This window comes from Pogoniulus pusillus, chromosome 1 (genome assembly GCF_015220805.1).
Source record: "Pogoniulus pusillus isolate bPogPus1 chromosome 1, bPogPus1.pri, whole genome shotgun sequence".
NCBI classification, from domain to species: Eukaryota; Metazoa; Chordata; class Aves; order Piciformes; family Lybiidae; genus Pogoniulus; species Pogoniulus pusillus.
Window position 1 is genome coordinate 50,932,054 of NC_087264.1, and position 71,443 is coordinate 51,003,496.

The window sequence follows — 71,443 nt, forward strand, 5'->3', positions numbered from 1 at the left end:
AGCAAGAGGACAAGCAAAAGGAATTCAGCCTCAGGACATATGAGGAGAAGGGGAAATAATGCATATATATGTGTGTGTGTGTATACATATATCACTATGGCAACCAAAATGTCATTTGAAATGCTTTACTCATTAGAGCACTGGAGAGTAATAAAAGATAGAAGGAAGGCCTCTGAATTTAGGGAAGTCATCAGTTATAACAGATTTGCCCAGGTGGCCAAGAGAGCCAATGGCATCCTGGCCTGCATCAGGAGCAGTGTGGCCAGCAGGACAAGGGAGGTTATTCTGCCCCTGTGCTCAGCACTGCTCAGCCCACACCTTCAGTGCTGTGTCCAGTTCTGGGCTCCTCAATTCAAGAGAGATGTTGAGGTGCTGGAAGGTGTCCAGAGAAGGGCAACAAAACTGGTGAGGGGCCTGGAACACAAACCCTATGAGGAGAGGCTGAGGGAGCTGGGGGTGTGCAGCCTGCAGCAGAGGAGGCTCAGGGCAGAGCTCATTGCTGTCTACAACTACCTGAAGGGAGGCTGTAGCCAGGTGGGGTTGGTCTCCTCTGCCAGGCACCCAGCAACAGAAGAAGGGGACACAGCCTCAAGTTGTGCCAGGGTAGGTCTAGGCTGGATGTTAGGAGGAAGTTGTTGTCAGAGAGAGTGATTGGCATTGGAATGGGCTGCCCAGGGAGGTGGTGGAGTTGCTGTGCCTGGAGGTGTTGAAGCAAAGCCTGGATGAGGCACTTAGTGCCATGGTCTGGTTGACTGGCTAGGGCTGGGTGCTAGGTTGGACTGGATGAGCTTGGGGGTCTCTTCCAACCTGGTTGATTCTGTGATTCTATGATTTATTTCTGAAAGGTCAGCCTGGGGGCTTAGATCTTAACCATCTCATTTACATGACCAAGCCTTCATCCCTGTAGGAATTCTCACCAAGTATCTCTGCTTAAACAATTTCTGCACAGACAATATTAGGGTGAATTTCTGACCTTGGAGATGCCAGCTTAAACAAAACATAACTGTAACTGGAGGGTAGCAAATGTGACACCTGCCTCCAAGAAGGGCAGAAAGGAAGAGCTGGGAAGCTATAGACCTGTCAGCCTGACCTTGGTACCACAGAAGGTCATGGAGCAGGGCACTTCAGATGCCACCATGCACCATATAGACAACAGCCAGGGGGATTAGGCCAAGTCAACCTGGGTTTATGAGGGGCAGGTCCTGCCTGACCAACCTGATCTCCTTCTATGCCAAGATCACCTGGCTACTGGATGAGGGAAAGGCTGCTGATGTTGTATTCCTAGGCTTTGGAAAAGCCTTTGGTACTGTTCCCCACACAGTTCTTGTAGACAGATTTGCTACTCATGGCTTGGCTGAGCACCTTGTCTCCTGCCTAAAGCACTGGCTGGACAAGAGGACCCAGAGTGGTAGTCAATGGAGCTAAATCCAGCTGGTGGCTGGGCACTGGTGGTGTTCCTCAGGGATCTGTGTTGAGGCCACTTCTGGTTGACATATTTATTGAGGACCTTGATTGAGGCATAGAGAGTGCCAGCAATGAGTCTGCAGATGACACCAAGTTAGGTGGCAGCCTTGATATGAACGAGAGTAGAGAGGCTCTTCAGAGGGACTTGAACAGGCTTAGATCAATGTACCAACATCAATGGGATGAGCTTCAACAAGGCCAAATGCCAGCTCCTGCACTTGGGTCACAACAACCCCAAGCAGCACTACAGGTTTAAAGCAGTGTGGCTGGAGAGCTGCCTGGCAGAAAGGGACCTGGAGGTTGTAATGGGCAGGAGGTGAATATGAGCCAGCAGTGTGCCCAGGCAGCCAACAAGGCCAATGGCATCCTGGCTTCTACTGAAAATGCTGTGTCCAGCAGGAGCAGGGAGGGGATTGTCCCCTTGGACTCTGCTTGAGGCCACACCTTGAGTTCTGTGTTCAGTTTTGAATGCCTCTATACAAGAGAGATGCAGAGGTGCTGGAGCAGGGCCAGAGGAGGACAAGAATCATAGAATCATAGTTGGAAGAGACCTCCAAGTTCATCCAGTCCAACCTAGCACCCAGCCCTAGCCAATCAACCAGACCATGGCACTAAGTGCCTCAGCCAGGCTTTTCTTGAAGACCCCCAGGGACGGTGCCTCCACCACCTCCCTGGGCAGCCCATTCCAATGCCAATCACTCTCTCTGTGAAGAACTTCTTCCTAACATCCAGCCTATACAAGGAAGCTGGGAAGGGCCTTGAGAGTAAATCTTATAATGAGTGAGGGAGGGAGCTGGGGATGGCTAGTTTGAGAAAGAGAAGGCTGAGGGCAGACCTCATTGCTGTCTACAGCTACCTGAGCAGCTGGTCTCTCCTCACAGGTAATTGGAGACAGAACAAGGGGGAATGGCCTCAAGCTGAGGCTGGGGAGGTTTAGATTGGACATTAGGAAAAAGCTTTTAATGGAGAGAGTGGTCAGGGACTGGAATGAGTCACTCACCCTGGATGTATTTAAGGGTCCTTTGGGTATGTTGCTTAGAGATATGATTTAAGGTGAATCTTGTGGAGTAGGTTTACAGGTTGGACATAGTGATCCTGAGGGGCTTAGCCAATCTGAGTGTTTCTGAGACACTGTGTGACTCTGTAACTGTCTTTGACACCAGACAAAAGTAAACAAGATTGGGATATTCACCTCTACTGGAGAGAATGCTGAAACTCCCTTGAAGTTTGCTCTGCAGTGAATATTAAATATCACTGGAGGAGTCTCAGTTCCTCAACTGTTTTTCTGCAGACTATGAAGTCAACCTTGTTGCAAATGCAACATTTACTTTGGAACCAGGTTGGGTTGTGCATTCTGGGATCTGGCTGGGCAGCTAAAGAAACAGGAAGGAGAATCATAGAAACATAGAATTAACCAGGTTGGAAGAGACCTCCAAGCTCATCCAGTCCAACCTAGCACCCAGCCCTGGCCAGTCAACCAGACCATGGCACTAAGTGCCTCAGCCAGGCTTTGCTTCAACACCTCCAAGAACAGCGACCCCACCGACCTCCCTGGGCAGCCCATTCCAATGCCAATCACTCTCTCTGCCAACAACTTCCTCCTAACATCCAGCCTAGACCTCCCCTGGCGCAACTTGAGGCTGTGTCTCCTTGTTCTGTTGCTGCTTGCCTGGCAGAAGAGACCAACCCCACCTGGCTACAGCCTCCCTTCAGGTAGTTGTAGACAGCAATGAGCTCTGCCCTGAGCCTCCTCTGCTGCAGGCTGCACACCCCCAGCTCCCTCAGCCTCTCCTCATAGGATTTGTGCTCCAGGCCCCTCCCCAGCCTTGCTGCCCTTCTCTGGACACCTTCCAGCACCTCAACATCTCTCTTGAATTGAGGGGCCCAGAACTGGACACAGCACTCAAGCTGTGGCCTGAGCAGTGCTGAGCACAGGGGCAGAATAACCTCCCTTGTCCTGCTGGCCACACTGCTCCTGATGCAGGCCAGGATGCCATTGGCTCTCTTGGCCACCTGGGCACACTGCTGCCTCATCTTCAGCTACTATCTATCAGTACCCCCAGGTCCCTTTCCTCCTGGCTGCTCTCAGCCATTCAGTCCCCAGCCTGTAGTGCTGCTTGGGGTTGTTGTGGCCAAAGTGCAGAAGCCTGCACTTGGCCTTGTTCAGTCTCATCCCATTGGCCTCTGCCCACCCATCCAGCCTGGCCAGGTCCCTCTGCAGGGCTCTCCTACCTTCCAACAGCTCCACAGCTGCTCCTAGCTTGGTGTCATCTGCAAACTTACTGATGCTTGTCCTCGAGCATAGTGATACATGCACACAGCCCTGTGAGGAGAGGCTGAGGGAGCTGGGGGTGTGCAGCCTGCAGAAGAGGAGGCTCAGGGCAGAGCTCATTGCTGTCTACAACTACCTGCAAGGAGGCTGGAGCCAGGTGGGGTTGGTCTCTTCTGCCATGTACCTAGGGACAGAACAAGGGGACACAGCCTCAAGCTGCATCAGGGCAGGTTCAGGCTGGATGTTAGGAGGAAGTTGTTGGCAGAGAGAGTGATTGGCATTGGAATGGGCTGCCCAGGGAGGTGGTGGAGTTACTGTGCCTGGAGGTGTTGAAGCAAAGCCTGGATGAGGCACTTGGTGCCATGGTCTGGTTGACTGCATAGGTCTGGGGGATAGGTTGGACTGGATGATCTCAGAGGTCTTTTCCAACCTGGTTAATTCTGTGATTCTGTGCCTGCCTCTCTTGAACTGAGAAGCCCCAAACTGGACACATTACTCCAGCTGTGACCTAATCAGACCAGAGTAGATGCTTTCACAGCTATGCCTGTCAGGATGTGGACTTCCCTTTCAATCCCTGCCCTGGCTGCCCTGACATTCAGTCCTGGTCAGCAGTGCATACTTTCATTTGTCCTTCCAGGCTCTACAAGCAGACAGAAAACCAGCCTTTGTTTGGCTCAAATACTTATGGTGTAGCAGATTTTTCTGGTTTGCTTCCTTCAAACCACACCAACAGTGAACACCAAAGAACAGATAATGATAACTTCCATGCACAGGGAATCAAACCTTTCCCTTTAATTGGATTCTACTTATTTTAATTGATTGAATGCTTTAAGGGCTACAGGGGAACACAGGAAGCAAGCAAATATTTATGCACTGTCAGTTTCATGGATTCACAGAATGGTGGGGGTTGGAAGTGGTCTACTTTAACTCTCCTCCCCTCCCAGAGCATGATCACTCAGTCAATTACTCAGGAACACATCCAGGTGGCTTTTGAATGCCTCCAGAGAAGGATACTCCACCACCTCTCTGGGCAGTCTGATCCACTGCTCCACCAGCCTCACATTTCAAGTGCTTTGTCTTGTATGCTAATCTGTGCCCAGTGCCCCTCCTGGCACTAGGCACCACTGAGAGCAGCTCAGCTCCAACCTCATGACCTCATCACATCCTCAATCCTTATCACTATGATAATTTCTAGCTCATGAGCTAGACACACTAATGAGGTCCTGGGGTGTATTAAGAAGAGTGTGGCCAGCAGATGCAGGGAGGTTCTCCTACCTTTCTGCTCTGACCTGGTCAGGCCCCACCTGGAATACTGCATCCAGTTCTGGGCTCCCTACTTCAAGAGGGACAGGGATCTGCTGGAGAGAGTCCAAGGCAGGGCTGCAAGGATGCTGAAGGGCCTGGAGCACTGCCTGGAGAGGAGAGGCTGAGAGCCCTGGGGCTGTTGAGTCTGCAGAGAAGGCTGAGAGGGAGCTGAGCAATGTCTGTCAAGAGATGGAGGTCAGGAAGGAAGGCACAGGGACAGCCTCTGCTCACTTGTGCCCTGCCGTAGGACAAGGGCAGGGGTTGGAAACTGCAGCACAGGAAGCTGCAGCTCAAGAGGAGGAAGAACTTATTTGCTGTAAGGGTGAGAGAGCAGTGGCACAGGCTGCCCAGAGAGGTTGTGGAGTCTCCTTGTCTGGAGCTTTTGCAGCCCTGTCTGGATGAGTTCCTGTGCCATCTGCACTGGATTCTCTGGTCCTGCTGTGGCAGAGGGGTTGGACTGGAAGCTCTCCAGAGGTCCCTTCTTGCCCACCAGGGCACATTGCTGTGCCATGCAGAACTTGGTACCCACCAGCACTCCCAAGTCTTTCTCCACAGGGCTGCTTTCCAGCAGATCCTCTCCCAGCCTGTACTGGTGCAGTTTATTGTTCCTTCTTGGGTGCATAGATAGACAGGCAGAAAGACAGGCAGGCAGATAGATAAATAGACAGACAAATAGACAGAGATAGAGAGACAGACAGATGGATAGGCTGACAAATGGCTAAATGAGCTTTTCCTGCAGCTCTAGAAATAGTAAATACTCTAATAGCCCTGTCAGAGGAACAGTAGGGATCACCATGGATTCTCTGCCTGTCCTCTAAAGCTGTACACAAAGTGAGAACCACAGTCCATTCCCCAAACTCTTTACTGACTCTGGGCCCCCCAGTTTAGGAGGGACATTGAGATGCTTGAGCGTGTCCAGAGAAGGGCAACGAGGCTGGGGAGAGGCCTTGAGCACAGCCCTACGAGGAGAGGCTGAGGGAGCTGGGATTGGTTAGCCTGGAGAAGAGGAGGCTCAGGGCAGACCTTATTGCTGTCTACAGCTACCTGAGGGGTGGTTGTGGCCAGGGGGAGGTGGCCAGCACCAGAACAAGAGGACACAGCCTCAAGCTGTGCCAGGGGAGATTTAGGCTGGAGGTGAGGAGAAAGTTCTTCCCTGAGAGAGTCATTGGACACTGGAATGGGCTGCCCGGGGAGGTGGTGGAGTCGCCGTCCCTGGAGCTGTTCAAGGCAGGACTGGACGTGGCACTTGGTGCCATGGTCTGGCCTTGAGCTCTGTGCTAAAGGGTTGGACTTGATGATCTGTGAGGTCTCTTCCAACCCTGATGATACTGTGAGACTGTGATTCTAGGATTGTAAATAACCCAAGTGCCAGCAGCAAAACAAGCAAGAAACTTTCCATCCACTTCTCCAAACGTGGTGAGTTTTCTGCTCCCTGACAGCCTGAATGGATGATTCTGTCACCCAGTTCCACCTCAGGGAATTATTGCAAGCACCACAGCAATAGATGCCATCTGCAAGGAGAACACAAACGATGCTATGTGGGATTGCCCTGGGGATATTAAGGATATACCAACATCCTCTGGTGGGTTTTTGGGTTGGTTTTTTTCCATTTCCTTTTTTCCCCTGGCAACCTTGAAATAGTGCAAGATATAATGAACAAAGCAGTGAAAATCTGCTTTCAACACAAATATTTGTGGGGAAAGGGGTTTTGGGGTTTGGTTTCACACACACACAGAGTGCTTTCCTGATCAGAGGCTATTTTATTGAGGTCATTCCTCTTTCTCTGCATTCCATACCCAGGGGAATGCTCTGTGTACCCACAAAATCCTCCCTTTTCCTTACAGAACAGGTCCTAATTCTTCCTGAAGGAGGCTTCTCTGCCAGCTGTGTTGGTACAATCACACAATTGGCTTAGTTCCTACAGGCAACTGCTCATTTTTCCTCAACATAAACCAAAGTCTGGAAATATCTTTGGGTGACCACAAATCTTGCTCCTTGAGATCATGCACACAGCTAAGCCTCATACACAGAAGCACACACAAAGAAAAAATCCAGTTGGAAGAGATCTCCAAACTCATCCAGCCCAACCTTCCACTCAGCACTGAAGGGTCAATCTAAATCACGTCCCTAAGCACCAGCTCCACAGGCTGCTTGAACACCTCCAGGGATGGGGACTGCAGCACTGCCCTGGGCAGAACATTCCAGGGGCTGAGAAGCCTCTCTGGCAAGAAATATTTCCTAGCATCCAGCCTCAACCTCCCCTGGGGCAGCTTGGAACCATCTCCTCTGCTCCTGTCCCTTGGCACCAAGCAGCAGAGGCTGCCCCCTCCTCACTCCAACCTCCCTGCAAGGAGCTGTAGAGAGCAAGGAGGTCTCCCTCAGCCTCCTCTTCTCCAGCCTGCACACCCCCAGCTCCCTCAGCCCCTCCTCACAGCCCAGCTGCTCCAGGCCCTTCTGCAGCCTCGCTGCCCTGCTCTGGACAGGCTCCAGAACCTCAATGTCACTTTTGCAGTTAGAGGAAAGCTGCTCAGGGAGGTAGTGGATGTCTCCTCCCTGTAGTTGTTCAAGGCCAGGTTGGACAGAGCCTTGAGCAGCCTGGGCTGGTGGAAGATGTCCCTGCCCATGGTAGGAAGGCTGAAACTTAGATGATCTTTCAGGTCCCTTCCAACCCAAATCATTCTATGACAGTTGTGGGCTTCCCTATCTTTGTTGGTCCCCAGGACTTGCCAGGTAACTTTGGGAGGTGAGATGCACTGAAAATGGCCTCCCATGAGACGAATGAATGAAGTGGTTCATAAAAGAGAAGCAGAGAAAACATCCCAAGGGATTAACTCCAGGGAGTTACCAGGAAGGTAACTGGTAACTAAGAAACTCTCAGTTCTCTATAGGGTTTGGATCTTGTGATCCAGATGTTTTCAGCAGTGTGTCAGGCAGAAACAGATGCTATCATGACATCAGAGAACTGTTTTGCCTGAAGAAACCTTTGAAATCATCAAATCCAACCAGTAACCCAACCCTGACAAAACCATGTCCCTCAGCACCACCTCTACATTACCTTAAAGCCCATGGTGAGGCACTGGAACTGGAGGATCTTTGAGGTCCCTTCCAACCTAAACCATTCTATGGTGACTCTGCCACTGCCCTGTCCCAGGAATTAACAACACTTTTGGTGAAGAAACTACAGAATCAGAAAACCAGAGAATCATTGAGCCTGAAATCGACCTCTGAGATCATCAGGTCCAGCCTATGACCTAACAGCACCACAGCAACCAGACCATGGCACTGAGTGCCACAGCCAAGCTGTTCCTAAACACCTCCAGGGACAGTGACTCCACCACCTCCCTGGGCATTCCATTGCAGTCTCTAATTCCCCTTTCCAGCAGGAACTGCTTCCTAACACCCAACCTAACCCTCCCCTGGCACAGCTTCAGGCCATGCCCTCTCCTCTTGGCACAAGCTGCCTGGGAGCAGAGCCTGACCCCACCTGGCTGCAACTTCCCTTCAGGTAGCTGTAGAGAGTGCTAAGGTCCCCCCTGAGTCTCCTCTTCTCCAGGCTGAACCCCCCCAGCTCCCTCAGCCTCTCCTCAGCAGCCTTCCCCTCCAGTCCCTTCCCCAGACTCATTGCTCTCCCCTGGCCCTGCTCCAGCCCCACAAGCTCTTCCTAAAGATCCCTCCTAATGTCCACTACCCATCTCCCCTGCCCTGATTTGAGGCCTTTTTCTCTTGTGCTGTCACTTGTTACTGAGGAAAGAGACAAATCCCCACCTGGCTTCGACCTCCTTTCAGGGAGCTGCAGAGAGCCACATGGTCTACACTCAGCCTCCTTTGCTCCACGCTGAGCAAACTTAGGGGCTCAGAAGAGAGATGGGACAGACTTCTAATAAACAAGCTCTGTGGTGCCAGGCCAAAAGGGGGGTGGGTGTCAATAAAAAGAGAGAAGATTCAGACAAGGCACAAAGAAAACAGTTTTTACCATGAAGGTGGTGAGACCCTGTCCCAGGTTGCCCAGTGAGGTGGGAGATGCTATGTTGCCCCTGCTCCCTTTAAAGGGACCTTCCAACACCAACCATTCAGTGACTACTGGAGTCAGTCATCAGCAAGTGTGCAGATGACACCAAGCTGGGGGCAGATGTGGCTGGGTTGGAGGGCAGAAGGGCTCTGCAGCAGGACCTTGACCGCCTGCACAGATGGGCAGAGTCCAAGGGGATGGCTTCAATAGCTCCAAGTGCAGGGTGCTGCACTTTGGCCACAACAACCCCATGCAGAGATACAGGCTGGGGTCAGAGTGGCTGAGAGCAGCCAGACAGAGAGGGATCTGGGGGTGCTGATTGATACCTGCCTGAACATGAGCCAGCAGTGTGCCCAGGTGGCCAAGAGAGCCAGTGGCATCCTGGCCTGCATCAGGAATGGTGTGGCCAGCAGGGGCAGGGAGGTCATTCTGCCCCTGTACTCTGCACTGGTTAGACCACACCTTGAGTGCTGTGTTCAGTTCTGGGCCCCCCAGTTTAGGAGGGACATTGAGATGCTTGAGCATGTCCAGAGAAGGGCAACGAGGCTGGGGAGAGGCCTTGAGCACAGCCCTACGAGGAGAGGCTGAGGGAGCTGGGATTGGTTAGCCTGGAGAAGAGGAGGCTCAGGGCAGACCTTATTGCTGTCTGCAACTACCTGAGGAGAGGTTGTGGCCAGGAGGAGGTTGCTCTCTTCTCTCAGGTGGCCAGCACCAGAACAAGAGGACACAGCCTCAGGCTGTGCCAGGGGAGATTTAGGCTGGAGGTGAGGAGAAAGTTCTTCCCTGAGAGAGTCATTGGACACTGGAATGGGCTGCCCGGGGAGGTGGTGGAGTCGCCGTCCCTGGAGCTGTTCAAGGCAGGACTGGACGTGGCACTTGGTGCCATGGTCTGGCCTTGAGCTCTGTGCTAAAGGGTTGGGCTTGATGATCTGTGAGGTCTCTTCCAACCCTGATAATACTGGGATGCTGTGATACTGCAGGCAAAGAGGAGAGGGGCAGCTTCTGCTCTGTTATTTCTGTCTTGTGGCAGTCGAACAGCACACAGCTAAAACTGCTTAGCTCCCAGACTCACAGAATGAGCCAGATTGGAAAAGACCTCTAAGATCATCAAGTCCAACCTATCATCCAAAACTTCCTAATTAACTAAACTCTGGCACTGAGTGTTTCGTCCAACCTCCTTTTAAATGCCTCCAAGGACGGGGACTCCACCACCTCCATGGGCAGCCCATTCCAATGCCAATCACTCTTGCTGCAAAGAACTTCTTCCTAACATCCAGCCTGAACCTGCCCTGATGCAGCTTGAGGCTCTGTCCTCTTGTTCTGTCCCTGGCTGCCTGACAGAAGAGCCCAACCCTACCTGGCTGCAGCTTCCCTTCAGGTAGTTGTAGACAGCAATGAGCTCTGCCCTGAGCCTCCTCTTCTGCAGGCTAAACACCCCCAGCTCCCTCAGCCTCTCCTCACAGGGCTGTGCTCCAGGCCCCTCCCCAGCCTTGCTGCCCTTCTCTGAACATGTTCCAGCACCTCAACATCTTTCTTAAACTGAGGGGCCCAGAGCTGGACACAGCACTCAAGATGTGACCCTAACCAGTGCTGAGTACAGGGCAGAAGGGCTGCCCTGGTCCTGCTGGCCACACTGTTCCTGATACAGGCCAGGATGCCATTGGCCTGCTTGGCCACCTGGGCACACTCAGGCTCATGTTCAGCTGCCAACCAGTCCCAGACAGGTCCCTCTCTGCCTGGCTGCTCTCCAGCCACTCTGTCCCCTGCCTGTAGCACTGCATGGGGTTGTTGTGCCCAAAGTGCAGAACCTGGCACTTGGACTTGTTAAAACTCATGGCATTGGACTGTGCCCATCTGTGCAGCCTGTCCAGGTCCCTCTGCAGAGCCCTGCTGCCCTCTAACAGATCCACACTTGCTCCCAACTTGGTGTCATCTGCAAACTTACTGATGCTGGGCTCAATGCCCTCACCCAGATCATCAATGAAGATATTAAACAGGACTGGCCCAGCACTGATTCCTGAGGCACATCACTAGCAACTGGCCCCAGCTGGATGTGGCACCATTCTTCACCACTCTCTGGGCACTGCCACCCAGTCAGTTCTTGACCCAGCACAAAGTTCCCCTGTCCAAGCCATGGGCTGCCAGAACTTTCCTCAGTTTATAAGCAGATGCCATTGGAAAGCACCAATGAGACTTCCTCTTGTGTCCTGAATCAATTTCATCATAAATTTCCCACACTTCTCTAAACCAGAAACATTTCCTGAGGGATGGCTGCAGCAATTGTATGCAAGCTACTGCTCACAGGCTGCAGCTCCCAAAGTGAAGTGTTTCTAATGCTTGGTTATCACTCTGATTGCCTTTATATTCAGTGGGAGCTGGCTCTAAGGAAACATGAAAACAAATTAGTCATTAACTTTATTAATTAAAATCATCACTCTGGTGGAAAATAGGAGGCTGTAATATTAAGCTCTTGATTTAGTGAGCCTATACAAGCCTGTTCAGCTCTGCAGGTTCCCTCTGCAACCAAGGGAAAGTTAGATCACTCTAGAAAGTGATTGAGCTGCTGTGAATTTCAGTTCAGAAGAGTTTCTTTCTTTTAGACTCCTAAGGTCATAGAGCTCTTTAATGGTGAGATCCACTCTACGTGGACCTGAAGACACTATTAGGATCACAGAATCATACAACTGTTGAGTCTGAGAGTTTTGAGATCCACAAGCCCAACCCCTTGCCTAGAACTCAGAACCCCACCAGTACCACTAAACCATGTCCCTCAGCCCCACCCCCCCAGCTCTGTTAAACCACTCCAGGGATGGTGACTCCACCACCCGCTCACAGAGCCTCACTACAGAGACTATCTATGGAGATTAACCTCCGAGTTTAGGGACCTGAATGATGTATTTCATGTAAGAATGCTCTACAGCCTGTGGTGTGTACCTGTAGATAGTCAGGTCATGTTCTAGTGGGAGGTGTCCCAGGAACTAGCTGATCTTTGAGGTCACTGCCAAACCATTCTGTGATTCTATGGTGAACTGTGGAGACAGAAGCAATAGGCAGCTAGAGATACAAACACAGTGCTGCTCTGCATTGAGGATACACAACTGGGGAGGGCAGTGGGGTGGCTGACACCCCTCAGGCTGTGCTGCCATCCGACCACATCTGGACAGATTGAGAGCTGGACAAACCTCATGGGGTTCAGTGAGGACAAGCATCTGAGCAGGAATAACATCAGGTATCAGCACAGGTTGGTGCTAACCTGCTGGAAAGCAGCTCCATGGAGAAAGACCTCGGAGTGCTGGTGGGCAGGAGGTTCTGCATGGGGCAGCAATGTGTCCTTGTGGGCAAGAGAGCCAGTGGCAGGCTGGGGGCATCCGGAAAAGTGTGGCCAGCAGGGCTAGGGAAGTTCTTCTCTCCATCTGCTCTGCCCTGCTGAGACCAGAACTGGAATACTGTGTCCAGTTTTGGGCTCCCCAGTTCAAAAGTTTCAGGGACTTGCTGGAAGGGTCCATTGGAGAGCCACAAGGATGACTGGGAGATTTGAGCACCTCTCTTATTGTCATGGTAGGCCTGATGTTATGAAGTTCTTCAGCATGAGGATGGTGAGAGACTGGCACAGGTTCCCCAGGGAGGTGGTGGAAGCCTCAGCCCTAGATGTTTAAGGGCAGGCTGGATGTGGCTCTAGGCAAGCTGATCTAGTGTGAGGTGTCCCTGCTCATGGCAAGGGCATTGGAACTGGATGATCCTTGAGGTTCCTTCCAACCCTGACTATTCTGTGATATCTTTCCACATGTTCCCTGCACAGGAGAACACAAGTAGCCAAAGCTCACCCAAAGGCTTAGTCATGTTGTGATTTCCCTGCACACACACACAGAGGACTCAGAAATGGTTACCTATGCTCCTTAAAGCAGAAGCCACATCTCTCCTGCACGTGATTTGCAGCAGCAAGTTGTCCAAGTCCTGTTGTTTAACTCAATGGCTTTCATTTTTTTCCCCACCCAAGCTCATGTGCTCTTCCCAAACCAAATACCTCCATCTCCCTAGAGGTGTTCAAGGCCAGGTTGGATGAGGCTTTGAGCAACCTGTTCTAGTGGGAGGTGACTCTGCCTATGACAGGGGGTGGGAACTGGATGAGCTCTGAGGTCCCTTCCAACCTAATCCATTTCATGATTCAATTGCAATGGGCCACAGCCAGGATAACCTGAAATGCTGGTGTGAAAGGGGTCAAGTTGAAAACTCCATCAGCACCTGGGCTCAGGGCAGCTGATAGCTGCTGCTGACTCGATTCCACTCAGAGGTTGGCAAAAAATCTGCTGCTTTGAAACAGAGAGATGGGGGGGAAAAAAGGCAATTTGAAAACTTTGATGAAGCTGTCAGGCTCTGAGAGTCAGAGACTACCCTGGGGACAAAGATAATATTACTGAGGAGAACAAGCCCTCTTTGGAGGAGAAAGATTCGTTCTCTTGGAGGTGGAGGCAGAGGATAGAAAGTCTTTTAAATGGATTTCTGATGGAATTCTGTTGGCAGAGGTTTTTGTCTTTCTGGCTTTTAAAGTATGTATGGAGCAAGGACATCATCAATATGCCAATTTCAAAATGAACTTTTCAACTGTGTCTTGTTCAGAGTTGAGGAAGGGCAAAATCCTGTTGCTCAGCTTCCATTCAGATCCACTTTAACTTGGCTGGGAGCTGATTCTAGTTGGTATTTGAATAGATTCATTTTTCTCCTTTGGAGTGTCCAGGGGAATAAAAAGAAAGGATGTTAAGCAGCTATAGACACATGCTACACACACAGATGGGAAAGACAATGCTAGTACAACCATAGAATCAAAGGGTCATACGATGCTAAGGGTTGGAAGGGACCTCCAGTCCAACCCCTCTGCCACAGCAGGAGCAGAGAATCCAGTGCAGGTGGCACAGGAACACATCCAGACAGGGCTGCAAAGGCTCCAGACAAGGAGACTCCACAGCCTCTCTGGGCAGCCTGTGCCACTGCTCTCTCACCCTTACAGCAAAGAAGTTCTTCCTCCTCTTGAGCTGCAGCTTCCTGTGCTGCAGTTTCCATCCCTTGCCCCTTGGCCTATGGCAGGGCACAAGTGAGCAGAGGCTGTCCCTGTGCCTTCCTTCCTGACCCCCAGCCCTCAGCTCTTGACAGACATTGCTCAGCTCCCTCTCAGCCTTCTCCTCTGCAGACTGAACAGCCCCAGGGCTCTCAGCCTCTCCTCACCAGGCAGTGCTCCAGGCCCTTCAGCATCCTTGCAGCCCTGCCTTGGACTCTCTCCAGCAGATCTCCATTCCCCCAGAACTGGGGAGCCCAGAACTGGCTGCAATATTCCAGGTGGAATCTTTTTATTTGGAAAAGACCTCTAAGATCCCTGAGTCCAACCATCAGCCCAGCACCACCATGGACATTAAACCATGGCCCAGAGTGTTGTGACTAGGTGTACCTTGTACACATTTGTGGCCAGTGACTCCATCACCTTCCTGGGCAACAAATTCCATTCCTGACCACTCTTGCATGAAAGAGTGTTTTTGTTATCTCGTATTTTCCTACTATCCTAGAACAAAACTAAAGGAGAGCAGATTGAGATTAGATCTTAGGAAGATCAGTCACAGAAAATAATCTTGAAAGGAACTTCAGTAGATCATGGAATCATAGAAACACAGAATCAGTCAGGGTTGGAAGAGATCACAAGCATCATCCACTTCCAACTCCCCTGTCAAGGGCAGGGACACCTCACACTAGATCAGGCTGTCCAGAGCCTCATCCAGCCTGGTGTTACACACCTCCAGAGATGAGGCTCCCTGGGCAATCCATTGCAGGGTCTCACCATCCTCATGCTGAAGAATTTCTTCCTAACATCCAGTCTGAACCTACCCATTTCTAGCTTGGTTCCATTCCCTGCAGTCTTTTCACTACCTGTCAGCCTAAAAAGTCCAACCCCAGCTTTCTTGTAATCCATTTCAGATACTGAAAGGCCACAATAAGGTCAGCTTGGAGCCTTCTCCTCTCCAGACTGAACAACCCAAACACTCTCAGTCCCTCCAGCCCTCTGATCATCCTCGTGGCCCTTCTCTGGACACCTTCCAGCACATCCAGAACCCCCTTTTCCTAGGGGCTCCACAACTGGAGTCAGTACTCCAGATTGGGTCTCACCACAGAATAGAGAAGGTTGGAAGCATCCTTAAAGATCATCTAGTTCCAACCTCCCTGCCGTGGGCAGGGACAACTTCCACTATCCCAGATTGCTCAAGGCCCCATCCAAAGTGGTCTTGGACAATTCTGGGTAGGGAGGCATCTACACTCTCCCTAGGCAGCCTATTTCTACCTCTAAACGTGACAGGTAGGAAGTCTAACACATGAAGAGCAACATCACCTGAGCTTTGATGGTACAAGGCAGTATTTTCTGTTCCCCTTGCCCTCACGCCCATGAGCTGCCATCTAACTGCACTTTTGTCTCTGCTACCTGTCATCTCATCAATACTCCCAACCTCAACCCCTAGTCTAAGCATCCCAAAGGGCAGACTCACATGTTGCTTTGTAGGACACAGCCCTGGGACAAGTGCTTCACATGTCTTGAGGGAGAAAGTCCAGAGGAGGCCACGAAAAGGGTTAAGACTGTTGGAGCAGCTCTGCTATAAGGACAGGCTGAAGGAGCTAGCAGTGTGCAGTCTGGAGAAGAGAAGGCTCCAGGCAGACCTAAGAGCAGCCTGACAGGGCCTGAAGGGGCTACAAGAAGGCTGCAGAGAGACTGTGTGCAAAGGCCTGCAGGGACAGGATGAGGGCAATGGCTTCAAAGTAGAGCAGAGCAGATTGAGATTGGATGTGAGGAACAAGTTCTGCACCAGGAGGGTGCTGAAACACTGCAACAGGTTGCCCAGGGAGGTGGTTGGGTCCCCATCTCTGGATTTACTGAAGATGAAGTTGGACAGGGCTCTGGGCAACCTGATCTACCTGAGGATTTCCTTGCTGACTGCAGGGGAGCTTGGGCTGGATGACCACGTCCTTCTTGTGCTGAGGACTTCAGAACTGTACACTGGAATCCCCAGACAGAGTTCCTAGGCTTGACTTTCCTTTGGTGCCCCATCCTGGAGCCCAAATATCTACATCCACTCTCTTTCACCCTTTTTGTTTCCAGAAGACCTCCTTCTTTCAGGGATTTTTCTCTCACAGTCTTCCTCCTCATTTTATAAAGGAAAAGCAGTGGACCCTCTTTCCCACTGCTATTAAAGATCTTGGTTTAGGTTGCTGGGTAGTGATAGGACTGGGGGGGACAAGAAGCAAAACTAGAGGAGGGCAGATTGAGATTAGACCTTAGGAAGAAGCTCTTCAGCACAAGGATGGTGAGAGACTGGCAGAGGTTGCCCAGGGAGGTGGTGGAAGCCTCATCCCTGAATGTCTTTAAGGCCAGGCTGGATGTGGCTCTGGGCAAGCTGATCTAGTGTGAGGTGTCCCTGCCCATGGCAGGAGGGTTGGAACTAGATTAACCCTGAGGTCCCTTCCCAGCCTCACAATTGTGTGCTTCATCTCCCCACATCATACTTCCTAAGCACTATAACATCTTAGGAAGCAGAGTAAATTGCTCCCTTGTGAAATTGATCTGTAGTGTAAATATTTGCTGTGAGACACAAGTTGAAATCAGAATCATCTCAGTTGCACAAACTGTAGTGGCTTCAACTGATGCAGCACATCAAATCTTCTTACAGTGAATAGATTTGTGTGATGTGATGGTTGCTTAGTGTGAAAGGGACCTGGAGGTTGCAATGGACAAGCAGCTGAAGATGAGCCAGCAGCGTGTCCAGGTGTCCACTGGCATCTTGGCTGGGATCAGAAATGCTGTGTCCAGCAGGAGCAGGCAGGGGATTGTCCCCTTGGATTCTGCTCTGCTGAGGCCACACCTCAAGTACTGTGGTTCAGGTTTGGGCACCTCAATACAAGGGAGATGTGGAGGTGCTGGAGCGGGTCCAGAGGAGAGCAAGGAAGCTGTGAAGTGCCTGGAGAATAAATCTGATGAAGACTGACTGAAGGAGCTGGGGCTGGTTAACATGAAACAGAGGAGGCTGAGGGCAGACCTCATGGCTGGCTGCAGCTACCTGAAAGGAGGCTGTGGAGAGGTTGGTGCTGGTCTCTGCTCACAGGCAACCAGGAAAAGTGAGAAGAAACTCCCTGCACTTGTAGCAGAGGAAGTTTAGATTGGATATTAGGGAAAAATTCTTTGCTGCATAAGTAGTCAGGCACTGGAACATGCTGCCCAGGAAGGTGGTGGTGTCACTATGCCTAGAGGTGGTCAAACAAAGGTGTGGACAGGGCACTTGGGGACATGGTTTAGTGAATACGATGTTGGCAGGTTGATGGCTGGACTCGATCCTAGAGGTCTTTTCCAGCCTCCTCAAATGCTACATTTTCAACACCTGATGAGCAGTTGCAGCTATTTTACAAGCACTGAACGCTGATTAGCTGACATGTGGAGTCCTGTGGCCAGTTCTGGGCCCCTCAGTTTAAGAAAGATGTTGAAGTGCTTGAATGTGCCCAGAGAAGGGCAGCAAGGCTGGGAAGGGATGAGAGCACAAACCCTGTGAGGAGAGGCTGAGGGAGCTGGGGGTGTGCAGCCTGCAGCAGAGGAGGCTCAGGGCAGAGCTCATTGCTGTCTACAACTACCTGCAGGGAGGCTGTAGCCAGGTGGGGTTGGGCTCTTCAGCCAGGCAGCCAGGGATAGAACAAGAGGACACAGCCTCAAGCTGCAGCAAGGCAGGTTCAGGCTGGATGTTAGGAAGAAGTTCTTTGCAGCAAGAGTGATTGGCATTGGAATGGGCTGCCCATGGAGGTGGTGGGGTCCCCATCACCAGAGATGTTTAAGAAGTTGGTGCCAGGGTTTAGTTCATTAGAAGGTGTTAGGTGCTAGGCTGGACTCCATCATCTCAGAGATCTTTACCAGCCTGGTTAATTCTGTGACAGTGTGAAAAGGTAAGACAGTCACAGGTGCCATGAAGTTGTGAGAAAGCAGCTTGTTTGGTGGCTCTTTTCTCTTTGTCTTTTCATTGTTTGGGGCTTTTTTCCTCCTTTTTGTTTGCACAGCATGCTCAGGTGCTCAGTATACACTAAGACTGAAACTCAATGCATTACCTTTGATGTAGTATCAGAGACAGGATAATTACCAAATCAAAGTTGAGATGTAAAGAGCCCTGCATAGAGTTATAAATTGTGTATTTCATGGAACCACAAAATTGTCAAGGCTGGAGGGAACCTCAAGGATCATCCACTTCCCACCCCCCCCCCAGCCATGGGCAGGGACACCTCACACCAGATCAGCTTGACCAGAGCCACATCCAGCCTGGCCTTCAAAACATCCAGGGCTGAGGCTTCCACCACCTCCCTGGGCAACCTGTGCCAGTCTCTCACCACCCTCATGCTGAAAAACTTCTTCCTAAGGTCTGATCTCAATCTGCCCTCCTCTAGCTTGGATCCATTTCTCCAACACTCTAAAATGTCCCTCCCCAGCTTTCCTGTAGCCTTCAGGGGGCTTCAGATACTGGAAAGCCATAAGAAGGTCTCCTGGGAGCCTTCTCCTCTCCAGACTGAACTCCAACTCTCTCAGCTTGTCCCCATAACAAAGCAGCTCCAGCCCTCTGATCATCCTCGTGGCCCTTCCCTGGGCACATTCCATATCTAAAGGATTCTATACCAGACTCTGGTGGTTTCAGCAACTTTTGTTGCCATGGTAACCATGTGTATTTTCACTCAGTTTATGTTTCTTTTGTACTTTTCTTCTGTATATGGAAAAATGAAATCTCTAACAACATTCCACATAGCAGAGAGAGGTCCTTATTTCATGTTTTGATCTGCTCAGGTGCTAAATTCTGGATGCAAGCTGGAAGACTTCTACCTTCCTTCAGTATGTCACACACAGAAATTAATAGAAAGCCTAATGAACTGTCTCAATCTGCCTGCTAATCCAGCAATTTGCTAACTCCCTTTGCAGCTAAAATAAACTGATTTAGAATCATAGAATCAGCCAGGTTGGAAGAGACCTCCAAGATCATCCAGTCCAACCTAGCACCCAGCCCTGTCCAGTCAACCAGACCATGGCACTAAGTGCCTCAGCCAGGCTTTGCTTCAACACATCCAGGCACTCCACCACCTCCCTGGGCAGCCCATTCCAATGCCAATCACTCTCTCTGACAACAACTTCCTCCTAACATCCAGCCTAGACCTCCCCTGGCACAACATGAGACTGTGTCCCCTTGTTCTGTTGCTGGCTGCCTGGCAGAAGAGACCAACCCCCACCTGGCTCCAGCCTCCCTTCAGGTAGCTGTAGACAGCAATGAGCTCTGCCCTGAGCCTCCTCTGCTGCAGGCTGCACACCCCCAGCTCCCTCAGCCTCTCCTCATAGGGTTTGTGCTCCAGGCCCCTCCCCAGCTTTGTTGCCCTTCTCTGGACACCTTCCAGCACCTCAACATCTCTCTTGAACTGAGGAGCCCAGAACTGGACACAGCACTCAAGGTGTGGCCTGAGCAGTGCTGAGCACAGGGACAGAAGAACCTCCCTTGTCCTGCTGGCCACACTGCTCCTGATGCAGGCCAGGATACCATTGGCTCTCTTGGCCACCTGGGCACACTGCTGCCTCATCTTCAGCTACTATCTATCAGTACCCCCAGGTCCCTCTCTGCCTGGCTGCTCTCAGCCACTCAGTCCCCAGCCTGTAGTGCTGCTTGGGGTTGTTGTGGCCAAAGTGCAGAACCCTGCACTTGGCCTTGTTCAATCTCATCCCATTGGCCTCTGCCCACCCATCCAGCCTGGCCAGGTCCCTCTGCAGGGCTCTCCTACCTTCCAACAGCTCCACACCTGCTCCTAGCTTGGTGTCATTTAGAGGCAAAAATGTGGACAAAGCACTGCTTTAACCACTATTACCTTCATTTGCTGTGCCTAGCAGATTAGCCCAATTCTGTGGGTACCAAAGAACTGTTTGTCAGCCAGAAGAGCATTCTGCATCTGCTATGGATGAAGAGCTGAGTCCTTCCCAGGGCTGACTTACAGCATGGACACATGAACTACCAGAATATGGAACACAGGAGCAAACCACTGTGATTGATTTTCTCTCTGAGAAAATGTGGTCTGGATGATCAGGCAGTGAGGTGGATGAGAATTGGCTGATGGAAAGAAATCAGAGAGTTGTGGTCAATGGGATGGAGTCCAGTGGGAGACCTGTGTCTAGTGCAGTCCCTCAGGGGTTGATACTGGGATCAGTTCTGTTCAATATATTCAATGACCTGAGTGAGGGCACAGAGGGCACTGCCAACAAGTTTGCTGATGGCACCAAACTGAGTGGAGTGGCTGCCACACAGGAGGGTTATGCTGTCATTCAGCCAGACTTGGCTTTGTTGAATGTCATGAGGTTGGCCTGGGTTTACCTTTCCAGCCTGTCCAGGTCCCTCTAGATGGATCCCTGCCCTCTAGCAAGTGGCTGTGCCACACAGCTTGGTGTCATCTGCAAAGCTGCTGGGAGTGCACCGATTCCTCTGTGCATGCTGCTGACAAAGATGTTCAACAGCAGTGGTGCCAGCACTGGCCCCTGAGGGATGCCACTCAACACTGGTCTCCAGGTGAACACTGTGCCCTTGATTACCACTCTGCATGTGACAATCCTGCCAATTCCTTATCCAGCAGTGTTCCACCCATCAAGTCTCTGTTGTGCCAGTTGGGTGACGAGGATGTCATGAGGGACAGAGTCAAACACCTTACTCAGGTCCAGGTAGATGGACATTTTCAAAGCCCATCACAGTATCACCAAGGTTGGAAGAGACCTCACAGATCATCAAGTCCAACCCTTTAGCACAGAGCTCAAGGCCAGACCATGGCACCAAGTGCCACGTCCAGTCCTGCCTTGAACAGCTCCAGGGACGGCGACTCCACCACCTCCCCGGGCAGCCCATTCCAGTGTCCAATGACTCTCTCAGGGAAGAACTTTCTCCTCACCTCCAGCCTAAATCTCCCCTGGCACAGCCTGAGGCTGTGTCCTCTTGTTCTGGTGCTGGCCACCTGAGAGAAGAGAGCAACCTCCTCCTGGCCACAACCTCCCCTCAGGTAGTTGCAGACAGCAATAAGGTCTGCCCTGAGCCTCCTCTTCTCCAGGCTAACCAATCCCAGCTCCCTCAGCCTCTCCTCGTAGGGCTGTGCTCAAGGCCTCTCCCCAGCCTCGTCGCCCTTCTCTGGACATGCTCAAGCATCTCAATGTCCCTCCTAAACTGGGGGGCCCAGAACTGAACACAGCACTCAAGGTGTGGTCTAAGCAGTGCAGAGTACAGGGGCAGAATGACCTCCCTGCTCCTGCTGGCCACACCATTCCTGAGGCAGGCCAGGATGCCACTGGCTCTCTTGGCCACCTGGGCACACTGCTGGCTCATGTTCAGGTGGGTATCAATCAGCACCCCCAGATCCCTCTCTGTCTGGCTGCTCTCAGCCACTCTGACCCCAGCCTGTATCTCTGCATGGGGTTGCTGTGGCCAAAGTGCAGCACCCTGCACTTGGAGCTATTGAAGCCATCCCCTTGGACTCTGCCCATCTGTCCAGTTCCCCCTGCTCCTTGCATGGCATCTGATTTATGCAGTGCAAAAATGAAAACTGATCCTAAGCACACAGCCAGAAAGAGAGAATGATATAAAGCACAGCCTAATTTTCCATTTCAGTTTGCTCTGGGAGGAGAGAAAAACCCTTATAAATCCCCTTTTATGGATGGGTTTATGCTTTTTCATCAGCTTTGGATTGATTTTTTTTCCCCTCCCCTCTTCTTTCACAGTTGAAGTGGTAGTTACTGGAGATGAAGCCCACCTACTTGAGACGTTTATTTTAAGCAGAGATGAATCACATTTGTTATGCCTCTCTGGCTGTTGACTATGGATGAAGCATAAGGGAGTAGATACCTGAAAAGAAGACATCTAAGCTAAATAAGTTAGGCCAGAGGAATCCTGGGCTAGCCAGCTAAATGCAAGTTAACACTCAGTGCCCAAAAAAACAACAGAAGAAGCCATGCTGGAAAACCTGAGCACAAAAGACCTGTTTCAAAACACACACATCAGCAGGCATTAGACACCTGAATGCCCTTGGAAATTCCATTTTGAAATGCAATGGCATCAAGAGTGCACCTAAAGCTAAGGCTTCAGACATTTTAAGTACATTAAAATCATAGGATCATTAAAGTTCTAAGACCATCAATTCAAACCACCAACCCAGCATCAGCATGCCAAACAACCCCCTTCCTGATGAGCCATGGATGTATGTGGCATTGCTAAGCCATGAGATCAAACACATATGTACCTTTGAAGCATATTGCAGTCATAGAATCATTAAAGTAGGAAAAGAACTCCAAGATCATCAATGAAAGCAAATATAAATGCACACTTTAAGTGCATTAGAAGCATAAAGGTTGAGAAAAACCTCTGAGATCATCAATTCACACCACCAACCCAGCATCAGCATGCCAACCAACCCCCTTCCTGATGAGCCATGGATGCATGTGGCATTGTTAAGCCATGAAATCAAATACATATGTGCATTGCAGAGGGACCTGGCCAGGCTGGATGGGTGGGCAGAGGCCAATGGGACAAGATTGAACAAGGCCAAGGGCAGGGTTCTGCACTTTGGCCACAACAACCCCAAGCAGCACTGCAGGCTGGGGACTGAGTGGCTGGAGAGCAGCCAGGAGGAAAGGGACCTGGGGGTACTGATAGATAGTAGCTGGAGATGAGGCAGCAGTGTGCCCAGGTGGCCAAGAAAGCCAATGGCATCCTGGCCTGCATCAGGAGCAGTGTGGCCAGCAGGACAAGGGAGGTTATTCTGCCCCTGTGCTCAGCACTGCTCAGGCCACACCTTGAGTGCTGTGTCCAGTTCTGGGCCCCTCAATTCAAGAGAGATGTTGAGGTGCTGGAAGGTGTCCAGAGAAGGGCAACAAAGCTGGTGAGGGGCCTGGAACACAAATCCTATGAGGAGAGGTTGAGGGAGCTGGGCCTGTTTAGCCTGGAGAAGAGGAGGCTCAGGGGTGAGCTTATTACTGTCTACAACTACCTGAAGGGAGGCTGTAGCCAGGTGGGGGGTGGCCTCTTCTCCCAGGCAACCAGCAATAGAACAAGGGGACACAGTCTCAAGTTGTGCCAGGGTAGGTCTAGGCTGGATGTTAGGAGGAAGTTCTTCACAGAGAGAGTGATTGGCATTGGAATGGGCTGCCCAGGGAGGTGGTGGAGGCACCGTCCCTGGGGGGCTTCATGAGAAGCCTGGCTGAGGCACTCAGTGCCATGGTCTGGTTGACTGGCTAGGGCTGGGTGCTAGGTTGGACTGGATGATCTTGGAGGTCTCTTCCAACCTGGTTGATTCTATGATTTGAAACACATTACAATGACAGAATCATTAAAGTTGGAAAAGACCATCCATTTAAACCATCAACCCAAGGTCACCACGCCAAACAAACCCCTTCCTGATGAGCCATGGATGTATGTGGCATTTGTTAAGCCATGAAATCAAATACACATGTACATTTGAAGCACATTACAGTCACAGAATCATTAAAGTTGGAAAAGACCTCTAAGACCATCAGTTTAAACCATCAACCCAAGATCTCCATGCCAAATAAATCCCTTCCAGATAAGCCATGGATGTATTTGGTATTACTAGGCCAGAAAACCACATATAAATGTACATTTGAAGCAATTAGAAGCATAAAGGTTGGGAAAGACCTCCAATTTCATCAATTCAGTCCCTTAACCCTACACACCACACCCATTAAACTCCCTTCTGAAGTGCCATGGATGGATTCGGTTTTGCTAAGCCATGAAACCAAATACACATGCATGTTTGAAGCACATTGCAGTCACAGAAACATTCAAGTGGGAAAAGTGGTGTTCAATAGCTCCAAGTGCAGGGTGCTGCACTTTGGCCACAGCAACCCCATGCAGAGATACAGGCTGGGGTCAGAGTGGCTGAGAGCAGCCAGACAGAGAGGGATCTGGGGGTGCTGATTGATACCCACCTGAACATGAGCCAGCAGTGTGCCCAGGTGGCCAAGAGAGCCAGTGGCATCCTGGCCTGCCTCAGGAATGGTGTGGCCAGCAGGAGCAGGGAGGTCATTCTGCCCCTGTACTCTGCACTGGTTAGACCACACCTTGAGTGCTGTGTTCAGTTCTGGGCCCCCCAGTTTAGGAGGGACATTGAGATGCTTGAGCGTGTCCAGAGAAGGGCAACGAGGCTGGGGAGAGGCCTTGAGCACAGCCCTACGAGGAGAGGCTGAGGGAGCTGGGATTGGTTAGCCTGGAGAAGAGGAGGCTCAGGGCAGACCTTATTGCTGTCTGCAACTACCTGAGGGGTGGTTGTGGCCAGGAGGAGGTTGCTCTCTTCTCTCAGGTGGCCAGCACCAGAACGAGAGGACACAGCCTCAGGCTGTGCCAGGGGAGATTTAGGCTGGAGGTGAGGAGAAAGTTCTTCCCTGAGAGAGTCATTGGACATGGAATGGGCTGCCCGGGGAGGTGGTGGAGTCGCCGTCCCTGGAGCTGTTCAAGGCAGGACTGGACGTGGCACTTGGTGCCATGGTCTGGCCTTGAGCTCTGTGCTAAAGGGTTGGACTTGATGATCTGTGAGGTCTCTTCCAATCCTAATAATACTGTGATACATCTAAGATCATCAATTCAAACCATCCACCCAGCATCACCACACCGAGTAAACCTCTTCCTGAGGAGCCATAGATGTATTTGGCATTGCTAAACCATGAAACTAAATACAAATGTGCACTTGAAGTGCACTACAAGCACAAAGGTTGGAAAAGAACTCTAGGACCCTTAAAAAAGTGTATCCAGCAGGGCAAAGAAGGGGATTCTGCCCCTCTAACTCTGCTTTTGTGAGCCCCTGCCTGGAGCACTGTGTCCAGTTCTGGAGCCCCTGGGACAGGAAAGGTCTGGAGGTACTGGAAGGTGCCCAGAGAAGGGCCATGAGTATGATCAGAGGCCTGGAGCTGCTCTGCTATGGGGACAGGCTGAGAACGTTGAAGTCAGTCTGGAGAGGAGAAGACTCCCAAGAGACTTTTTTGTGTCTGAAGTGGGCTACAGAAAAGCTGAGAAGGGACTCTTTAGGGTGTCAGGTAGTGATAGAACTGGGAGAAATGGATCCAAGCTAGAGGGAAGATTGAGATTAGACTTTAGGAAGAAGTTCTCCAGCATGATTCAAGAAAGATGTTGAGGTGCTGGAACATGTCCAGAGAAGGGCAACAAAGCTGGTGAGGGGCCTGGAGCACAAATCCTATGAGGAGAGGCTGAGGGAGCTGGGCCTGTTTAGCCTGGAGAAGAGGAGGCTCAGGGGTGATCTTATTACTGTCTACAACTACCTGAAGGGGCATTGTAGCCAGGTGGGGGGTGGCCTCTTCTCCCAGGCAACCAGCAACAGAACAAGGGGACACAGTCTCAAGTTGTGCCAGGGCAGGTCTAGGCTGGATGTTAGGAGGAAGTTGTTGGCAGAGAGAGTGATTGGCATTGGAATGGGCTGCCCAGGGAGGTGGTGGAGGCACCGTCCCTGGAGGTGTTGAAGCAAAGCCTGGATGAGGCACTTAGTGCCATGGTCTGGTTGATTGGTTAGGGCTGGGTGCTAGGTTGGACTGGATGATCTTGGAGGTCTCTTCCAACCTGGTTGATTCTATGATGGTGTGAGAGACTGGAAGGGGTTGCCCAGGGAGGTGGTGGAAGCCTCATCCCTGGATGTTTTGAAGGCCAGGCTGGATGTGTCTCTGGGCAAGCTGATCTAGTGTGAGGTGTCCCTGCCATGTGGAGCTGGATGATCCTCGAGTTCCCTCCCAACCATGACAATTCTGTGATCATTAATTCAAACCACCAACCCTACATCACCATGCCCACTAAACCACGTCCTACAGTGCCATGACTGTATTTGGTATCAGTCAGCCATGAACCCAAATGTAGTGTATATTTTTAGTGCACTAGAACCACAGAATTATTAAGGTTGGGGAAAAAATATCTAGGATCACTGAGTCCAACCAGCAACCCAATGCCACCATGCCCACTACATCCCATCCTGAAGTATCACTAAATACTGAACTGGGATCTAACTCTGCATTGCCAGCAGCTCTGTATAGGTATTTCACAATGCTATGATGGACATAGCAGCAACCTGTCTTGCAGAGCTGTGAGTGATCTGACAACTAGAACAGCAAAACAGGCACACAGAAAGCACACAAGTAACAGAAGTTGCCTGAAAAAGGAAAACATAGTGACAAGGGACCACAGTTTAGTGGGACATCTGCCTGAAGGAACAAGGATGACATGGGATCCTCTCACTAATTGTCAATCTCTGAAAGGGGGCCATGGTGTGTCTCCTTGGTGACAGGACAAGGGGCACTGGGCACAAGCTAGAAGACAGGAATCTCCACTTAACCATAAAGAAAAACTTATGTACTTAGAGGGGGCCAAAGCACTGCACTGGACCACGCTAAATGCCAGGTCACAAGAAACTCTGTGGCAAGGTACAGCTTTGGAGAAGTGTGGTTGGAAAGCTGCAACTCAAAGAGGGACCTGAGGGAGCTGGTTGGCAGTCCATGAAATATGAGCCAGCAGTGCCCAGGTGGCCAAGAAAGCCAATGGCATCCTGGCTTGGGTGAGAAACAGGGTGGGCAGCAGGGACAGGAGGGGATCATTCTGTGCTCAGCACTGGGGACGCCATACTTCAAGTGCTGTGTTCAGCTCCTCACTGTAGGAAGGACATGGAGGGGCTGGAGCCTGTCCAGAGCAGGGCAGTGAGGCTGCAGAAGGGCCTGGAGCAGCTGGGCTGTGAGGAGGGGCTGAGGGAGCTGGGGGTGTGCAGGCTGGAGAAGAGGAGGCTGAGGGAGACCTCCTTGCTCTCTACAGCTCCCTGCAGGGAGGTTGGAATGAGGAGGGGGCAGCCTCTGCTCCTTGGTGCCAAGGGACAGGAGCAGAGGAGATGGTTCCAAGCTGCCCCAGGGGAGGTTCAGGCTGGATGCTAGGAAATATTTCTTGCCAGAGAGGGTTCTCAGCCCCTGGAATGTTCTGCCCAGGGCAGTGCTGCAGTCCCCATGCCTGGAGATGTACAAGGAGTCTGTGGAGCTGGTGCTTAGGGACATGGTTTGGTGTCGGCCTTTCAGTGCTGGGTGGAAGGTGGGACTGAATGAGCTTGGAGGTCTCCTCCAACTGAATGTTTCCTGTGATTCTGTGATTTCTCAACCTACCTGACTGCATATTGCACAAACTCACCCAGAAGCATCTAAGCTCAGAGTGGCTCTCAGGAAGCATGTGGTAAACGTGTTTAAAGGGGATGGTTACTGCGTTCCACAGCAGGCAGTGAGACACAGAAAGGCAGACACATGTTTTGCAGGAAGACAAAGAGGCACAAACCTGAGTGCATTCAGCCTTCCAACAACTCTTCTAATGCAACTGATGACTTAGTTAAGAAGCTGAACATGCAACCTCCCACTACGCTCAATGACTCGGACCTCTGCTGTTGAGCTGTGCCCTACAACACCAATCAGTTCAAAATAAATAAATAAAGGAGGCTTTATTAAAGACATTTCTCAAGCAGCTGCAGTTGGGGAGGGGAGAGTGTTTTACATCCCCTGAGTTTACAAAATAGCCACGTCCCAATTTGTTGCCCTTCCTGCCTTAGGATCACTCCTGGTTGCTACTGGAGCGAGGCAAGCACAGTATCACACAGTATCACAGTATCACAGTATCATCAGGGTTGGAAGAGACCTCACAGATCATCAAGTCCAACCCTTTAGCACAGAGCTCAAGGCCAGACCATGGCACCAAGTGCCACGTCCAGTCCTGCCTTGAACAGCTCCAGGGACGGCGACTCCACCACCTCCCCGGGCAGCCCATTCCAGTGTCCAATGACTCTCTCAGGGAAGAACTTTCTCCTCACCTCCAGCCTAAATCTCCCCTGGTGCAGCCTGAGGCTGTGTCCTCTTCTTCTGGTGCTGGCCACCTGAGAGAAGAGAGCAACCTCCTCCTGGCCACAACCACCCCTCAGGTAGTTGCAGACAGCAATAAGGTCTCCCCTGAGCCTCCTCTTCTCCAGGCTAACCAATCCCAGCTCCCTCAGCCTCTCCTCGTAGGGCTGTGCTCAAGGCCTCTCCCCAGCCTCGTTGCCCTTCTCTGGACACGCTCAAGCATCTCAATGTCCCTCCTAAACTGGGGGGCCCAGAACTGGACACAGCACTCAAGGTGTGGTCTAACCAGTGCAGAGTACAGGGGCAGAATGACCTCCCTGCCCCTGCTGGCCACACCATTCCTGAGGTAGGCCAGGATGCCACTGGCTCTCTTGGCCACCTGGGCACACTGCTGGCTCATGTTCAGGTGGGTATCAATCAGCACCCCCAGATCCCTCTCTGTCTGGCTGCTCTCAGCCACTCTGACCCCAGCCTGTATCTCTGCATGGGGTTGCTGTGGCCAAAGTGCAGCACCCTGCACTTGGAGCTATTGAAGCCATCCCCTTGGACTCTGCCCATCTGTGCAGGCAGTCAAGGTCCTGCTGCAGAGCCCTTCTGCCCTCCAACCCAGCCACATCTGCCCCCAGCTTGGTGTCATCTGCACACTTGCTGATGACTGACTCCATGCCCTCATCCAGATCATCTATGAAGATGTTAAAGAGGATGGGGCCCAGCACTGATCCCTGAGGGACACCACTAGTGACAGCTGCCAGCTGGATGTGGCACCATTCACCACCACTCTCTGGGCTCAGCCCTCCAGCCAGTTCCTAACCCAGCACAGAGTGTTGCCATCCAAGCCATGGGCTGACAGCTTAGCCAGCAGTTTGCTGTGGGGGACAGCAATCTTCTTTACCAGCTACCGTTGTCACTACCAGGAGTAGAAGCTCTTCATTTCCTCAAAGGCAGCCTCTCCTAAAGACACCTGACAGCAACAATATCATGGCCCAGACAATCTGTGACTGAAGAGTTAACGCTTCACTGTTTTTTCTTTCTTTCCTATTATCACAAAATGTTAGAGGCTGGAAAGGACCTCCACAGAAGTCCTTTCCAGTCCCACCTCCTTGCCAAAAGTAGGATCACCCAGGGTGAGGGAAATGTATTGACATTTTGGTTCCTTATCCCTCTCAGCAAACCAGTGAAGAACACAGACACCACCATTATTTTCTTTTCACAACTAATGATCTAATTTCTCCCATTAAAATATTGCAGTTGGCCTGGAGCCAGCACAGAGCTTTATTATTTTGCTTTCTCTTAGAAGTAAAACAGTGAAATCTGGCCCCTCAATAAACTCCATGTAGACAAGGTAACAGTGCAGGATGTGGTTGTGTGGCCATGGAGGTGTTGGGTGGAAGGTTGGGCTTGGTCTAAGAGATCTTTTCTAACCTTAGTCACAGAACTTTAGAGGTTGGCAGGGACCTCCAGAGATCATCCAGCCCAACCTCCCTGCCAAAAGCAGCATCACTCAGGGCAGTCCACACAGGAATGCATCCAGGTGGGGTTGGAAAGGCTCCACACATGGAAACTCCTCAACCTCTCTGGGCCGCCTGCTCCAGGTCTCTGTCAGCCTCACTCTAAAGAAGTTTCTCCTCATGCTGAGCTGAAGCCTTCTCTGTTCCAGTTTGTATCCATTGCTCCTTGGCTTATGGCTGTGCAGCACCCAAAAGAGCTTGGCCCCCTCCACTTGACCCCCAGCCCTCAGCTCTTGCTAGACATTGCTCAGATCCCCTCTCAGCCTTCTCTTCTCCAGACTGAGCAGCCCCAGGGCTCTCGGTCTCCCACCACAATGGAAATGCTCAAACCCCCACTCATCCTCGTGGCTCTGCACTGGACTTCCTCCAGCAGGTTCCTGCCTCTCTTGAACTGTTGAGCCCAGAACTGGACACAGTATTGCAGGTATGGTCTCAGCAGAGCAGAGGTGGAGAAGAACCTCCCTAGCCCTGCTGGCCACACTTTTCCTGATGCCCCCCAGGCTGCCATTGGCTCTCTTGGCCACAAGGACAGACTGCTGCCCCATGCAAATTTAGATTTTAGACCTTAGGAAGAAGTTCTTCAGCATGAGGGTGGTGAGAGACTGGCAGAGGTTGCCCAGGGAGGTGGTGGAAGCCTCATCCCTGAATGTTTTTAAGGCCAGGCTGGATGTGGCTCTGGGCAAACTGATCTAGTGTGAGGTGTCCCTGCCCATGGTAAGGGGCTTCGAACTGGGTGATCTTTGAGGTCCCTTCCACTCCTGACAACTCTGTGATTCAGTAATATCCACTCCTGCCACTGACTGAGCCTCAGTACTAAAGATTTTCATCAGACCTACAGCAGTAAGCATTCTGTAAGGAAAAAGATGACTGAGGAAGAGACAGGGAAACAATTCTGCTACTAGTTTTGATCCTCAAGTTCTAAATCTGTCTTTTTATCTTTATTTGGAGGCTGGAGCTATATACAAGGTACCAAGATGCCTTCAGCTGAAGAGAAATACATAGAGGACGCTGGAGCTATGCAAGGTGCCAAGATGCTTACAGGTCAAGAGAAACACCCAGAGTAGGCTGGAGCTGTTGAAACACCAAGAAACTTGCAGGTAAAGAGAAATACACAGAGCAGACTGGAGCTATGCAAGGTACCAACATGCTTGCAGGTGAAGAGAAATACACAGAGCAGGCTGGAGCTATATACAAGGTACCAAGATGCTTGCAGGTGAAGAGAAACACCCAGAGTAGGCTGGAGTTGTTGAAACACCAAGAAGCTTGCAGGTGAAGACAAATACACAGAGAAGAGTAGAGCTATGCAAGGTATCAAGATGCTTGCAGGTGAAGAGAAGCTCATGGAGGAGACTGGAGCTATGCAAGGTGCCAAGATGCTTGCAGGTGGAGAGAAGCTCATGGAGGAGAGTGGAGCTATGCAAGGTGCCAAGATGCTTGCAGGTGGAGAGAAGCTCATGGAGGAGACTGGAGCTATGCAAGGTGGCAAGATGCTTGCAGGTGGACAGAAGCTCATAGAGGAGACTGGAGCTATGCAAGGTGGCAAGATGCTTGCAGGTGGAGAGAAGCTCATAGAGGAGAGTGGAGCTATGCAAGGTGGCAAGATGCTTGCAGGTGGACAGAAGCTCATAGAGGAGACTGGAGCTATGCAAGGTGGCAAGATGCTTACAGGTCAAGAGAAACACCAAGAGTAGGCTGAAGCTGTTGTAACACCAAGAAACTTCCAGGTGAAGAGAAATACACAGAGCAGGCTGGAGCTATATACAAGGTAACAAGATGCCTTCAGGTGAAGAGAAATACACAGAGCAGAATGGAGCTATATACAAGGTACCAAGATGCTTGCAGGTGAAGAGAAATACAGAGAGCAGGTTGCAGCTATGCAAGGTACCAAGATGCATGCAGGTGAAGAGAAATACATAGAGGAGACTGGAGCTATGCAAGGTACCAAGATGCTTGCAGGTGAAGAGAAATACACAGAGCAGGCTGGAGCTATGCAAGGTACCAAGATGCTTGCAGGTGAAGAGAAATACACAGAGCAGGCTGGAGCTATATACAAGGTACCAAGATGCTTGCAGGTGAAGAGAAACACCCAGAGCAGGCTGGAGCTATATACAAGGTACCAAGATGCTTGCAGGTGAAGAGAAATACACAGAGCAGAATGGAGCTATGCAAGGTACCAAGATGCTTGCAGGTGAAGAGAAATACAGAGAGCAGGTTGCAGCTATGCAAGGTACCAAGATGCATGCAGGTGAAGAGAAATACATAGAGGAGACTGGAGCTATGCAAGGTACCAAGATGCTTGCAGGTGAAGAGAAATACACAGAGCAGGCTGGAGCTATGCAAGGTACCAAGATGCTTGCAGGTGAAGAGAAATACACAGAGCAGGCTGGAGCTATATACAAGGTACCAAGATGCTTGCAGGTGAAGAGAAACACCCAGAGCAGGCTGGAGCTATATACAAGGTACCAAGATGCTTGCAGGTGAAGAGAAACACCCAGAGTAGGCTGAGGCTGTCGAAACACCAAGAAGCTTGCAGGTGAAGAGAAATACACAGAGCAGAATGGAGCTATGCAAGGTACCAAGATGCTTGCAGGTGAAGAGAAATACACAGAGCAGAATGGAGCCATGCAAGGTATCATGATGCTTGCAGGTGAAGAGAAGCTCATAGAGGAGACTGGAGCTATGCAAGATTCCAAGATGCTTGCAGGTGAAGAGAAGCTCATAGAGGAGACTGGAGCTATGCAAGGAACCAAGATGCTTACAGGTCAAGAGAAACACCAAGAGTAGGCTGAAGCTGTTGTAACACCAAGAAACTTCCAGGTGAAGAGAAATACACAGAGCAGGCTGGAGCTATATACAAGGTACCAAGATGCTTGCAGGTCAAGAGAAACACCAAGAGTAGGCTGGAGCTGTCGAAACACCAAGAAGCTTGCAGGTGAAGAGAAATACACAGAGCAGAATGGAGCTATGCAAGGTACCAAGATGCTTGCAGGTGAAGGGAAATACAGAGAGCATGTTGCAGCTATGCAAGGTACAAAGATGCATGCAGGTGAAGAGAAATACATAGAGGAGACTCGAGCTATGCAAGGTACCAAGATGCTTGCAGGTGGAGAGAAGCTCATAAGGTCACTGCTTTTAAAGAAGAAAAAAGAAAAAAAGAAAAAGAAAGAGAGATAGACAACCCCCAAAAGGCTTTTCTTCTAGCTGGAGCCTGCTGCTTTGGCAGGGATACAACATGTGCTCTTATGCTATAGAGAGGAAATCTGCCTGTTTGTCTCAGTTTTTATATTTATCCAGTCACTACTCGGCCCTAAAGCTGTTCCTGTGGATCTCCAACTAAAATAAATATCACCCGCTGCTGAATTATTATCAAAATCAGTCTGTTTATTTACAAATATGACAACGAGATGGGAACTTGCTGAGATGCTCTAAAGGCTTTTCAGCCTTTCCAGAGGGATAAATTACAGCCAGCACATTTCCTGAGCATCATCTTCTATACGCGGCTATTAACCACTCGCCAATAGGAGCTGTCCGGTCCGAGCAGCTCAGGCATTATGATGGATAGAAAAGACATCATCAAATATTGAGAAAAGAGCCTCTATGAAAGATAAAAACTGCTCACTCTCTCTCTCTCCCATTTCACTTTTTTCATGGCTTCATTTGGCAGCAGCTTCTAGCTCAGCTGCCAGAGTGCAGTGAGATTTAAGCAGGGGGTGAAAAAGAGGATCAAAAAATGGAGGGCGAGATTTAAAATTGAAGTGTAGAATGGTTTAGGTTGGAAGAGACCTCGAAGCTCAGCCAGTTCCAACCCCCACCACAATGGCAGGGACACCTCCCACTAGAACAGGTCACTTAAGGCCTCATCCAACCCAGCCTTGAACATCTCCAGGGAGGGAGCAGCCACAACCTCTCTGGGCAACCTGTGTCAGTGTCTCACCACCCTCACTGCAAACAACTTCTTCCTAACATCCATTTTCAATTGTCCCTCTTCCAGTAGGGAGTGTTGATAATGCACTGTGATGACAATGAGCTGCAGGATATATCTGCTTGCTGGCAGCATTTTTATGTACATATATACACACACACTCACATATATATATAGGTATGTACATATATATCATACTTAAAAGAACCTACTGCACCAGGGTGGCATTAAGAAGAGTGTGTTCAGCAGACCAAGGGAGGTTTTCCTCCCACCCTACTCTGTCCTAGTGCAACCAAATCTGCAATACTGTGTCTTGGTGTGGGTTCACCATTACAAGAGGGACAGGGATCTACTTGTAAGTGTTCAATGGAGGCTGTGAGGATGAAGGAGGAGCTGGAACATCTGTCTGATGAAGAAAGGCTAACAGATCTGGGACTGTTTAGTCTGGAGATGGCTGAGAGAAGATCCTATTCATGTCTACACATATGTGCAGGGTGGGTCTTCAGAAGCAGGGGCCAGGCTCTTTCCAGTAGTGTCCTGTGATAGGACAAGGGGCAATGGATGGAAGCTGCAGCACAGGAGGTTCCAGCTCAACACAAGGGGGAACTTGTTTACTCTAAGGGTCCCAGAGCCCTGGCACAGGCTGCTCAGAGAGGTTGTAGTCTCCTTCTCTGGAGCCTTTCAAGGCCTGTCTGGATGTGTTCCTGTGTGACCTGAGCTAGATTTTGTGGTCCTGCTCTGGCAGGGAGGCTGGACTCGATGATCACTTTGGGTCCTTGCAAATCCCTGACATCCTGTGAACTGTAACGGTGACTGACTGGTTCAGTCTGCCCTGAGAGGTTGTGAAGCCTCCTCTGGAGACTTTCAAGCTCCATCTGGATGCATTCCTGTGTGACCTGCCCTAGGTGCTCCTGCTCTGGCTGGAAGGTTGGACTCAAGGATCTCTGGAGGTCCTTCCCAACTCCTACTATCCTATGATTCTATAAAATATGATCTCTATAATTACAGACTCACAGAATGTCAGCAGTCAAAGCTCATCTGGTCCAACCCCCTTGCCAGAGCAGGAGCACCTAGAGCAGATCACATAGGAACACATCCAAGTGGGCTTTGAATATCTCCAGAGAAGGAGACTCCACAACCCCCACGGGCAGCCTGCTCCAGGGTTCTGACATCTTCACAGGGAAAATTCCTCCTCGTGTTTCTATGGAACTTCCTATACTTCAGCTTCCACCACTGCCCCTTGTGCTGTCATTGGGCATCACCCAGCAGAGCCTGGCTCCAGCATTCACCCTGCACCTCTTTATCAACATTGATGAGGTCACACCTCAGCCTCCTCCTCTCCCAGGAGCACAGCCCCAGCTCCCTCAGGCTCCTTGTAACAGAGATGCCCCATTGCAAGGTACCAAGAAGCTTGCAGGTGAAGAGAAACACACAGAGCAGGCTGGAGCTCTGAGGGCACTAAGGAGCTTGCAGAAATGCAAGCTTTTTGAAGCCACTCACTGCTATTGCCTCAACAGCTTTATAAACCAAACAAGTGTGCCCCAAAAGAAAATCCCACATGGAAGCAGACTGACTCATTGAGAAGCAGCAGTGCAGCAGGGAAGCAGCCTGCAGCCAACAAAAGGGCTGCACAGAGAGAGGCTTATCCCAGCAAATAACAATTCACACCTGCTAATTGCTCTGATTTGGCTTCAATACAATGCCAGCCGTGGCATTTAGCCATTGTTTAGGAGCAATACCAATGTAATCTCTTCTATTACTCTTCGAAGTGAAATGAAAGCTTAACATGAATCATTTCCTTGCAAATCATCAATTAAGTCATCACAGCATTTACCAGAGGAGCCATAAAGTTCCAGCCTGTCCTAAAGCTATGTAAATAATGAGCATTTCAGCTTTGCCTGCAATTATAATGAGGTTGTTCAAGTTGGGATTACACAGTATTTAAGGGGAAACTTCTATTTAAACCATCATTTGTTATTTAAAACCTAAAATAACTTGTTTGTACCAAGGAGAAAGAGGGAAAAACCACCACCTGAGGGAAGGGTCTTTCTAATTAGAAAGCAAGTGAATCCAGTGCAAAGGTTTTAAACCAATATTTGAGCAATTTCAGGAGCAGAAAGCTGGAGCTGCTCTGCTACCAGAACAGGCTGAGAAAGTTTAGAGGTAGAAATAGGCTGCCTAGGGAGAGTGTAGATGCCTCCCTACCCAGAATTGTCCAAGACCACTTTGGATGGGGCCTTGAGCAATCTGGGATAGTGGAAGTTGTCCCTGCCCACGGCAGGGAGGTTGGAACTAGATGATCTTTAAGGATGCTTCCAACCCTCTCCATTCTGTGGTGAGACCCAATCTGGAGTACTGACTCCAGTTGTGGAGCCCCTAGGAAAAGGGGGTTCTGGATGTGCTGGAAGGTGTCCAGAGAAGGGCCACGAGGATGATCAGAGGGCTGGAGGGACTGAGAGTGTTTGGGTTGTTCAGTCTGGAGAGGAGAAGGCTTCAAGGTGACCTTCTTGCAGCTTTCTAGTATCTGAAGGGGGCTGCAAGAAAGCTGGGAAAGCACTTTTTAGGGTGTCAAGTAGTGATAGGACTGGGGAGGATGAATCCATGCTAGAGGAAAGCAGATTGAGATTAGACTTTAGGAAGAAGCACAGGAGGTTCCAGCTCAACACAAGGGAGAACTTCTTTACTGTAAGGGTGCCAGAGCAGTGGCACAGGCTGCCCAGAGAGGTTGTGGAGTCTCCTTCTCTGGAGCCTTTCAAGGCTTGTCCAGATGCATTCCCCTGTGATCTGTGCTACATTGTGTGGTCCTGCTCTGGCAGGAGGGTTGGACTCCATCTCCCTGGGTACCTTCCAACCCCTAACCTCCTGTGAGCCTGTGACTTCAGACTGCTACAATTTTAGTGTTATGATTATTAATGCTTGGATGAGCACAAACCAAAGGCAGGAAATATTTTGCTTGTACTTTCTCTGTCAGAATTACTTCACTAAAAAACGATTTTCCTTACCTGTACCCATCTGTGCATCTCAACCATTTCCCTCAGCAGTGTTTCATGAGCTGCATCTAATCTTTCATGCTAGCAACTTCAAAGGGAAGTTTCAATACTGCAGGACTACAAAATATTGCCCCACTGCAGTTGGTGCAACTCAAAGACTTCAGTGTGACTCTACACCCAGGCACATTAAAAGCAGCAGACTATTATAATCTAGACAGAGCCCTTAGGACAAAATAGAAGTCACAAGGGAGAAATCACTCTCATAAGCTTTTGATGCAACTTGGTATTTACACTGATGTTGAATGTAGCCAAAACTCTTTTGGTGTATTAATGGTTAAAACAGTGAAATAATTCTGGGGTTTAATAGCTAAAAGACAGTTTAAAATGCCCTCAAACCAGTAACTCCAATATATTCATAAGGGATCTGGATGTTGGGACCAAGAGCAGCCTAAGGAAGTTTGTGGATGACATAGAACTGCTTGAGAGAGTCCAGCACAGAGCCACAAAGATGAAGGGAATGGCACATGTCGGTTACAAAGACAGCCTGAGGGAGCTGGGGCTGTGCTGCTGGGAGAGGAGGAGCCTGAGGGGTGATGAAGATGTGTAGGGTGAGTGGGCAGAGGCTGGAGCCAGGCTCTGCTGGCTGATGCCCAAAGACTGCACAAGGGGCAGTGGTGGAAGCTGAAACCTGAGAAGGACTTTTTTCACTGTATGACAGAATCCTGGAGGAGGCTGCCCAGGGAGGTTATGGAGTCTCTTTCTCTGGAGATATCCTCACCTGGATATGTTCCTGTGTCACCTGCTCTAGATGCTCCTACTCTGGCAGGGGGGTTGGACTGGATGAGGTTTGAGGTCCCTTCCAGGAATTTCAACAGGGACAATTGTAGGGTGTCTGGCACCTGGGAACAGCTTAGCCAGGAGTGGGGCTCAGACCAGGAACCACCTGTCTGGAGAGCAGCTCTGTAGACAAAGGACCTCAGGATTCTTGGTGAGCAACAATTACCTAAAGGGACACTGTGGAGAGGCTGCTGCTGGGCTCTTCACACAGGTAACTGGAGACAGAACAAGGGGGAATGGCCTCGAGCTGAGGCTGGGGAGGTTTACATTGGACAGGAGGAAAAAAGTTTTTCACTGAGAGAGTGGTGAGGGACTGGAATGAGCTGCCCAGGGAGGTGGTGGAGTCACCCCCTCGGATGTGTTTAAGAGTGGTTTGGATGTGGTGCTCAGGGTTATGGTTTAAGGTGAACCTTATAGAGTAGGTTGGACTTGGTGATGCTGAGAGGCTTTGCCAGCCTGGATGTTTCTGTGATGCTGTGAAGAAGCTCAGTGTGAGTGAACACTGAGCTGCAGAGGCAAAGAAGGACAGCAGGATTCTGGCTGCATCATCAAGAGCATCACTAGCAGAGGTAAAAGAAGTTATTATCCCACTCAGCACTGGTCAGACCACACCTGGAGCACTACCAGCAGGTTCGGTTCCTACTGTTAGATAGTGATAGTAGGCAGTGATAGGACTGGAGGGAATGGAGCAAAACTAGAAGTGGGTGGATTCAGACTGGATATTAGGAAGTTCTTCAGCACGAGAGTGGTGAGAGGCAGGCAGAGGTTGCCCAGGGAGGTGATGGAAGCTTCAGCCCTGAATGTTTTTAAGGCCAGGCTGGATGTGTCTCTGGGCAAACTAATCTAGTGTGAGGTATCCCTGCCCATGGCAGTGGGGTTGGAACTGGATGATGCTTGAGGTCCCTTCCAACCCTGATCATTCTGTGATCCTATGTTTGTGTCTGTCTAGGTGGTCAGCCCTGAAAAAAACTGCTGTCTGCAAAGTTCAGAGAAGAACATAAGCTAGAGCACAGGAGATTCAGATTAGACAATAAGAAGAAGTTCTTCAGCATGAGGGTGGTGAGAGACAGGCACAGGTTGCCCAGGGAGGTGGTGAAAGCCTCATCCCTGAAGGATTTTAAGGCAGACTGGACGTGCAGAGCACGTGGAAAGTGTCCCTGCTCAAGGCAGAGAGGCTGGAAGTGGATGATCTGGGGGTTGAACTCGATCTGCTTGGGTCCCTTTCAACTCTAACATCTTGTGATCTTTGAGGTCACTTCCAAGCCTGACAATTTTGTGATTCTGTGACCTTGTCAAGATCTTTTTTCAAGTGCTACAAAATTTGAGCTACTCTGCAGTCCCTTAACATAAGGGAGTTTAACTTGGTGCCTTTCAGGAAACCTTTGGTTTCCTTCCACTCCTCACAGCTGATGAAACAGTAAGGTTCAGTTTTCATCAGAAGCTTCCAGAATTAGTTTTCAGGCAAAGTTGGAACAAATGAACACTTCAGCTTGCTCCACTCTACCCCATCAAGATGACCTCTGCTTTTCCTAACAGCAAGGCAAAGGGATTTTGTTGAGTGTGGTTCCATAACACCACAAATCCAAAGCCAGGGGTCCTAACTCCCAAATAAGAAGGCTGTGGTCACCAGTGTAAGTTCTCCTTGCTAATTGTCATTTGTTAAGGAAAGAAAATAAACCCAAATAAAATGAAACCCAGCAGATTTTAGTTGTGTTCCATATTCTCTTATGTAAACACAGCCTTAGTTTGAAAGCAGAATGTCAGCAGGAAATCTTTATTATGTGCCTTGGCTAATTAAACATAAATGAAGTCACATCTCTCCATCTGATGCAGATCCTGCTGGGCAATCCAGCATGGAGAAAACTAATATTAATAACTGTGGAACCATAGCCTGAAAGGATCTACATAAAAAGAAAGGAACTTGCTGAACACAGAAGATGTTTTTGCCTCCAGAAGCTTCAGTCTAATTTTGAAGAAAATAATACTGGGGGGGAAACTTACAATGCAATAGAGTAATAAGGGGAAATGCAAGAGGGGGAAAACTGGTCTGAGAGTTGGGGTTGTTCAGTCTGGAGAGGAAAATGCTCCCAGGAGATGTTCTTGTGGCCTTCCAGTCTCTGAAAGGGGCTACAAGAAAGCTGGGGAGGGACTTTTTAGGGTGTCAGGTAGTGAGAGGACTGGAGGGAAATAGATCCAAGCTAGGGGAGAGAGCAGATTGAGATAAGATCTTAGGAAGAAGTTCTTCAGCATAAGGGTGGTGAGAGACTGGCACAGATTGCCCAGGGAGATGATGGAAGCCTCAGCCCTGGAGATTTTTAAGGCCAGGCTGGATGTGGCTCTGGGCAAACTGATCTAGTGTGAGGTGTCCTTGCACATGGCAGGGGATTTGAACTAGATTAACCCTGAGGTCCCTTCCCAGCCTCACAATTGTGTGCTTCATCTCCCCACATCATACTTCCTAAGCACTATAACATCTTAGGAAGCAGAGTAAATTGCTCCCTTGTGAAATTGATCTGTAGTGTAAATATTTGCTGTAAGACACAAGTTGAAATCAGAATCATCTCAGTTGCACAAACTGGATGATCCTTGGAACTGGATGATCCTTGGGGTACCTTCCAGGCAGACAATTCTGTGATTTTTTCCAGAGCCACTGCATGAGATCAAGAGTGGAATAATGGAATTCACAGAATCATAGCATCATTAAGGTTGGAAAAGACCTCTAAGATCATCAAGTCCAACTTTCTACCCACCATGATCATAAGAACACATTCCAAAGTGCCACATCTGCACATCTTTTGAACCCCTCCAGGGGCAGTGACTCCACCTTCCTGGGTAGCCTGCTCTAATGTCTCACATCTCAATCTAAGTCATTCTGAGTTCAAGTTTGATCCATATCCATAGTATTCCTCTGGTGTTCCTTTTGGTTTGCCTTCCCCCCCCCCATCATCCCTTGCTCTTCTGTTTCCATCTCTTTCTCTAAGTGGCCTAGAACAAAGTCTCACTAGCTTTCAGTGTTTCATTCCTGCTGTTTTAAGTTCTGCTGGTGAAGAAGCCTTGGATAGCTGAGTTCTGGAGCGATGCAGGCTGCTCCATGCCACTGACATGTCAGCAACCAGGATGCCCTTGCAGCTTTTTCACAGGTAGCTCTGGTATCTTCAAGTAAAAGACAGGGACTCTGCTCAGAAAGTTTGCTGAGGATTTCAAACTGGGAGGTTTGGCTCAGGCATCTGCAGGCTGTGAGGCCACTCAGAGAGACTTGGACAGACTGAGGGCACGGCAGGGAGGAACATAACAAGGTTCAGCAAGGATAAGTTCCTCCCCCTGCAGCTGGGAAGGAACAATAAACTGCACCAGTACAGGCTAGGAGGTGGTCTGCTGGAAAGCAGCCCTGTGGAAAAGGACCTGGGAGTGCTGGTGGGCACCAAGTTCTGCAATGTGCCCTGGTGGCCAAGAAGGCCAATGGGGTCCTAGGAGACATTTAGGACAGTGTGGCCAGCAGACAGAGGGAGATTCTCCTCCCACTCTACTGTGTCCTGGTGAGGCCACACCTTGAGCATTTCACCCAGTTCTGGGTCACTTCTGGGCTCCCCACTTCAAGAGGGACAGGGATCTGCTGGAGAGAGTCCAAGGCAGAGTTGCAAGGATGCTGAAGGGCCTGGAGCACTGCCTGGTGAGGAGAGGCTGAGAGCCCTGAGGATGTTCAGTCTGCAGAGGAGAAGGCTGAGAGGGAGCTGAGCAATGTCTGTCAAGAGCTGAGGGCTGGGGGTCAGGAAGGAAGGCACAGGGACAGCCTCTGCTCACTTGTGCCCTGCCATAGGCCAAGGGGCAAGGGATGGAAACTGCAGCACAGGAAGCTGCAGCTCAAGAGGAGGAAGAACTTCTTTGCTGTAAGGGTGAGAGAGCAGTGGCACAGGCTGCCCAGAGAGGTTGCGCAGTCTCCTTCTCTGGAGCCTTTGCAGCCCTGTCTGGATGTGTTCCTGTGCCACCTGCACTGGATTCTCTGGTCTTCTCTGGCAGGGAGGTTGGACCTGAAGCTCTGCAGAGGTCCTTTCCAACCCCTAACATCCTGTGACCCTGTGATGTTTGTGCTTGGTGTTGCACTTGTATGAGAACACAGCTACCCAAGCCTTCTGAACACTGGAATCTTTGTGCCCAAGAGCACTGCATCAAAAAGCACAAAATCTGCTTACACATCACCAAAGAAACCGACGAGGCTCTTGGGTTTCCTGAGGTTAAACCAGTTTAAATTAGGTTTGAGTGTTTTGCAGATTGTCACTTGTTCCTCTCAATAGGGTGTAGATGGAGCTGGATGGCCATCTGTCCCTTGCTTCTGCTGCCAGCAATCAGCCACTTGGCAGGTGGAAAGCAAAGAACATCTCCATTATATTTAAAGCCACAGTGGACAGTTTGCTGTCAGATTCCTGCCAGTAGTTCTTCTATATTTAGGAAGCATCTGAGCAGAAGGAAGATGGAAAGCCTCAAAATAGGTGGAGTGCTTCAGGCTTCACTATGAGCCTGAAGAGTAAGTTGAAATAAACATTAAAGCCTTTCAAGGATTTCAAAAGGCTTGGGAGATATTATTTGCAGTGTATTTTTGTCCTTACATTTGCCAAGTCCTACCAGTTGCATAATTAGATTATTATTAAGTGAGTGGGTTCTCCTACCTCATCCTCTAAATAGATGGAGCTGAAATGGAGCAGCACACATCTTTAGATGTCTTCCTCTTCTAGCTGAGCAAATCTCCTTTCCAAAATGAAGAGAGACTAAGTCTGAACTAGATCAAACATGACCTAAACTGCACAGAAGCTATTCTGAGCTGAGCTTCCAAATCACAGCAGAAATACAGAGCAAACCTTTTTCACCACAAAAATCAAACCAAAACCCCAAGCCAAAGCACCTCTGTAGTCAATCCCAAGCCAAACCAAAGCAACACAGCACCAAAAAGCAAAATAACACCAAAGCAAAAAGACACAACCCCCCTCCCAAACACCACCAAATCCAAACAACCTCAAAATACTGAAGAGCCACTTCTGTTTTTTGCTTTGGGGCTTCCCCCTCCCGCCTCAGATGAACGTTTTAAATCATGAGAACAGTTAAACACTGGAAAAACCTCCCAGGGGAAGCAGTGGATTCCCCTAGATTGGACTGTTTCAAGACTCACCTTGATAGGCTGCTAGGCCACCTCCTATCAACCAGACTATTGCCTAGAAAGGCTGGATCAGCTGATCCTTCCAGCCTGTGATGCTGCTGAATATTGCTTAAACTTCAGATAACCATTTGACCACCAGGATATAATGACTGCCTGTATGTACTGTCAAGATGAAGGAGAAATGCATTCTTTGTTGCCCCTCTGAGGTTCAAAACCACAACCAAAAACATCAAATAAAGATTTAAGCTTTGTGGTAGCTGGAAACAAAGAAAACACAGCAGAGACTCACCATCCAGTGAACACCCACCACCACCAGAAGCCATAAGGGACCACTATGGTGGATTCCAGTCAGCTTGAATGACCTCCTCTTTGCTCGTGGAAGTGGCTGCTTCATCAAACTGGTCTGCTGAAGCCTGCAGGAAAGAATCACAGAACTAATGAGGTTGGAAAAGAGCCCTGAGTTCATCCAGTCTAACCTATCACCCAACACCTTCTAATTAACTAAACCCTGGCACTAACTGTCTCTTCCAACCTCACCTACAGTGATGCAACTCCACCACCTCCATGGGCAGCCCATTCCAATGCCAATCACTCTTGCTGCAAAGAACTTCTGCCTAACATCCAGCCTGAACCTGCCCTGATGCAGCTTGAGGCTGTGTCCTCTTGTTCTGAGCCTAGCAGAAAAGACCAACCCCACCTGGCTACAGCCTCCCTTTAGGTAGTTGCAGACAGCAATGAGGTTTGCTTTGAGCCTCTTCTTCTCCAAGCTGCACACCCCCAGCTGCCTCAGCCTCTCCTCACAGGGCTGTGCTCCAAACCCCTCCTCAGCCTTGCTGTCCTTCTCTGGACACCTTCCAGCACCTCAACATCTTTCTTAAGCTGAGGGGCCTAGAACTGGACACAGTAAAACCACAAACAAAGACAAAATAAAACCTTTCTTTCCTCTCTCATTCCAAAGGGACTGGGCTAATGACTCCTACTTTTTTTTTAAAGCTCCAGCAAGCTCTTTTAGAGGCTTTCCCAAGCAGGGGGATTGTATAACCCAAGTTGTCAAAGACATGGAGCCCTGCTTAGTCACTAAAACCATTAGCTCAAAGTAAACAAAATTCCTGTTGATGAATTAAGAAGCTGAACTCAGGTACTCCTCTGGTTTTCATCTGTGAGCACAGGCATGGACCAACCATCAGTGGTTAAGATCAATGCCTTAGCATTTATTGTCTTATTAAAATGGAATAATGAAAACAAAAAACCCTTAAATGAAAGGGGGAAAAGACCCCCAACAAAACCAAAAGCAAACACAAGCCTAAAAACTAAATCATTTGATTTTTGAAAGATTTAAACTGTCCACAGACACTTGTGGTTGAGTCACTGGAGATGTTCAAAGGTTCATTCAGATGTGGTGATCACTGATATGGTTTAAGGTGAATCTTGTAAAACAAGGTTCCAGGGTGGACTTGGTGATCCTGAAGGGCTTTGCCAACCTGGATGTTTCTGTGATGAACAGCAACAAAATGAAGGTGCAGAGAATCTAGGTTGAAGGTTTCAGGTAGCACTGATGAGCAGTGACACTCATGACTGTCTTGCTGGCTGAATATAATCCAATGAGAAGATGCAGAAATTATATTGACCAAATCTGGAATCTTCAGCCAATCTAAACTCACAGGAGATAGAATCAGAGAATAGAACAGAATCATAGAATAGAATCATAGAATCAACCAGGTTGGAAGAGAGTTCCAAGATCATCCAGTCCAACCTAGCACCCAGCCCTAGCCAGTCAACCAGACCATGGCACTAAGTGCCTCAGCCAGGCTTTGCTTCAACACCTCCAGGGATGGTGCCTCCAGCACCTCCCTGGGCAGCCCATTCCAATGCCAATCACTCTCTCTGCCAACAACTTCCTCCTAACATCCAGCCTAGACTTCCCCAGCCACAACTTGAGACTGTGTCCCCTTGTTCTGTTGCTGGTTGCCTGGGAGAAGAGCCCAACCCCCACCTGGCTACAGCCTCCCCTCAGGTAGTTGTAGACAGCAATGAGCTCTGCCCTGAGCCTCCTCTTCTGCAGGCTGCACACCCCCAGCTCCCTCAGCCTCTCCTCATAGGGTTTGTGTTCCAGGCCCCTCACCAGCTTTGTTGCCCTTCTCTGGACACCTTCCAGCACCTCAACATCTCTCTTGAATTGAGGAGCCCAGAACTGGACACAGCACTCAAGGTGTGGCCTGAGCAGTGCTGAGCACAGGGGCAGAATAACCTCCCTTGTCCTGCTGGCCACACTGCTCCTGATGCAGGCCAGGATGCCATTGGCTCTCTTGGCCACCTGGGCACACTGCTGCCTCATCTTCAGCTACTATCTATCAGTACCCCCAGGTCCCTTTCTGCCTGGCTGCTTTCCAGCCACTCAGTCCCCAGCCTGTAGCATTGCTTGGGTTGGGGAATTGTGTCCAACTCACACAGGAGAAGGAGGACGTGGAGTTGCTGGAGCGGGTCCAAGGGAGGGCACAAAGAAAAGGCAACTGTCTTAGATATGAAATAGGGAGGTTTAGGGTGGATATTGGAAAGAAATATGGACTGGAACAGGCTGTCCAGCAAGGTGATGGAGTCATCATGCATGGAGATGCTCCAGAAACATGAGAACAGAGCACTTTGGGACATGGTTTAAAGGTCAGAGTAAGCTGAGGCTAATGGTTGGACTCAATGACCTTAGAGGGCTTTTCCAATTGAAGCTATAACTAATTTATAACTCCTAGAGATTCTCATCATTACTTAAGCCTCCCTAAGGTCCAAGCAGCTTTGGTCTGTCTGTTTGTGGTAGTTTGAGGGGGCCCAGGTCCCTCTTAAACAAAACCATAAGGTCTTAGGAACTGGGTATGCTCATGGCCCAAACTGGAACAGTGCAGCAAGCATCAAGCTTAAACAAAGACCCTGAAAAGTAGAGACAAGAGACAAACAGCCTCAGCAGCTGGCATTAAATGTTTCAATTCTATTGTTCCATATGCTGATGAATCAAATAATATTTTACAGACTTCATTTATTACTTTTGGACAGGGCAAAAAAACAAAACAAAACCAAAGCACAACAAATCACAGAAACATAGAATCAGCCAGGTTGGAAGAGACCTCCAAGATCATTCAGTCCAACCTAGCACCCAGCCCTAGCCAGTCAACCAGACCATGGCACTAAGTGCCTCAGCCAGGCTTTGCTTCAACACCCCCAGGGACGGTGCCTCCACCACCTCCCTGGGCAGCCCATTCCAATGCCAATCACTCTCTCTGTGAAGACTTTCTTCCTAATATCCAGCCTAGACCTACCCTGGCACAGCTTGAGACTGTGTCCCCTTGTTCTATTGCTGGTTGCCTGGGAGAAGAGGCCACCCCCCACCTGGCTACAATGCCCCTTCAGGTAGTTGTAGACAGTAATAAGATCACCCCTGAGCCTCTTCTTCTCCAGGCTGCACACCCCCAGCTCCCTCAGCCTCTCCTCAAATCACACTGATGTTGAATAAAGATTTCCTTAGAACCAATCAGCAGAAGAAAATGCAACACTGAGAGCTTGGAAATGACAGGAGAAGAGAACATTTCATGCTATGACAACAACAGCAATTATAGCAACTTCCACTGGGTTTTTTTCCCCAACATAAAAGGGAAAGAAAAAGACCTTCCTTGGTCCAGGAAAAAGACCTGAGTGCAGTCCACATCTGTGGCACATCAATTGGATTTTATTACTCTAAAAACTGGCAAAGACACTGGGAAAAAGAAAACAGAGAGAGAGACATCAGATTTCCATTCTGTCCTTGTGGCACTGTCAGTAAAGCTGATTATTGCTCTCCAGGATTTTCCTGCTAAGCTATACAAGTCACAGGAGGCTGCCTATGAACTGTGGTGTGTCACAGCTTCTTGGCCTCGTGTCACCCTTTTTGGCCCAGAGGTTGAGCAATCTTTGCAGTGAGAATGGATTGAGGAGGATGGGGAGGGGTGAGTATTGGGTTGATTTAATGGGTGAGCAGCCACAGCATTTACTGCATGAATAAACAACATGGGGCAAACTCATGCTCTGGGTAATTCCATTAGAATGGATAAGCTTACACCAGGGATCAAAGCAGTTGGCTGGTGGATAAGTGTACACAAGGACAACAAATTGCCGTGGTACTTTCCTTCCCTGAAGATATAAAATGTGAAGTGGAAAGAAATTTCAAGGCCAGCAAAAGAGATGTTTGAGCTACAGAGAATTAAGCAGGCATTCAGCACTTGGGAAAGTCTGGCACTGCCTTTGGGACTGTTCAGGGCAAATGCAGGCAATCAGTTTTGCACAGCAACAGTTCCACTCTCCAAACCACAGAAAGCAAGTAAAAGGGCTGGGGCTGAGAGGTGGAGAGATAGGTGCTGCCCCTCTACTCTGTCCTAATGAGGCTGCATCTGGAGTGCTGCAGCCAGTTCTGGGGACCTCAGCTCAAGAGAGGCATAGGAACTGCTTGAGAGAGTCCTGCTCAGAGCCACAAAGATACTGTAGGGAATGGAACATCTCTGTTAGGAGGAGAGCCTGAGGGAGCTGTGGCTGTGCTGCTGGGAGAGGAGGAGCCTGAGAGGTGACCTCAGTCATGGTGATAAGGATGTGCAGGGTGAGTGGGCAGAGGCTGGAGCCAGGCTCTGCTGGGTGATGCCCAATGACAGCACAAGGGGCAGTGGTGGAAGCTGAGGCAGAGGAAGTTCCAAACAGGAGGAGGAATTTTTTCCCTCTGAGGGTGACAGAACCCTGGAGCAGGCTGCCCGTGGGGGTTGTGGAGTCTCCCTCTGTGGAGATATTCAAAGCCCACCTGGATGTGTTCCTGTGTGACCTGCTCTAGATGCTCCTGCCGTGGCAGAAGGGTTGGACTGGCTGAGCTTTAGGTGCTCCTTCCAGCCCCTGATGTAGTGTGATATCCCAGACCCTAGATATTTCTGTTTTCCTGGAGGCAAAGTCTCCTTCAGGGGTTGGACTGGATGAGTTTTGGAGGTCCCTTCAAACCCCTGACATTCTGTGAGAAGCAGTAAAATCACCACCATCACAGAAGTCTTTTTTTGGCATGCTCCTCATTTGGTTTACTTATTATCTACCAATACTGGATGTGTTCCTGTGTGGCCTGCCCTAGGCAGTCCTGCTGTGGCAGCAGGCTTGGACTAGATGATCTTCAGAGGTTATTTCCAACCCACAGTGTTCTGTGATTCTGTGACTCACATAACCTATTCCAAACAGAAGACAGATGAAAACATGCAGCTTGCCCTGAAGCTTAGGTTTCATGAACTCAGTTTGTCTTGCTGCCAAGCACTATGGCAGAGGTGTTTGGTTTGTCCAGGCATACTTGGGCACTGTGACTCCTGTGTTCACATGTGGGGTCCAGGGTGTATTAGAGAATCACAGAACAGGCTGGGTTCAAAGGAAACTCCAAAGCTCATCCAATCCAAACCCCTCTGCAGTCAGCAGGGAGGTTCTCAACCGGAATATCTCCAGGGATGGGGACCCAACCACCTCCCTGGGCAACCTGTTGCAGTGTTCCAGCACCTTCATGGTGCAGAACTTGTTCCACACATCCAATCTCAATCTGCTCTTCTCTAACCATCTGTTACAATGACAAGGAGGACAAAGGTTGCCAGCTGTTTTGTCTCCACATGTCCTACATACTTCTTAGTTTGCTAGCTAGGTGCAGGTTTATAATATGCCCTCCTGGGCCATTTTGGAGCTGATGCTGTCTGTCCTGAATCAGCTTCATCACACATCAGCAGTCCATACTGTTCCTAGCCTCAACATTTGGATCTCCTGTAAACTTTCAGCACAAATGCTGTAGTCTTGGCAGTGCTTAGAGACCATGCACTACCTGGCAGCTACAGTCTGACCTGCAGCTGCAAGTGCAACCTCCTGCATCTGGGTCAAGGCAATCCCAAGCACCAATATAGGTTAGTCAGTAACTGACTGTGGGAGAATTTCTCCCGCAGAGGGACATGAGCTGTAAGCATGTGATGGAAGATGTCCTTGAGCTTGCTGGCTCAAGGAAGCTAGGCTGTGAACTGTGAGCAACCCACACACACACCTGCAGAGGGCTGGACCTGCCAGCCCCTGGGGTGGACACAGCACCAGGGGGCTGAGCCTGCCAGCCCCCTGGGGTGGGTACCACAGGTTGTTTACCACAGGGTAACCTATCTGCACCCTGCACGTGGCTTGGGGCCAATCTGTACTGTGCACTTGTGCCAGCCCCAGGCTGGCTGGATACACCTCCTCTGAGCACTATAAAAGACACTGCACTGCCCTAATAAAGCTGTACTGATGCATAGCAAGCTGCTGAGTCGTCAGTGCCCCGAGCTCGCCTCTCGCCAGCCTCCGGACCCCGACAACTGACTTGAAAGCAGCCTCAAGAACAGGGACTTGGGGATGCTCGTGGAGGAGAAGCTCAATATGAGCCAGCAGTGTGCTCTTGCAGCCCAGAGAGCCAAGCAGAGCCTGGGCTGCAGCCAGAGCAGTGTGGGCAGCAGAGCAAGGGAAGTGATTCTCAACCTCTACACTGGCAAGACCTCACCTGGAGTACTGCATCCAGTTCTGGAGCCCCTGGTACATGAGGGATATGGAGGTGCTGGAAGGTGTCCAGAGAAGGGCCATGAGGATGATCAGAGGGCTGCAGCTGCTCTATGAGGAGAGACTGAGGGAGTTGGGGCTGTGCAGTCTGGAGAGGAGAAGGCTCCGAGGTGACCTTATTGTGACCTTTCAACATCTGAAGGGGGCTACAAAAAAGCTGGGGAGGGAATTTTTAGGCTGTCAGGTAGTGATCATAGAATCAACTAGGTTGGAAGAGACCTCCAAGCTCATCCAGTCCAACCTAGCACCCAGCCCTAACCAATCAACCAGACCATGGCACTAAGTGCCTCAGCCAGGCTTTGCTTGAAGACCCCCAGGGACGGTGCCTCCACCACCTCCCTGGGCAGCCCATTCCAATGGGAAATCACTCTCTCTGTGAAGAACTTCCTAATATCCAGCCTAGACCTACCCTAGCACAACTTGAGACTGTGATAGGACTGGGGGGAATGGATCCAATATAGAGGAAGACAGATTTAGATTAGACACTAGGAAGAATTTCCTCAGCATGAGGGTGGTGAGAGACTGGCAGAGGCTGCCCAGGGAGGTGGTGGAAGCCTCATCCCTGGAGATGTTTAAGGCCAGGCTGGACAGCTTGATCTAGCGTGAGGTGTCCCTGCCCATGGCAGAGGGGTTGGAACTGGATGATCCTTACAGTCTCTTCCAAGCCTGACTGATTCTATATGTACCTTGATCCAAAAAGTGCTGCAGAGAACTCTCACATCATGAAAAAACCCCACACATCAACCAGACCCATACTGAATCCTGAAAGGCTACCAACTGTTAGCTGGCTGGGATAAATTAAACAACTCCTTCACTTTGAAGGTGCCTTGAGGTGTTGTGGAGTCTCCTCCTCTGGAGAGATTCCAAACCCACCTGGACTCCATCCTGGGCAACCTTCATCTGGGTGATTCTGCTTTGGTAGATGATCTCCAGAGATGTCTTTGAAACTCGACCAAGATCAATGTGATAGCAAAATTTCAATACCCTTCAAACAGACTCCACAGAGTTATTGTTAAGCCTCTTACCTTAAATTTGGGCTTTGACATTTGCATCTCACCTAACCTTAATTAAAGGTAAACAAGCAAAATTCTCTTTGGTCTCGTTCTTCCCTCAGCTACTGATCTAGTGCAGCTTAAAGAAGCCAGTTCTGTCAGTCTAGCCTAGATTCATCACCTTCTCTTTTCCACTCCTCTTAGGATGATATACTGGAGGACAGAGAGGAGGAGGCAGGCTGATTTTCATAAGCTATAACATCAAAAGCTGGAAGGAATTTCTGTTTCTGCATTAATGGCAAACTGACCTGGGAGACCCAGAGCACATTTAACTTCAGAGATCATTCTGCAGAATCCCTTTTTGAAGAGAAAGAGGAAAAGAGGATAAAGAGCAGAGATTCAGCTTGATGTTGGAGGTATGGAAGGGCTAAATACTTTATTGGTGTAACTGAGCAGAACTCAGATGAAGTAGAAAACTTCTGTGCATCCACTGCTAGCAGCCACATTTCAGCCATACCAAATGCTTTGTTTCTGCTGCTTTTAAATGCATGGGGCCAGATGCACTGCCAGGAGACAGAGTTAATAGTGATGAAAAAGCTTGAAGAGCTACAAAGGTTAGATTGCAGTAAAGAGCCATAAACCTTCTCTACAGTAAAGGCTGGGAAGGAGAAAAGATCTTCCAGACAGGTGAAAAATGGATTATTGGCAGGAGGAATGAAGCAAGGGCACTCAATCAACTCCTTCACAGGTTAGTCACAAGGTTCTAGCACAACAGAACTGCAAATCATAAGGCCATTAATCAAAATCCAGCTCATGGTAATATTGAAGGTAGTTGAAAAAGTCTGGTAAAGTAATTTTGACCTGAAAACCCTCTTTTGGAAAACAAAAGCCACACATCTGTGAATGTATCAGCATCAGATATGCCTACAAAGCTGGAAGGAATTCTATTGCTCTTTCCTTTTTCTATGGTCTGCAGAATCACAGATCCACAGAATGTCAGGGCCTTGAAGTGACCTCCAAAGCTCAGCCAGTCCAACCTCCTGCCACAGCAGGAGCACCTAGAGCAGGTCACACAGGAACACATCCAGGTGGGCTTTGAATATCTCCACAGAAGGAGACTCCACAACCACCCTGGGCAGCCTGTTTCAGGCTTTTGTCACCCTCAGAGGGAAAAAAAATCCTCCTCCTGTTTCCATGGCACTTCCTATGCCTCAGCTTCCACCACTGCCCCTTGTGCTGTCATTGGGCATCACCCAGCAGAGCCTGGCTCCAGCCTCTGCCCACTCACCCTGCACATCTTTATCACCATGACTCAGGTCACCTCTCAGGCTCCTCCTCTCCCAGCAGCACAGCCACAGCTCCCTCAGGCTCTCCTCCTAACAGAGATGTTCCATTCCCTTCAGCATCTTTGTGGCTCTGAGCAGGACTCTCTCAAGCAGTTCCTATGCCTCTCTTGAGCTGAGGTCCCCAGAACTGGCCGCAGCACTCCAGATGCAGCCTCATTAGGACAGAGTAGAGGGGCAGCACCTATCTCTCCACCTCTCAGCCCCAGCCCTTTTACTTGCTTTCTGTGGTTTGGAGAGTGGAACTGTTGCTGTGCAAAACTGATTGCCTGCATTTGCCCTGAACAGTCCCAAAGGCAGTGCCAGACTTTCCCAAGTGCTGAATGCCTGCTTAATTCTCTGTAGCTCAAACATCTCTTTTGCTAGCCTTGAAATTTCTTTCCACTTCACATTTCTATGTCACTCTTGAACTGGGGGCCAGAGATCTGGACACAATGAAGCATGAAGTTGTTTTGGTTGAAAAGGACCTCTAAGACAACCAAGTCCAGCTGTCAACCCAACATCACCATTGCCCACAGTGCCACATTCACAAGTTTCTTGCCCACCTTCAGGTATGGGAGACTCCACCACCTCCCTGGGCAGCCTGTTCCAACACCTGTCCACTCTTGCAGAAAAGGAACTTGTCCTAATCTCCAACCTAGCTTCCCCCGGCACAGTTTCAGGTCATTGCCTATCATTTTATCACCTCATAATAGGGAGAAAATGCCCAACCCCACCTGGCTACAGCCTCCCTTCAGATAGCTGCATACAGCAACGAGCTCTGCCCTGAGCCTCCTCTTCTGCAGGCTGCACACCCCCAGCTCCCTCAACCTCTCCTCACAGGGCTGTGCTCCAGCCCCAGTGCCTTTCTCTGGGCACATTCAAGCGCCTCAACATCTTTCTTCAACTGAGGGGCCCAGAACTAGACACAGCACTCAAGGTGTGGCCTAACCCCTGTAGAATACAAGGGCAGAAGGATTTTGCTGGTCCTGCTGGCCACACTGTTCCTGATCCAGGCCAGGAAGTCTTTATGGAAAGAGTTAAGTGGTTTTGGTAGGACAGATGCTCTCTTTTTCTTCCCTCCATCTTCTTTGCTTACTAAGAATAAACTGTGCGAAGATCCAATGGAATTTCACAGCAGATCACTTGGCAATAAGAAGTGCCCATTCCAGAGTGTCAGTGGATGTGATAACATGCATAATTTACCTCAGGGGAGGATGTAATTAGAAAATTAACCTTTTGCATTTCTCTCCTTAATCAGCTGCGACAAATGACTGGAGAAGAACACATTAGCAGCTGCACTGACTGTATTTACATGCTATTAACCAGGAACTGCCTCTGCTTCAGGAGAGGGAAGGAGGAGAGCTCAGCCTGTGCCTATGAGAACTGAAGTGGCCTGGTGGCTCTTCAGAATTCCTTTTTTCTTCTACTTGCATTCTGGCACAGCTATCTTAAAGGAGACTTTAGGATGCAGCTCTTGGCTACTATAGAATCACAGAACGTTCAAGGTTGGAAGGGACCTCCAGAGATCATCCAGCCCAACCTCCCTGCCAAAGCAGCATCACCCAGGGTAGTCCACACAGGAATGCATCCAGGTGGGGTTGGAAAGGCTGCAGAGAAGGAGACTCCACAACCTCTCTGGGCAGCCTGCTCCAGGGCTCTGGCAGCCTCACTCTAAACAAGTTTCTCCTCATGCTGAGCTGAAACCTTCTCTGTTCCAGTTTGTATCCATTGCTCCTTGGCTTATTGCTGTGCAGCACCCAAAAGAGCTTGGCCCCCTCCACTTGACCCCCAGCCCTCAGCTCTTGATAGACATTGCTCAAATTCCCTCTCAGCCTTCTCTTCTCCAGATTGAGCAGCCCCAGGGCCCTCAGTCTCTCTCCACAGGGGAGATACTCAAGTTCTCAAATCATCCTTGTGGCTCTCTATTGGTGGAACACCAGAACAGGCTGCCCAAGAACGTGGTAGAGGCTGCATCCCAAGAGAGATTCAAAGTCAGACTTGATGGGGCTCCAAGCAACCTGATCTAGTTGGGGATGTCCCTGTTTATTGCAGGGGCTTGGAGTAGATGACCTTTAAAGGCTGCTGCCAACTGGACACATTCTGTGATTTTATGATTTCACAGGGAGCAGAGTTGCTGTTTTCCTAGGGTTAAATTTATTTATACATCTGTAGAACAGTTTGGGTTGGAAGGGACCTTGAAGATCAATCAAGTTCCAACCCCTCTGCCATGAACAGGGACACCTTCCATTATCCCTGATTGCTCAAGACCTCATCCAACCTGACTATGAACACCTCCAGAGAGGGGGCATCCACAACCTCCCTGTGCAACCTGTTTTCAGGAACAAATGTCTTTGTTCTGCTTCGTCTCATCCTACCACGAGGAGAGAGTGATTTGCATTGGAATGGGCTGCCCAGGGAGGGAGTAGAGTTGCTGTCTCTGGAGGTGTTTAAAAGGAGGTTGATTGGACAGAGCTGGGTGATGGACTGGATAAACTTGGAGTTCTCTTCCAACCTGGTTGATTCTACAATTCTATGACCTCTGCTTTGAAAAGAATTCATGAATAAAGGGTACTTAGCACCAACTGAAGTGCCCTTTGTTTTTGTTGCTAATGTTGCAAATGAGAGGAACATTTTTCCAGTAACAAATGGATAGGCACCAATTTCACAGCATCACAGTATCACCAAGGTTGGAAGAGACCTCACAGATCATCAAGTCCAACCCTTTAGCACAGAGCTCAAGGCCAGACCATGGCACCAAGTGCCACGTCCAGTCCTGCCTTGAACAGCTCCAGGGACGGCGACTCCACCACCTCCCCGGGCAGCCCATTCCAGTGTCCAATGACTCTCTCAGGGAAGAACTTTCTCCTCACCTCCAGCCTAAATCTCCCCTGGCACAGCCTGAGGCTGTGTCCTCTTGTTCTGGTGCTGGCCACCTGAGAGAAGAGAGCAACCTCCTCCTGGCCACAACCACCCCTCAGGTAGTTGCAGACAGCAATAAGGTCTGCCCTGAGCCTCCTCTTCTCCAGGCTAACCAATCCCAGCTCCCTCAGCCTCTCCTCCTAGGGCTGTGCTCAAGGCCTCTCCCCAGCCTCATTGCCCTTCTCTGGACATGCTCAAGCATCTCAATGTCCCTTCTAAACTGGGGGGCCCAGAACTGAACACAGTTCAGTTTCTTTCATTATGAAAGAGCTGTTGGCAGGTACTAAAGCCTTCTAATCTCTGTGAAAGCATCCACAGAACAATATTAAACCTTCCATTTTAGTCTGGAGCAGAGAAGGCTGAGAGGAAGTCTTATCAATGTTCTTCTGCCCCTCTGCTCTGCTGAGACCACTCCTGCAAAACTCTGTTCAGTTTTGGGCTCCCCAGTTCAATAGAGACAGAGACCTACTGGTAAGTGTCCAACAGAGAGCCACAAGGATGACTGAGGGACTTGAGCATCTCCCCTGTGGAGAGAGACTGAGAGCCCTGGGGCTGGTTAGTCTGGAGAAGAGAAGGCTGAGAGGGGATCTGAGCAATGTCTAGCAAGAGCTGAGGGCTGGGGGTCAAGTGGAGGGGGCCAAGCTCTTTTGGGTGCTGCACAGCAATAAGCCAAGGAGCAATGGATACAAACTGGAACAGAGAAGGCTTCAGCTCAGCATGAGAAACTTCGTTCAAATGAGGGTGCCAGAGCCCTGGAGCAGGCTGCCCAGAGAGGCTGTGGAGTCTCCTTCTCTGGAGCCTTTCCAACCCCACCTGGATGCATTCCTGTGTGGACTACCCTGGGTGATGCTGCTTTGGCAGGGAGGTTGGGCTGGATGATCTCTGGAGGTCCCTTCCAACTTTAAAAGTTCTGTGATCTTGTGATCCCTGACTACCCACACCCAGCACATTCCTGTCCCTGTACAGTCAGCCACGCAACACTGCCTGCCTGTGGTGGCCTCAGAGGAATTTAGAGTGATGGCAGCAGACATAAATGCCAACAGCACAATCCTCTCTTGCCAGATGAGTTATGTATTGTGTTAGCATCCATCAGAAATTACAAGAAGTATGAGAGGAACCTCTCCATTTTTCCAGGTACTGAAGCAAGGTGATTTCTGTCATTGTGAAAGGACATCATTGCCCTTCCACAAGAAATAACACAGATTAATTTTTTACAGGGAATTTGATGGAGAGTTTCAGTAGTGAGCAGGAAAAAAGTCAAAGTAGCAAGCAGCAGTCAGGTTCTGGCAGAAAGGGAAGATCTAGGGAAGATGTAGTGACCACAACACTGTAACTAGCAAGGGAGGGGATTCTGCCCCTTTACTCTGCTCTCCTCAGACCCCACCTAGAGTACTGTGTGCAGTTCTGGAGCCTCTAGCACAAGAGGGACATGGAGCTGTGGGAGCCAGTCCAGAGGAGGCCACCAAGATGCTGAGAGGGATGCAGCAGCTCTGCTATGAGGACAGGCTACAGGAGTTGGGGCTCTGCAGCCTGGAGAAGAGAAGGCTTCCAGGAGACCTTGGAGTGGCCTTCCAGGATCTAGAGGGGGCTACAGGAGGGCTGGGGAGGGACTACTGACAAGGTCTGGTAATGACAGATAAGGAGGAATGGGTTCCAAGTGGCAGAGGGGAGATTGAAACTGGATATTAGGAAGAAGTTGTTTGCAGTGAGGGTGGTGAGACACTGGCACAGGTTGCCCAGGGAGGTTGTGGCTGCTGCCTGCCTGGAGGTGTTCGAGGCCAGGTTGGATGAGGCCTTGAGTGACCTGTTCTAGTGGGAGGTGTCCCTGCCTATGGCAGGGGGTTGGAACTGGCTGAGCTTTGAGGTCCCTTCCAACCTAAACCATTCTATGATTCTGTAACTACATCACAGAATTGTTTCTATTGGAAGAGACTTTCAAGGTCACAGAGGCAAAACATCAGCCTAAGACCATCATGGCCATTAAGCCACATGCAAAGTGCCATGTCCACAGATTTCTTCTCCACTTCCAGGATGGGGACTCCACCACCTCCCTGGGCAGCCTGTGCCAATCCCTGGCCATTCTTGCAGCAAAGGAATTTTTCCTGATCTCCAATGTAAACCTCCTTGGAGCATTTTCAGACTACTTCACACAGTATCACAGTATCATCATCAGGGTTGGAAGAGACCTCACAGATCATCAAGTCCAACCCTTTAGCACAGAGCTCAAGGCCAGACCATGGCACCAAGTGCCACGTCCAGTCCTGCCTTGAACAGCTCCAGGGACGGCGACTCCACCACCTCCCCGGGCAGCCCATTCCAGTGGCCAATGACTCTCTCAGGGAAGAACTTTCTCCTCACCTCCAGCCTAAATCTCCCCTGGCACAGCCTGAGGCTGTGTCCTCTTGTTCTGGTGCTGGCCACCTGAGAGAAGAGAGCAACCTCCTCCTGGCCACAACCACCCCTCAGGTAGTTGCAGACAGCAATAAGGTCTGCCCTGAGCCTCCTCTTCTCCAGGCTAACCAATCCCAGCTCCCTCAGCCTCTCCTCGTAGGGCTGTGCTCAAGGCCTCTCCCCAGCCTCCTCGCCCTTCTCTGGACACGCTCAAGCATCTCAATGTCCCTCCTAAACTGGGGGGCCCAGAACTGAACACAGCACTCAAGGTGAGGTCTAACCAGTGCAGAGTACAGGGGCAGAATGAGCTCCCTGCTCCTGCTGGCCACACCATTCCTGAGGCAGGCCAGGATGCCACTGGCTCTCTTGGCCACCTGGGCACACTGCTGGCTCATCTTCAGGTGGGTATCAATCAGTACCCCCAGATCCCTCTCTGTCTGGCTGCTCTCAGCCACTCTGACCCCAGCCTGTATCTCTGCATGGGGTTGCTGTGGCCAAAGTGCAGCACCCTGCACTTGGAGCTATTGAAGCCATCCCCTTGGACTCTGCCCATCTGTGCAGGCAGTCAAGGTCCTGCTGCAGAGCCCTTCTGCCCTCCAACCCAGCCACATCTGCCCCCAGCTTGGTGTCATCTGCACACTTGCTGATGACTGACTCCATGCCCTCATCCAGGTCATCTATGAAGATGTTAAGGAGGATGGGGCCCAGCACTGATCCCTGAGGGACACCACTAGTGACAGCTGCCAGCTGGATGTGGCACCATTCACCACCACTCTCTGGGCTCAGCCCTCCAGCCAGTTCCTCTTGTTATGACATCTGATACGATAGCCAAAAGACAAATCCCAACCTCCCTGTAATCATCAAGGTCCTTGTAGAGAGGAATGAGGGCTCCCTGAATACTGAGACTGTTCCATTCTTTCCCAGTAAGGAAAAAATGGACAAGCAGGGAAAATGCTTTGGCTGCCACTCTTCAGGCTTCCCAGTGCTTGCTTTGTTTCAACAGTGAGACTTAGAAGATGCTAACAAGACTATGCCAAGATTTGTGCACTCATGCTGCATAATGATGGACAAGCTGTTTGTCTGCTCTCAGCTTCCATCTCCTCATACTTAAAGTCAGGATAATTATGGGATAATGTTAGGATAATTATAGTGCCTTACCTCACCGGGCTGTTGACTGAGCGCATCGATGTGTACCAAATCTGCTGTTGTAACAGATTTGCACTGTAGCCATTTTAGAACCCACAAATCAATTGCAGACCTACAGAGAGGTTTTTCTCTCCTCTATTATGACTGGAGGATACTCTACAGAAATTCCTCTCCATACAGTGAGCTGCTCTGCTATGAGGACAGGCTGAGAGAGTTGGGGTTGCTCAGTCTGGAGAAGAGAAGGCTCCCAGGAGACCTTCTGAAGTGGGATACAAGAAAGCTGGGGAGGGACTTTTTAGGGTGTCAGGTAGTGATAGGAGTGAGAGGGAATGGATCCAAACTAGAGGAGGACAGATTGAGATCAGACCTTAGGAAGAAGTTCTTCAGCATGAGGGTGGTGAGAGACTGGCAGAGGTTGCCCAGGAAGGTGGTGGAAGCCTCATCCCTGGTTGTTTTTAAATCCAGGCTGGATGTGTCTCTGGGCAAAATGATCTAGTGTGAGGTGATCCTGCCCTTGGCAGGGGGGATGGAGCTGGATGATCCTTGAGGTCCCCTTCACCCCCAACAACTCTGTGATCCTATGTTTGCATCTGTCACAGGTGGTCAGCCCTGAAAATCTGCTGTCTGCAAAGTTCAGAGAAGAACACAACAGCAAGTCCTACCCTTCAATACCTCAACCCCAGAAACGCCTCCAGGAAAACCTGCCCTGCAGGTTTGATTTCATATAATTAAGCAAATCAAAGTACCAATCTGCTTCATTGAGACTTGACACTGAGTGGCTGATAACTCATTTAGCAGATTGTTAACAAATGAGCTACTCTGAGTGCTGGCACTGCTGTTCAATTAGTTGAAGCAGGGTCTAAGAACACAGTTCATGTACAAGAACCCCATTTTTAATCTCCTAATACTGCATGCATCAACTTTCCCATCATTCTATCATTCTCACTAGCAGGAAAATCAATAACCTTGATAATTGATGAATGGTAGAGCCTTTGAGAAGTTCAGATAAGCCCTTCAGTTGGTGTTCTTTTCATTTGGTTTATTCTGAATTGTTTTCTTTCCAGAGAGAGGGGAGAAATTGATGAAGACATGGCATAGGGCATTAATTTCAGCCTCCTCCAGGCCAAGGCACAGAGATACTAATGTAAAAAATGGCACAAGAGGATTACCCAGACTGGAAAATGGTCTTAAAACAGGAAAGGTTTAATGTAGTCCATCTTGTCCACCCAGAATCATAGAATCATTACTTCTAAGTCCAACCTTCTACCTAAGATATTCATGGTCTGAAGTATCACAACTACTCATCTACTCCTTGGTTGAACACCTCCCAGGGATGGCGACTCCATCACCTCCTTGGGCAGCCTGTTCCAATGCCTGGCCAGCCTTTCAGCAAAGAAATTCCTTCCCCAGAATCACAGAATGCTTTAGATTGGAAGGCACCTCAAACTCAGCCAGCTCCAGCCCCCTGCCATAGGCAGGGACACCTCCCACTAGAACAGGTTGCTCAAGGCCTCATCCAACCTGGCCTCAAACACCTCCAGGGAGGTTGTGGAGGACAGAAGCACAGAATGTGATCAAAGATCACATTCTGTGCTTCTGTCCTCCACAACCTCCCTGGGCAGCCTGTGCCAGTGTCTCACCACCCTCACTGCAAACAACTTCTTCCTAACATCCACTTTCAGTCTCCCCTCTGCCACTTGAAACCCATTACTTCCTCATCCTCTCATTACAAGACTTTGTCCCTCCCCAGCCCTCCTGTAGCCCACTCTGGATCATGAAAGGCCACTCCAAGGTCACCTGGAAGCCTTCTCTTCTCCAGATTGCAGAGTCCAAAGTCTTTCAGCCTGTCCTCATAGCAGAGCTGCTGCAGCCCTCTGAGCATCTTGGTGGCCTCCTCTGGACTGGCTCCATTTCCCTCCTGTGCTGAGGGCTCCAGAACTGTACACATGTCGGACTTAAATCCCCCCAGCATAGCCTGAGGCCATTACATCTTCATCTAAGGAGAAGAGACCAACACTGACCTCACTGCAGCCTCCTTTTAGGGAGCTGTAGAACACAAAAGTATCTCCTCTCCATCTCCTCTTCTCCAGGCTAAGCATTCCCAGCTCACTCAACCTCTCCTCATAGGACATGGTGTCCAGAGTCCCCTCTCCAGCTTCTCTGTACTTGCTTGGGAACCTCTATGTCCTCCTCACACTGTGGTGCCCAAAGCTGGAAACAGTTCTTGCACAATAACATGGTTCTGATGAACTACTTTATCAAACCCAGAGGTATTAATCTATTTTTGCACTAGTTTCAAAACCATTACATGTCCCAGAAAGCTTAGTGTGAAGAAGAGGCTCAGGGAACACAGAAATAATTTATATTCATCATATGCTGGAAAGTGGAAAGCCTTTGTAAGCTGTGAATCACAGAATCATCTTGGTTAGAAAAGAGCTTTTCTTGAGACCAATCAACATCTAACTCCCAAAATGGCTCATTCTGTGGGATTTGTGCAGGGAACAATGACTTCTTTAATGCCCTTCCTAGTCAAGGGGCAAACATCAGTGTTGACTGCTTTTCCACAGATCACAGAGTTAACCAGGTTGGAAAAGACCTCTGAGACCATCCAGTCCAACCTATCAACAGACATCTTCTCATTAGCTAAACCCTGGCACCAACTGCCTCATGCAGCCTCCTCTCAAACACCTCCAGTGATGAGGACTCCACAACCTCCCCAGGCAGCCCATTCCAATGCCAATCACTCTTGCTCTGAAGAGCTTCTTCCTAACATCCAGCCTGAACCTGCCCTGATGCAGCTTGAGGCTGTGTCCTCTTCTTCTATCCCTGGCTGCCTGGCAGCAGAGCCCAACCCCACCTGGCTTCAGGTAGCTGCAGACAGCAATGAGCTCTGCCCTGAGCCTCCTCTGCTGCAGGCTGCACACCCCCAGCTCCCTCAGCCTCTCCTCACAGGGCTGTGCTCCAGGCCCCTCACCAGCCTTGGACACATACAAGCACTTCAACATCTTGAGGGGCCCAAAACTGGACACAGCACCCAAGGTGAGGCCTAACCAGTGCTAAGTACAGGGGCAGAATGGTTGTCCTGGTCCTGCTGGACACAGTGCTCCTGATAAAGGCCAGTATGCCACTGGCTAAGAAGAGAAAATGTAGGTGATGATTTTGCTTTCATTAACCCCTCAAATCCATAACATCTTTCACCTAGTATAAATGTCTACCTCTGGACCATCAGGTAAAGTTCATTTGACCTCTAATTTGGGCACATCAATTAATTTCTGTCAAACTACACCATGCAGATAGCTTAGAATTTATTCAGGCTAGAAGGCAGAAGGGGATACCAGAAAAGCAACAGCAATGCATAAATAGGATGGTATGAATCCTTCCAGAATTAAACTAACCAGCCAGAGAACTTGGAGAGTTCAAGAGGGACAGGGATCTACTAGAGGGAGTCCAAGGCAGGGCTGCAAGGATGCTGAAGAGCCTGGAGCACTGCCTGGTGAGGAGAGGCTGAGAGCCCTGGGGCTGTTCAGTCTGCAGAGGAGAAGGCTGAGAGGGAGCTGAGCAATGTCTGTCAAGAGCTGAGGGCTGGGGATCAGGAAGGAAGGCACAGGGACAGCCTCTGCTCACTTGTGCCCTGCCATAGGCCAAGGGGCAAGGGATGGAAACTGCAGCACAGGAAGCTGCAGCTCAAGAGGAGGAAGAACTTCTTTGCTGTAAGGGTGAGAGAGCAGTGGCACAGGCTGCCCAGAGAGGTTGTGGAGTCTCCTTCTCTGGAGCCTTTGCAGCCCTGTCTGGATGTGTTCCTGTGCCACCTGCACTGGATTCTCTGGTCCTGCTGTGGCAGGGGGCTTGGACTGGAAGCTCTCCAGAGGTCCCTTCCAACCCCTAACATCCTGGGATCCTGTGAGAGCTTTTGGTATTAGTTGGTATTTGGTTTCACTTAAATTCAGGTTTGTATGAAATTGTAATTCTGCAACTATTTTCACGTTCACTTTGCCTGAAATTACTTCATGGAGGCAAAGGATGAGGAACACTCTCCCACTATTGCCCACGATGATGTTACCTCAGTGACAGGAACTTGCAGGATAAATATTTAAGCCTTATACACTAACTGGAAAAATGAGTTTTGATTAAGTCTTACTTCTATGGGTAGAAAGGCCAACTACAGTTTAAAAGCTGTCTCTCAGAACCACAGATCTGTTTCAACTCAAACATACTTTCAAGAGCATCCAGTCCAGCCATCAACCCAACACCACTATGGCCATTAAACCATGTTCCCAAGTGCCATGACCACACATTTCTTGAGCACTTCCAGGGGTAGTGACTCCACCACCTCTCTGGGCAGCCTGTTCACATCCCTGATCACTGTTGTGGCAAAGAAGTTTTTCCTCATCTCTAAACTGAACCTCCCCTGGCATAATTTCAAGGCATTTCCTCTCATTGTATCACCAGATACCAGAGAGACAGACTGACATCAAGTTGATTTATAAAGAACTGAAGCCTAAAAGTATGAGCTGGTGGAAAATCAGAAACCAGCAGTGCAGTTCTGCTCCTAGAATCATAGAATTGCTTCACTACAAAAGACTTTCAAAATCAAGTCCAACCATGGTCTAACTCTAAGGTTTGAAGGGCAAAAGGGCTCTGCAGCAGGACCTTGACCGCCTGCACAGATGGGCAGAGTCCAAGGGGATGGCTTCAATAGCTCCAAGTGCAGGGGGCTGCACTTTGGCCATAGCAACCCCATGCAGAGATACAGGCTGGGGTCAGAGTGGCTGAGAGCAGCCAGACAGAGAGGGATCTGGGGGTGCTGATTGATACCCACCTGAACATGAGCCAGCAGTGTGCCCAGGTGGCCAAGAGAGCCAGTGGCATCCTGGCCTGCATCAGGAATGGTGTGGCCAGCAGGAGCAGGGAGGTCATGCTGCCCCTGTACTCTGCACTGGTTAGACCACACCTTGAGTGCTGTGTTCAGTTCTGGGCCCCCCAGTTTAGGAGGGACATTGAGATGCTTGAGCGTGTCCAGAGAAGGGCAACGAGGCTGGGGAGAGGCCTTGAGCACAGCCCTACGAGGAGAGGCTGAGGGAGCTGGGATTGGTTAGCCTGGAGAAGAGGAGGCTCAGGGCAGACCTTATTGCTGTCTGCAACTACCTGAGGGGAGGTTGTGGCCAGGAGGAGGTTGCTCTCTTCTCTCAGGTGGCCAGCACCAGAAGGAGAGGACACAGCCTCAGGCTGTGCCAGGGGAGATTTAGGCTGGAGGTGAGGAGAAAGTTCTTCCCTGAGAGAGTCATTGGACACTGGAATGGGCTGCCCGGGGAGGTGGTGGAGTCGCCGTCCCTGGAGCTGTTCAAGGCAGGACTGGATGTGGCACTTGGTGCCATGGTCTGGCCTTGAGCTCTGTGCTAAAGGGTTGGACTTGATGATCTGTGAGGTCTCTTACAACCTTGGTGATGCTGTGATACTGGATAAAAAGTACCTGAAGTACCCCATAATATGAATGCAGAGAACTCTGGGTAAAAGAACTCATCATTTTGACTCTGCCATCTGTGAAGTGAGAGGCTATAATGAGAACACTTAAATAAAGACTTCACACAGAACACCACTGGATTCACTACTGATGATGGTGTTTTATGAATCAGTTTCCATTACTTAACTGCTTCAGCAAGGCCAAACTTGTAATTAATTCAGACCTCCTGCTGTGGTAATCTGCATTGTAATGGGATTTTGCTTCCTTGCTCTATCTTCTAAGGCTTATTCTGTCTGTGTTATGCCTGCAAATCTTATACCATCCTAATCTTTTGCTGGAATAGAAGTATGTGAATTCCAAAGAAGATACAGTTTATTTCTGTTTCTTTCATGATTTCACACAGCCTCAGAATGCCAGGTTGGAAGGGACCCTGAGGATCACAGGATGTTAGGGATTGGAAGGGACCCAAAGAACTCATCGAATCCAACCCCCCCTGCTGCAGTAGGACCATACAATCTAGCTCAGGTCACACAGGAACACATTGAAACAGGCCTTGAAAGTCTTCAGAGAAGGAGACTCCACAGCCTCTCTGGGCAGCCTGTGCCACTGCTCTGGGACCCTTACAGTCAAAAAGTTCCCCCTTGTGTTGAGCTGGAACCTCCTGTGCTGCAGCTTCCATCCATTGCTGCTTGTCCTATCCCAGGGAGCAGTGAGCACAGCCTGCCCCCCCTCTCCTGCCCTCCAGCTGTTGATAAACATTGATTAAATCCCCTCTCAGTCTTCTCCTCTGCAGACTGAACAGCCTCAGGTCCCTCAGCCTCTCCTCATCACGCAGTGCTCCAGTCCCCTCATCATCCTCATAGCCCTCTGCTGGACCTTCTCCAGGAGGTCCCTGTCCCTCTTAAACTGGGGAGCTCAAAAGTGAATGCAGTACTCAAAATGGGGTCTCACCAGGGCAGAGTAGAGGGGGAGGAGAACCTCCCTTGATCTGCTGGACACACTCTTCTTAATGCACCCCAGGATCCCAGTGGCTTTTTTGGCCAGAAGGGCACACTGCTGTCCCATGGATGTTATCCACCAGCACTCCCTGCTCTCCAGATCACCTCCTGGCCTGTACTGGTGCAGTTTATTATTCCTCCCTAGGTGCAGGACTCTGCACTTGTCCTGATTGAACCTCATTTGGTTCCTCTGTGCCCAAGTCTTGCTGGATTGCCACACAGCCTTCAGCTGTATCAGCCAAGCCTCCCAGGTTGGTGTCATCAGCCCTCATCTGTGCCCTCATCAGTGGCATTGAAGATATTGAACATCACCAGATCCAGCAGTGATGTTTGGAGGATCCACTGGTTACAGCTCTCCAGCTGGACCTAGCACCACTGATTACCACTTTTTGAACTCTATCTTGTAGCAAGCTGCTAAGTCACCTCCTGAGCTTGTTCTCTAGGATCTTCTGGTCTAGGTGATAGTGTAGCTGAAATGAGCTGGCCCAGCATGCTGTCCAGTGCAGGGGAATCCCCTGCTGCCCTTGAGAGATGATTCCTATATCTGACTGTTCTCACAGGGAAGCATTCTGATCTGGAGGGCAACTGGAACCTCTTCTGGAGTCCAACTTCAATCTCTTGAGCAGTCACTTGTCCACATCACCCCGTGTCTTTTCCATGGGACTCCTTGGATAAAAGGGAATTCTCCATCCTCTTGGTAACCATCCTTTATGTCCTGCTCCATGCTAATAATGTCTCCCCTAAGCCTTCTCCAGGCTGAACAACCCCATCTCTCTCAGCCTTTCCTCCTGCCAGCCCTCTGATTGTTCTCCTGCCCTTTCTCTGGATGCTTTCCAGCCTGTCCACATCTTTTTGGTACAGTAAGGACCAAAAATGCAGGCAGCACTCCAGGTGTGGGCTGACCAGTGCTCAGCAGAGTGGGACAATGGCTTCTGCATCTCTGCTGGTGATGCCATTGCTGTCACAGCCCAGAATCCTTTTGGTTCACCTGATTCAGTCATGTTTGTTTCAGCAACAGTACTGGAAATACTCCTCCTCCTTTCCCTTGGTTGTATGGCTCAGGAGAATTCAGGCTGTAATCTATAGCTGCCTCCTTTACAAATGTAATGGCATCATTTTGAGTCCTGTAAACAAAAGTGTGTTTGTGCTTTGAACTTCAGGTACCACAGATCTGTGGTTCTGTGAAGATCCTTGATGAGGTGTTGGTTAAGAACAGCCAGGGGGTGTGTTTTTGGGCAACACTTCTCTTCACTGCTTGCTTAAAAAGAAGGATCTGAAGGGGACTGAAAATACTTGTTAAGCATTTGCCCATCTTATCCTTGCAACACTTGAATCCTAGAATCAGTCAGGGTTGGAAGGGACCACTAGGATCACCCAGTTCCAACCCCCCTGCCATGGGCAGGGACACCTCACACTAGATCAGGCTGTCTGGAGCCTCATCTACCCTGGCCTTAAATGCCTCCGGGGTGAGGCTTCCACCACCGGCCCTGGGCAGCCTGTTCCAAGGGCTCAACACGCTCATGGTGAAGAACTTCTTCCTAAGCCTTCTAGACCACTGCTATTTTTCTCTTGTTCTGTGTTCCCTGATCCCAACCAGGCATGCAGCATGGCGTTTGTCTTGTCTGATTTCAGCTGTCTCAGGCTAAGGCAGTTGTTTAGGCTCTCTTTATTGAGAGAACCAGACATTGTAGGCAGACAATTTGTCTAAGCTGTCTTGGATGCTTATCTTCAATCAGATGAATCACTCCCTCAGGGTGTTTATTTCTGTCTGTTGACTTCCAAAGCAAGACTAGATGACCAGTTTAGATGACAGCTTTTGGTTGTCTAACGTTTGCTGTGATGGATCCTAAGCCAAGCCCCCAGAAGCATTCTGCTGTATGAGGCACTGGGGCATTACTGCTTGAGGTAGAAAGTTGCCTGGCAGAAAAGAACCTGGAGGTGTTGGTTGACAGGCATCTGAACTTGAGCCTCCTAGTGCCCAGGTGGCCAACAGCTTCCTGGCCTTGCTCAAGAGCAAGGGATTGTTACAAGATGTCAGGGGTTGGAAGGGACCCGAAGACATCTTGAGTCCAACCCCTCTGCCACAGCTGGATGATACAATCTAGCTCAGGTCACACAGGAATGCATCCAGGTGGGGTTGGAAAAGACCCAAAGAAGAAGGCTCCACAACCTCTCTAGGGAGCCTGTGTCAGTACTCTGTGACCTTTACAGTAAAGAATGTCCCCCTTGTGTTGAGCTGGAACCTCCTGTGTCCTCTCAGTCTTCTCTTCTGCAGACTGCACAGCCCCAGGTCGCTCAGCCTCTCCTCATCAAGCAGTGCTCCAGTCCCATAAATATCCTTACAGCTCTCTGCTGGACCCTCTCCAGTGCATCCCTGCCCTTCTTAATCTGGGGAGCCAGAAACTGAAGACAGTGCTGAAGATGAGGTCTCAGTAGGGCAGAGCATAAGGGAAAGAGGACCATCCTTGATCTGCTGGCCACGCTCTTCTTAATGCACCCCATTGGCCTTCTTGGCGAGCAGGACACATTGCTGTGCCATGCAGAACTTGGTGCCCATCAGCACTCCCAGGCAGTGATAGGACTGGAGGGAGTGGATCCAAGCTACAGTAGGCCAGACTGAGATTGGATGTTAGGAAGAAGTTCTTCAGCATGAGGATGATGAGAGACTGGCAGAGGTTGCCCGGGGAGGTGGTGGAAGCCTCACCCCTGGAGGTATTTAAGGCCAAGCTGGATGTGGTTCTGGACAAGCTGATCTAGTGTGAGGTGCCCCTGCACATGGCAGGGGGTTTGCACCTGGGTGATCCTTGAGGTCCCTTCCAGCCTTGACCATTCTGTGAATAGAGTTACGTTATTGGCTTGACCCTGTAGAGTTCACAGTATCACAGTATCCCAGTATCATCAGGGTTGGAAGAGACCTCACAGATCATCAAGTTCAACCCTTTAGCACAGAGCTCAAGGCCTAGTCACCTACAAGAACAAGGGCTGGGAATCTTGACACATGGGCCCCATCCTCTTTAACATCTTCATAGATGACCTGGATGAGGGCATGGAGTCAGTCATCAGCAAGTTTGCAGATGACTCCAAGCTGGGGGCAGATGTGGCTGAGTTGGAGGGCAGAAGGGCTCTGCAGCAGGACCTTGACCACCTGCACAGATGGGCAGAGTCCAAGGGGATGGCTTCAATAGCTCCAAGTGCAGGGGGCTGCACTTTGGCCACAACAACCCCATGCAGAGATACAGGCTGGGGTCAGAGTGGCTGAGAGCAGCCAGACAGAGAGGGATCTGGGGGTGCTGATTGATACCCACCTGAACATGAGCCAGCAGTGTGCCCAGGTGGCCAAGAGAGCCAGTGGCATCCTGGCCTGCATCAGGAATGGTGTGGCCAGCAGGAGCAGGGAGCTCATTCTGCCCCTGTACTCTGCACTGGTTAGACCACACCTTGAGTGCTGTGTTCAGTTCTGGGCCCCCCAGTTTAGGAGGGACATTGAGATGCTTGAGCGTGTCCAGAGAAGGGTGAGGAGGCTGGGGAGAGGCCTTGAGCACAGCCCTACGAGGAGAGGCTGAGGGAGCTGGGATTGGTTAGCCTGGAGAAGAGGAGGCTCAGGGCAGACCTTATTGCTGTCTACAGCTACCTGAGGGGAGGTTGTGGCCAGGAGGAGGTTGCTCTCTTCTCTCAGGTGGCCAGCACCAGAACAAGAGGACACAGCCTCAGGCTGCACCAGGGGAGATTTAGGCTGGAGGTGAGGAGAAAGTTCTTCCCTGAGAGAGTCATTGGACACTGGAATGGGCTGCCCGGGGAGGTGGTGGAGTCGCCGTCCCTGGAGCTGTTCAAGGCAGGACTGGACGTGGCACTTGGTGCCATGGTCTGGCCTTGAGCTCTGTGCTAAAGGGTTGGACTTGATGATCTCTGAGGTCTCTTCCAACCTTGGTGATACTGTTATAGCCAAGCCACTCCCCATTTATCAACAGTCCTGGCTCAGTGGAGAGGTCCCTGAAGACAGGAAGCTGCTGACATGGTGCCCACCCACAAGTGCAAGGAAGGAAATTACAGCCCTGTCAGCCTGACCTCAGTGACACACAAGATCATGGAGCAGATCATCCTGGGTGCAATCACAGAGCACCTACAGGATAGCCAAGGGATCAGATCCAGCATGCAGGGATTTAGGAGGGGCAGGTCAGTCTGGGGCTGTTCAGTCCAGAGAAGAGGAGGCTAGAAGGTGGCCTTCCAGTATCTGAATGGGGCTACAGGAGGGCTGGGGAGGGACAACTGTCAAGATCTTGCAATGACAGATGAGGAGAAATGGGTTTAAAGTGGCAGAGGGGAGATAGAAACTGGATGTTAGGAAGAAGTTGTTTGCAGTGAGGGTGGTGAGACACTGGCACAGGTTGCCCAGGGAGGTTCTGTCTGCTCCCTCCCTGGAGGTGTTCAAGACCAGGTTGGATGAGGCTTTGAGCAACCTGTTCTAGTGGGAGGTGTCCCTGCCTATGGTGGGGGGTTGGAACTGGCTAATCTGTGAGGTCCCTTCCAACCTAAACCATTCTAGGATTCTGCAATTAATTTCAGAATTAAATTTAAGTTAATAACTCACAGAAATGATACTGTGATTAAGAAAGCACCAAACCTTTTTTCCTTCTTGTCCTCTCTTGCATCTGTCTTCCTTTTAGGAAGCAGTGATTTGGCAGAGCAACTCCATGATTGACACGTGTATGAACTCAAGTTGACTCAGTCACCATGCATTTCTGTTACTGCAAGTCACACATCTCATCAGAGCACCTTGGGAGTATTTTTAATAGAGGGATGCTTAGAAAAAAGCAACACACAACAAAATGAACAAACATAAAGCCACCAACCAGAACACTAAATGCATGCCAACAAGAGATGCTACTAGTAAGGAAAACACTCAGGGCTGATCACTCGCTGTAGAACTGCTAATAGTAGCCAGGCAGCATCGTGGTTTGGTTCCACAGAACTGGCAGAGTTGGAAGGGGCCTCAAGGATCATCCAGGTCCAAGCCCACAGCCATGGGCAGGGACACCTCACACTAGATCAGTTTGCCCAGAGACACATCCAGCCTGGCCTTCAAAACATCCAGGGATGAGGCTTCCACCACCTCCCTGGGCAACCTCTGCCAGTCTCTCATCACCCTCATGCTGAGGAACTTCTCCCTAAGGTCTGATCTCAATCTGCCCTCCTCTATCTTGGATCCATTCCCTCCAGTCCTATTACTACCTGACACCCTAAAAAGTCCCTAACCAGCTTCCTTGTAGCCCCCTTCAGGTACTGGAAGGCCACAAGAAAGCCTCCTGGGAGCCTTCTCTTCTCCAGACTGAACAGCCCCAACTCACTCAGCCTGTCCCTGTAGCAGAGCAGCTCCAGCCCTCTGATCATTTATTTCAACCAATGATTGGGTTTTTTTGCTGTTGCAGTTTCTTCCCTCCTTTACTTTTGGCTTTTTTGTTGGTTAGATTGGTCTTTTTTTCTGCTAGTTTGGGGGTTTGTTGCCTGTTTTGTAGGGTTCCATGGCTGCTGCCTGGCTTTTTTTCCCCCCCTAAACTTCCCATTAAAAAAAACCCCAAACACAAATGCCTCATTTGTGCTGGTTTGAGACTAATTGGAATGCTTTACTGAGATTAAATCCTTAGCTGTGAGAAGAAAGAAAAAACATCAGTACCTTGTATCACTCATTCTGCTGAGAAGCACAACAAGTCAAAATATAGGTAGGATACTTGTCCAAACACTGGTCAGCTCTCACGTCTCTCTGGCATCTGTCTGTGTGTGGCTGCATCTGTCTTAACTCTAATTTGATCTTAGAATCATAGAATCAACCAGGCTGGAAGAGACCTCCAACATCATCCAGCCCAACCTAGCACCCAGCCCTAGCCAGTCAACCAGACCATGGCACTAAGTGCCTCAGCCAGGCTTTGCTTCAACACCTCCAGGGATGGTGACTCCACCTCCCTGGGCAGCCCATTCCAATGCCAATCACTCTTTCTGACAACAACTTCCTCCTAACATCCAGCCTAGACCTACCCTGGCACAATTTGAGACTGTGTCCCCTTGTTCTGTTGCTGGTTGCCTGGGAGAAGAGCCCAACCCCACCTGGCTACAGCCTCCCTTCAGGTAGTTGTAGAGAGCAGTGAGGTCTGCCCTGAGCCTCCTCTTCTGCAGGCTGCACACCTGCAGCTCTCTCAGCCTCTCCTCACAGGGTCTGTGTTTACTCCCCCATAACCATCTTGTCTTTTTGACATCTCACCTCAGATCTCTCCAGATCCATCACATGAGATACCTGGGAATTGGTCTGGTTATTTCTGAAAGGAGGGAAAGAGTGAGGAGGAGGTGGAGGAGGAAGGAGGTCTGGGTTGGGAGCCTCCTGGCAGTCTGATTTCTGGGATGGATATTGTGTTTCTGTATCACTTTTAGCTTTTGTATATCTGTATATGGCTGCAAACATTGTCAAATCCTGCCTGTATGCTGTGCTAAGCTATGAACATAAAGCTTCATTCCATAACTTCCAGCTGTCTGAGTCTAGTCTGGGTGATTTCATTGTGTGTGGGGGTGGGTAACTCCCAAACCATCACACCATTTCACACAATTCTATGCCTTAAAATTTACTCTCTATGCTGCTTTCCAGTCAAGGCAGCTATGTGGCCCTACACTTGCCTTTATGTAAAGGGAATTAACATAAAAGGACTTCTCTGAACTGTTTTACAATAAGAGAGTCATAACTGTTGGAAAACACCTCTAAGATCAAGTCCAAGCATCAACTCAACACCACCATGGTCATTAAAACATGTCCCCAGGTGCCACAGGCACAGCTTGCTTGAACACCTCCAGGCATGGTGACTCCACCTCCCTGGGCAGCCCATGGCAATGCCTGGGAACTCTTGCAGCAAAGAAATTGTTCCTCATTCCCCAACCTCCCTGGCACAAATTCAGGCTGTTTCCTCCCATGTTATTGCTCATCAAACATCTGTGATACTATAAAGGTTCAATATTGAATAGAATCAACCAGGTTGGAAGAGGCCTCCATGATCATCCAGTCCAACCCAGCACCCAGCCATACCCAATCAGCTAGACCATAGCAATGACAAGCATTAAAGTCCAAACAGTTATTAAATACATGAAGGCTGGGGGTCAAGAGGGAGGGAGCAGACTCTACTCACTTGTGCCCTACCATAGGACAAGGGGCAAGGGACGGAAACTGCAGCACAGCAAGTT

At 49.9% G+C, this 71,443-nt stretch overlaps 1 long non-coding RNA gene across 1 annotated transcript; it reads right to left on the reverse strand.

Moving 5' to 3' along the window:
* Window positions 1–21,674: 21,674 nt before the first annotated feature.
* LOC135180942 (uncharacterized) lies at window positions 21,675–42,804 on the reverse strand. The gene is made up of 2 exons (XR_010304611.1): window positions 42,686–42,804; window positions 21,675–21,961 (listed from the first exon to the last, which is right to left on the reverse strand). It is a non-coding gene; the product is annotated as an uncharacterized LOC135180942 (long non-coding RNA).
* Between the last annotated feature and the right edge of the window lie 28,639 nt (window positions 42,805–71,443).